Below are 72,089 nucleotides of genomic sequence, written 5' to 3'. Positions count from 1 at the left end.
TTACTCACGCATTTAACTCTTTTACTTTCAACATAGGTTTTTCGTTCTATCGATTTAAACTTGGCTAAGGTATTTCCGAAGGATCCACCAGAAGGAAGCCATGAGGTAGCTGATAATTAAAAGACCATGCAACATCATATTCTGCATGTTGTGTTTTTGCCTAACACTCATATTTTGGCTAGCAGAATCTTCTTTCTGGGAAGAAAGTACTAATTGATATGAGCATATATACACTATACAGCCAATGTGAATGCGATCAGGGCAGGCCAATACTTTATTTATATTGTATTGGTAAGCATGTATTCTGGGTATTCTGTACTTGACCTTCATAGGAAATTAGTGCACTGTCAAATTTTATTTGTTCCTAACTTAGGATTGCAAGATTGATATCTTCAGGGGCTAATAATTTAGTTCGAATTGAATTTTTACACAAAATCGCAAACTAGATCAAGGCAAACAATAGATTTCTGCATACATTTTAGTTCCTATGTTGTCCGAGGGTAATTCAACTGGTGCTCTACGCAAAGAATTCTTTGTTGATAGGTTTGATTGAGTATCTCTGTTTTGTGTTGATTTTTTTTTGATAGAGTAATATACAGTAGGAAGGATGCCATGTGCTTTGGGTTCAGACTTTGTGTTTTGTTGGAGGCTAAAACGTGGTGAACTCAAATTTTCTACCCTGTGCTATCAGTGCTATCATCCCGCAGAAATTGTTTCTCCTCACAATACTTGTTCTATCAGGATATGTAAGAGGCTTTGTTGTGCTATTTTTCTTTTCTGAAATGAAACCTCTGTTTGTGTTTAGCTTCTACCTTCACGTACAGGGACCTACACTTATCGTTTCCAAGCCAATTAGTTACCTCATTCCTTTGTCAATATCAAATTACAGGACACTTTTAGTGTGTTGCAGGAAAAAAAATGCTGCTTTTAGCCCGATTTAGATCGCCATTATAATTCTCATCTATGCCTCGATGAACTATTTGGAGTGATTATGCTGAACCTTGTGAGGCTCAAGACAAAAGTAATCATTCACTAACAAAAGAATGATTCATGGATAATAAAGACAGCTGCTGTTTTGCTACTTTTTTCTGTTTTGTGTTGGTACAAAGATTGGCAAAATACTAAATAGAAATATTTTGCTTATGGTTATCCAGCAGGTTGCACCAAGCTGTTTGTGTTTCTGTGATAGAGGAATGCATCCCATATTTTAATTGTTAATGCTGCTTAATGTAAGGCCTCTTGTTTCAAAAAAGGAATTTGGATTGTTGGTGCAAGTGAAAGTATCAAATCACCCCGGGAGAGTTGTATGTTTCGGCCTAACAAGTCCCAAGTCTGGCCTTTTTTGTAGCTGTTTACCACTAACTTTAGGTTTAGTGTTTTTGTGGGTTAAAAAAAATACTTGCTACATACACCACTCAGGGTGCTATCGTTGTAGTTATAAGGATTATGTAAAGTTTCCATTTGAATCTGTTGTGCAAGTGCCTTACAATTTCTTATTTTGTGAGATTTCATTATGGAAGTTGACATAGAATCTAATGCCATTAGCTGGGATCACTTCACTTCAGTGAATCCCTTTTATGGAACTGCATATAACTAATCTTAATAACTTTAATAGGTAACTTCGTTATATTTTAGAGAGAAGTAAGTTTGCTAAAATTGCCTATTTTAATTGGAATTCTCGCCGTTTTATTCTCTGAAATTTATAGCATGTATACACTTCTCTCCTTGAGAAGGCTCTGTCGAGAGAACTGCTTCTATCTTGATCATGCTTCCTTAAATTTTCTCTACTAACATGTTTGATTTATGGTAAATCAGAAGTACTGCTATCCATGTGCAAGACTCTCGTACATTTCGGTTTCCCTGGTGATGTGCTTCATCGACCACTGCTATGAAAGCCCTATTTAATTAGGATTGCGACATGAATATGTGTATATATGCAAGACATGATTAGTTCAAAACTCGGTCCAGCTATCCTTCTGAATTTATTCTATGCAAGCATGTTTTTCCTTGGTAATGCTTCAAGTCACCCTGTACTGAATGTAACGTTTGCGGTGTTCAGTAAACATTGTGTGCCTCTTTGGGTCAGAACACAACTCTAGGGCCTAGAGGCTTTACTGTGGAAGGGGAGATATGTATAACAATAAAAAATGCAGCTACTCCTATTGATTGTTTGTCATGGTGCTAATTATCAAGTAACATGGCTGCACGGATTGGGACGCACAGCTCTAGCAAGGAGGCGCCCCAAGGGGCGCCCCAACCACTAGCGCAACTAATAAAATCAGAGTTCCAGACCATGCTACTAGGATTTTCACGGATGCAATTCATGTGTGACTCGGGAATCTCAGTTCCAACTAATATTGAAGTAAAACCAATCTTAGTTGCAGCCCATGTATAACTAGAAAAATCTCAGCTTCAATTAATATAAAACATATGTTTTTTAGTTGCAACTCATGTGTAACCGGAGAAATCTATGTTCTAACTAATATGCAAGTAAAAAACTTCAGTTCCAACTCATGTGTAACTGATTTGTATTTAGCTACAACCAATATGCAACTAAAAACATCCCAGTTGCAACACATATGAGAAATCTTATTTCTTATCAATATGTAAGTAAAATGTTTTAGTTGCAACCCATGTGTAAGAGGGGAAATCTCAGGTCCGGAGCAATATGTAACCGAAAAATACCAGTTATAAGTGATGTGCAACTGAGATTTTTAGACCAAACCCTAGCTTAAATATCGGTTAGATTAAAATTAGCAAAATTATTTACATATATGACATGTGACAATCCGGGTGCAATTTTTGGACGAAATTTAGTTCCAAATACATAGATATTTCCAAAATATGAATATTTTTCAAAGCTGAACATTTTAAAAAATTTAACAATTTGAAATTTCTAACGGATTTCAATTTTTTAATGACAAATTTCGAACTCTGAACTAATTTTGAATATGATTTTTTTTTCAAATTTTAACATTTTTCAGATTTAATGTAATAAAAATCAAATTATAAAGTTAAAGTGAAAATATAAAATATAAAAATAAAATGAAAAAACAATAGAAAACTGAAAAAGCAGGTAAAAACAGAAAACGGAATAAAAACCAAAAATGGGATAGGCCCATCTCCCTGCGAGAGGTGTGCAGTGGCCCATAGCCACCACATGGTCGGCATATAGGTATTACCTTGGGAAGCTGGCGATCGTCTTGGCAGCCGTCCAAGCACCTCTTACTTCTAATAGACCATGAACTACAGATAGAGGAGAAGATTTTGGGGAAGCTGGTCGATTCCCCAACACGCCATAGTCCTTGCATGTTCTTGGACACTTCCAAGTTCAGTACACATTGGTGTCTTTGCATGTCGTGGATAATTCCAAGTTCAGTACGCGTTCTCCACCGATCTGCCTCTTTGCTGCTGCCGCCTGCCAGATTCGACGCCATGGACCTCTCTGAGCTCCCGCCGCCGATGTTGCTGGCTCATCCAAGGCCTCCACAACGCCCGTTCCACGAGCTCAGCCAAAGATGGGAGCGACGCAAATGAAGGTGGTGGACGGCGTCAAGCAGTCAGGGGACGACAGAAAGATAAAGCAGACCATGAAGCGCAGCGGCCTTCCTACACCCGCTGCGCCGGCAGCCAAGATCGGCGCCCGTGTTGAAGCTACGGTTGCAGAGAATGCTTCGGCTACAACGAGTGGTGGTGTCACCTGAAGCGCTACCGACAATAACGGTGTGGCTTGCCCGTGCCTTCTTCCTCATGATTGTGGCAATTGCGTGAATATAGTGTCTTGTGCATTTTTTGAATGGTGTGTAGATGTGAATATTGTTGTCAAACAATGTCATATAACCAATTTTCTTGTTTACGGTTTTGTTTAGAAGTCCGCCGTTTACGGGATCTGATCGGGAAATATTTTGTTTTACGGCCGCACGCGCGCGAGTGCAGAGTTCACGTTTAGCTCGATACCTACTGGCGTTTTTATAGGTCACGATTTACGGTAGAGGCTAGAGATGCTCTTAGTTACTAGATGACCTGCTTTTAGCTCATTTTTTCGAATTTAACTGTTTCTGCGTGTAGATACCTGAAGAAGAAAACAAAAGACGCCCTTCTAGGCTTGTGGCTAGTGTCGAACAATGGTTCTCGACTGAAACTTGTACTCCGTATTTTCGTTTGCCATGTGTTTGTGTTGTGTGTCTAAATTTCCCTGAAAACTTGACTAATGTGTACCAACAGGTGTTTCCGCGGACAACAAGATTTATCTAGCTGACGTGGAATTCGTGTTCTTCAAAGCAATCGGTTTGAATGTATATTTACATTTCACATGTAAGAACAATCTAGCTGCATCGATCACACTCCGGCAGGACTGCCGTCTTTCCTCGGGTCGCTCACCGCCGTCAGCATCCCACGGAAGACGTTCTCGCCGCCGCCGCCACTGGAGACTGGCTCCAACAAATCCTGCACGATCATCTGGCACACGGCCCCCGACGCCGTGCCTTCCAGCACATGGCCCCTGCTTCTCAAAAACTCCCTGGCCTCGAGGCTGAGCTTGATGACCTCGCCGTCGTTCACCGTCTCGTCCTCGTACTTCACCAAGTTGGGCACTAGCTTGTGGTACACCCTGGCGCTCTGCACGGCAGCGAGCGGGCTCATCCCCAGAACAAAGTGATTTAGGAAAACCTGTGTCACCGCCGTGATGATATTGGTACCGCCACTGGCGCCCAACACGCCGGCGAGCTGCCCGTCCTTGAGGATGATCGTCGGCGTCATGGAGGACAGGGGTCGTTTCCCTGGGGCGATGAAGTTGGCCGGCGCCGGTGGGAGCTGGTCCGGGATCTGTTGGGGCACCGAGAAGTCATCCATCTCGTTGTTAAGCACGATGCCGGTGGACGGCGACAGCACGTGCGCGCCAAAGAAGGAATTCACCGTCGTCGTCATCGCCACTGCATTTCTATCGCCGTCCACCACGCACAGGTGGCTCGTTCCGTTGTCACTCAGCTGGCGCCACCTGAAGTTTCAACAACTTGTTAGTGAAAATGTCAGCTTAATACTACACCAATTGTCGGAGCATTAATCATTGTCAGCTCACTTTGGGAGATAGTAGTCTGATGGGAAGGTGGTGTTGTCGGCAATCCTTTGGCGAATCTTGTCGGCGAACGCCGGCGACAGCATCTCCGAGACGTAGCCGGCGACGTTGACAAATCCGGGGTCGCCGAGGTCCATCCGAGCGGCCAGCATATGCTTAACAGCCTCGATCAGCCGGTGCACGCCTAGAAACCCATTTAAGAACTCCGTCGACTTGTACCCGCCCAAGATGTTCAACACCTATACAAATAAAAACAAATAATATCATCAATCCAAACAAAAAAGCATTTGGTCCATCACCACCTAGCATTGACGACATTGTTGATGTATGGAGGGTGCAGTATTTTGTACTCCCACGTTGACGCTGATTTAATAAACTAAAAAAAAAAAGGTCCTCCTCGAAACAAACAGAATTAAAAAGTTTCACTGAATTTTCCTCCATTTGAATTTATGCGATGGTTTAAAAAAATACATTGTGCTCCTTAAGTGCATACATTATGTCACAAGCTTTATTTTGCCTTAACCTAATATTGATCATGGTATTCTACTCCCTTCGTCCCCAAATAGGTGGTGTATTAAATCAGTCATAAATTCAATCCTTTCTATGAGACTTGGAACAGAATATCAACAAAATACAGTATTCAATAAATATGTTATGAAACTAATCTTACGGGGATCTATTGATGGTTCTTTCGTATTGCAAATCTTCATACTTTTTGTATATATAATTGGTTCAGCATAGAAATCATTTTTTACTCAATATATATATCACCTATGTGGGCCAAAGGGGTAGTAATAGATTTGATATTTATAACAAGTTGTCTTAGAGCTTATTATAAATCAGAAGTCAAATGAACCTAAATTAATAATAATACAAATATTTCACTAATCCTGCAAATTAAGGAAATAACATCAAACATTTATAGAATGGACGTACCAATGCCATGCCGACGGTGCCGCTGGATGGTGGCGGCATGCCGAGGAAGGTGAACCCCATGGCGTCGGCCTCCATGGCATCGCCCACCGCCACCCTGTACCCCATCAGGTCCTCTGAAGTCACCACTCCGCCCAACTGCCTCACGTCCTTCGCGAGTCTCATCCCAACAACTCCACCATATAACTCCTCGACACCGCGCTCCGCCACGGCCTCAAGCGTGTCAGCCAAGGCTGGGTTGTGACAGAGCTCACCAGCGGTTAGGAGCTTTCCGTCTGCAGCAAAGATGCCGCGTAGGCCCGGATCGGCTAGCACGTCTTGCTCTATTTCCTTGAGGGCGTTCGCGACATATGGGACGATGGTGTAGCCATCACGGGCGAGCGTGATGGCCGGAGCTAAGAGGGATTTCCATGGGAGACGGCCGTAGCGTGACCACATGGCGTGCAGGCCGGCGAGCTCCCCCGGCACGCCCATGGCCAGCGCACCCTTCGACTTGGACGTCGGGTCCACATCGTACATGTTCTGGTACATATAGTAATTTCATAATAATTAACGAATCCGATAAGATAAGTTTGACTATGCTTGGTAGTCCAAATTCAAGACATTTGATAGTGTAAGTTTCTTAGCAAGGCATGGTAGGCAGAATACTTATGTGGCACCATATGCATGATAAAAGAGTGTGGTATTGTATCGTATCTAAGATACAACCCTTGCACGCAGTCATATATAAAAGCAATTTCTTGACAATGCATGAGTGAGGCCGTAATTATTTAATTAAGTTACAATTAAGAAACAATGCATCGTGGTGGTTGTTTGTTAGAAATCGCCACTTGCTAGAATAACGTGCTAGGAGACAATACACTGTGGAAGGGATAGTCTAATGTGGTTAATTTAATAATTCGTCATTACATAGACAAAATTAGTGCGGTTTACTACCACTTGATCAATTTGAGCAGCATTGTCACATGTCCACATGCTATTCTCAAATAATTGATTCATTCTGAGATGTTGTGAGTTGCGACACATACACACCGAGCACATGTGAAGTGTGTCTCACTCTCACTCTCACTCCACATACATATGGTTCCACCCAAAGATGATGAATAATATATGGACCCTCATGGTGCACTGACACGGTAGTAGCTACATTACTTCTTTTTTTCTTGAAATAGGGTAGGTGCATGCAACACAAAGTCTACTCTGCTCTTGGTGGTTATGGATAAGATACCATTTTTGTTTAAATAACATCTAGTGTGGCATGCTGGAGATATCGTACTGTAGCAACTAAATCATATTTTTATGACATATATGAGCCAATAATCAAGAAAACTTAGATTTCTCTCATTTTATCTGCAACGCGTATAGCATGTTGATTAAATGTGGTTACTCCACAGGAGTAAGGGCCATTTGCGAAGCACGGAGGACCCACCAGACAGTGACCTTTTGCCCACACAGCTGGCCCCTGTTAGTGGGAGGGTTGGGGCCCACATGTCACTGGCACAAGCCTAACGACCGGACGGAAGAGAAAAAAACGATCTTTTGGCCGCTCATGACTGCGACGTAGTGGGACAGTAGACGTACCGGCGTGGCCGCGGCCGGCGCAGTCTCCCGTGCGTCGAAGGCGACGGCCTCGCCGGAGCTCGCGTTCCTGACGACGATGAAGGCGCCGCCGCCGATCCCGCTGGACATGGGGTGGACCACGCCGAGGCAGAACGCCGCCGCAACGGCCGCGTCCACCGCGTGCCCGCCCGCCCGCAGCGCGGCCGCGCCCACCTCCGAGCACCGCCCGTCGTCCGCCGCTACCACGCCCGCGCCGGACTCCACCTCGTGCGTGCTCAGCCGCGCGCCCCCGACGGGCACCCCGCTCCGGCTTCGATCAGCTGCAGGCCCGGCGCCGGGGCTCGAGAGCAGCAGCAGCACGCCGGCCAGGGCGAGCAGAGCCACGGCGATGGCCAACGCGGCGCACGGGCGGCGGACCCGGCGGCGCGGCGGCTCATCAGGCGAGAGGCCGCCGCCGGGGAGGAGTGGGCTCTGCAGTGAGCCGCGCGGCGCGGCCATGGCCGGAGAGAGATTCCGTGAACGGACGGCCCAAGGGGAAGGAGGAGAATCAGAGGATTCTTGGATGGTGAGAGCTGATAGTGCCAATGGGATTGCTCTGTTTTGTTAGGTTGAGATGTTTTATACCGCCCACTTGTCAAAAAAGTCCGATTTTTTTCTTGCATGTTTTTTGTTGTTGTAAAAAGTATAACCCAGACCAAGACTGACTAGTTTGACATTATTGAAGTTCAGAAGGGGAAGGCTAGACGCAATTGTAAGAATTGTTTTGGTGTTGATCCTTCATTACAAAACATGCTTTAATTCTTTGCTTGTTGCTCCACCAGTTCAGGATGCACGTGCCTATGGATGATTGGGCACGAGGTGGGAAGCCACTAATTTTCTGAAGTTACTTCAGCGAGTATACTTCTTGTCCGATTGTGTTTCTTCCGTGGAAGCAAAATGATCGGATGGAATTTATTTCACTGATTATAATTGTTATTGTTGGGTTTTTTTAAGGCCAACATTTTATCTTCCAAACGGGCTATCCCTTTTTATTAATTTCTCAACCAAAATAGCATGACCTTTACAAACATCAACAAAAACCCGCTGAAACTATTCGTCCTCGAATACCTTTACGGGACAAAAACCGGTTAATGTGCCGCCCTATCCTAATTAACAGTTTAACACATCACAAATTATTACGGCCACGCAGGTTTATATTCTTGAATTTACTCCTTTCATTCTAAATTATTTGAAGTTATATATATATTAAGTCAAACTTTTGTAAGTTTATTTGTTAAAAAATATAGGACGTGATGTTTTTGCTCTTTTAAAATAGCTTTTAAATACATTTCAAGATGTTGAAAAAATCTGACAAAATATGACATTTTTTGCGTGCTCGTAAAGTTGTTTCACAAAAATGACATTTTTGAGTCAAGTGTAAAAAAGATAAATTTCTATTCTAAAAAAAATCTCTTCACGCGGACACTTTCTTATCTTTTTACACAACACATAAAAAGTGTCAATTTTCTGCGAAACTTGAGCGTACACATGTAGAATATCGACATGCACATGAGAATTTTTTGTTCAGAATTGTTTTGACATTTTAAAATGTGTTTTCTGTTAGCAGGAGCATACACACCCTATATTAAAATTGGATTTCCGCATCTACAAAACTACAAGAAGACTTTAGATTCATCACTAACATATGTCTGTGCCATATACTTACTGTTGTAATATTGACAAGTTTTTTTGTATACTCGGTAAAATCTATAAATAAACTCACTTTGTTCTCTTTTGGTATACATTCTTCAATTTTTAAGACCAATTAGCAACTCACTTAATAATAATATTTTGATACGTAAACAACAAATACGAGCTACATTAGAATGAATAACATCAAACCGAGAGAGGAGGATTCCAGTGTTTTCGGTGTTACCGTTGATTACAAAACTAAAATGTAGATTGATATGGAAGAAAATTTTAATCTAAGATGTAGACAAAATTAGAACCGAGGAAATAATTTTTTAGTTAGCTTAGTGCTAAACTCCAATTAATATGGAACGGGATTGAGTAGTATGTCTCTATACCTTTATGCGAAAGAAAAGACATTATATACATGTGTGTGTGTACACCTAGAGACGAGAGAAAATTAAGAATCTTTTGCAAAAAAAGAGATAATTATCTTATTGTGTGAGCTGAACTGCTCCAACCAATAAGTACGTTGTGCAAAATGTCGTTGTTCGTCGTGGTCACGGATGGAAACGAGACGGCACAACCAGATGGTTTCTACTAGCACACTACTGGTTGCAGCCGTAGTAGTATTAGCTTGCACGCTTCACTTCAGTTCGTCACTGTTTCTCTCCGCCCCTCGGGGTTACGTTTCAAGCTAACTAAACGGTTTGTTCAACAAAAAAAAGCTAACTAAACGGCCTCTCTAGTCTCTAGTATATGCCGTTATATGCGTCGTCGTCAGAGACCGTTTCATGACACATTAATTGGCACTGACCCATGCACCAGGAGTATAGCAAAGCTGTCTAGGTGCGTATGCATATGGATCGGCTACATCTTGTGGACCAACATGCAGCTTATTGCAGCGTCTAGCTTAGCTGACACTGGTGGAAAAAGGGGCTTTGGTCGCGGTTCGCAACTACCATTAGTCGCGGTTGCGCAACCGCGACCAAAGTAGCGCGACTAAAGGCCCCCCCCTTTAGTCGCGGTTCCTTACGAACCGCGACTAAAGGCCCGTCCACGTGGGCCGGCGGGGCGGGGCCGGGCGGAGGACCTTTAGTCGCGGTTCTTCTGGCCAACCGCGACTAAAGGCCTCCGCAGGGTTTAGGGTTTAGCCCCCCCTCCCCCTAAATCTGGTTTCTTTTTAATTTGTATTATTTTATTTCTTTTGGGTTTTAATTTTGAAGGAGTTTCACATATTCTACGGTACTACTACATACATGTATATGAATGTACAATTTCAAACAAATTTGAAATTAGAACCAAAAAGAATTCAAGAGGAATATACAATATATATTCAATATCGGATGACCATATACAATATATATTCAATATCGGATGACCATATACAATTTTGAACAAGTTTTCATCCATAATTTAGTGCATATAAAGTTCTACGTCATCGTAATGGTGTTCTCCTCTAGGATCGATGACTTCCCTCGCCAACCATCCAGCTAGTTCCTCTTGAAGTGGTCGGAAGCGAGCTTCTGGACTAAGCGTCTTCCGGGGGTTATTCCTCAGGATGTTGTTCTCACACTTCTGGTCCCGCTCATTGCAGTATCTCCGGATCCTCTCACAAACATAGTATCCACATAGATTGGTCCCCGGTGGCTGAATATCCCCAGTCGTCCGCACTGCCATTTTAAAATGTAGCTCTTTTTTGAATTCACCGACCTTGGTATCTACGAACCGTCTCCAAACCCTACGAGGCAAAGAAAATTAAATAAACAAGAGAGTTATTAATTAGTTACTTGATATTAGGAAATGATGAACGAAATAGGCCGATCGATATAGAGCGCAAATGAATGAAAATAATTACTTTTGCATCATTTTTCTCATGTCGGCCCAAAGCGCCGGATCCATATTCAGAGAGTCGTGGACGAGAACTGAGGAGGTCTGAACTTGAATTACCATAAGAATCCAGTGGAACCTGCGGACACGATACATGCACAGTCATGCATAACTCATCGATTAGCCACATACCATGCATGGAGTAAACAAAAGAGAATGTGCTCAAGACAGAAACACTCACCCAAAATGGTAAGGAAATAGAATATCACTTTTTCATTTCTTTGTTTTCTAATAAACCGCCACAGTCATCCTCCACGTCGGCGGGGTGGTGTTCTAACACATATGAATTAACGATTTGTGGGTCAATGAACCCAACATCATGGATGTTCCTTATTCGCATTTCCCGCTTCTTCATTACGCATAATAGCGTACACAACAAGATAGTTAGGACAATATATATATATAGTGCGAGGCAATGAACGAGATGGGGTAGAAATTAATAAATCACTTACGTAACGTAGCAACCGATGATAGATTTGTCGAGGTCGCGCAGATTGAACAGCTGGAACAATTCACTCGAGATGAATTTGTACATAGTAATGTTTGAAGTGATGCTCATATCTAACTTCCGCATAGATATAGTCTTTGGCGTTTTTATGTTTTATGTAACCCTTGTACCAATTTAGCGGACCTTTCATTTGTCGAGGTAGATCCTCTTCTGCGCAGCTCGACGAGAGGGCCATTCTTCACATATGTAAATACTACGTCCTTCATTGGCGCCTCATCAAGGCCTAGCAATGCACGAAGAGTGATACCTAAGTCGGCCGCTTGTTCTACGGCACTCGTTACGGTCAATCCATGTCTTCAAGCAGCCCGCACTGCTATGATATCGGGGCATCCGGATCGGCGGCTTGCACTATGAGCGGGCGATCGATTGTTTACTTTGTTCCCCGAGCTGGGCAACTTCTTTCCCCCTTTCTAAGTTTTTCTCGGCCTCCTCCAAGGCTTTCTTCTCCGCCAACTCTTGGTTCCTCTTGAACGCGAGTGCTTGCCTACGAAGTTCACGTAAATAGTCGTCAGGCAGATTCTTCGCGGCTTGGGACGGTGTGTTCAAAAATGACTTAGCCCACGGCTTTTGTTTGTCAGAAAATACTGGCTTGGGCTCGCCCTCTCTTTTCTTCTTGCACTCCTCCTTCCATTTCTCATGCTGAGCAGCCACGGCCGCTGCATTTTCCTCGACACTAAGTTCCCAAGGCCTCGGGATGAGAGGCTTCAGTGATGGCTCTGGTATCTTTGTGGTTCTAGGTACATAAGGGTCCGGGTTAATAACCCAGGACTGCTTCTGCTTCTTCGCCGGAGGTGGATTGGGGGCGGTGTGTCGATCACCCGCCGGACGAGGACTGGGGCGGCGTACGCACCCGCCGGAGGTGAATTGGGGGGCGGCGTCGGCTGACGTGAAGGAGGTGTAGGTGAAGCACCACCACCACCACCGCCACCGCCACCGTCACCGCCACCGCCACCGCCACCGTCACCGCCACCGCCACCACCACCACCGTACGGGGGTGGACTTGTTGGCGCCTCGCCTGGAAACTTGATAAATTTCTTCTGCCATAGAATGAACTGGCGCTTGACATCTCCAAGTCTTTTCACCCCTTCAGGTGTAGCAATGTCAATGTCCAGGTCCTCAAACCCTTGGACTATCTCCTCCACCGTGACACGAGCATAGCCATCTTGAATGGGGTTGTTGTGGTGGAGTGCTCCAGGTGGTAAAGCACTGCCGATGGCTACCTTCATGGACATGTTCCCGATAGGATAATACAGATGACATGCTTTCATCTCCTTTATATCGTCCACGGGGTAGCGAGGAGGCTCCGGTGCAGTAATTTCGACCACAAGCTGAGGCTCCGGTGCAGTAATTTCGATCGTCGGTGCACCAGCCGGTGAGGCCTCCGTGGAAGCCACGCTGCTTCTTCTCCCCTGCTGGCTTCCGAGATCCATTGGATGATCTTCATGCTGCGCCCGAGCTGCATCTCTTTCGGCTACTAGTACACTCACGGTTTTCTTCATCACATCCATTTCCGTTACCAACTTCGCCACAACATCTGCATCCCGATCCATCTTTCTCTTACGGCTTCTGTAACCGTACGGGTCATCGTTCTGGGGGAACCCTAATTTCCACGGAATGGGCCCCATGCCTCGTACACGTCCTCCATGTTCAGGATTCCCGAGGGCTTTTGTCAGGGCGTCGTTCTCTCTGTTGAACTTGATCCTCCCCTTTTGAGCATCCCTCATTGCCTCAATAAGCTTTTGGGTGGGTGTAATTATTTTGCCCTGATAAACACACTCCCCTGTCTCCGGTTTCAGCGATCCCCCATGCCCGTACCACCAGCTTTTGGCCCTTGGGTCCCATCCCTCCGTACCTGGACGGATTCCTCGCGCCCTCAGCTCGTTCTCCATCTTCTCCCACTTAGGCTGCCAAAAGCGATACCTGATGACCCACAAGTATAGGGGATCGCAACAGTCTTCGAGGGAAGTAAAACCCAATTTATTGATTCGACACAAGGGGAGACAAAGAACACTTGGAAGCCTTAACAGCGTGTCAATTCAGCTGCACCTGGAAACAGACTTACTCGCAAGAGTTTATCAGTAGTAACAGTTTTATAGCAGTAGCAGTAGTGAAATAACAGCAGCAGAGTAACAGAGACAGCAGTAGTGATTTTAATAAACAGCAGGATTAAAATACTGTAGGCACGGGGACGGATGACGGGCGTTGCATGGATGAGAGAAACTCATGTAACAATCATAGCAGGGCATTTGCAGATAATAATAAAACGGTGTCCAAGTACAAAGCAATCAATAGGCATGCGTTCCATATATAGTCGTGCGTGCTCGCAATGAGAAACTTGCACAACATCTTTTGTCCTACCAGCCGGTGGCAGCCGGGCCTCAAGGGAAACTACTGGATATTAAGGTACTCCTTTTAATAGAGTACCGGAGCAAAGCATTAACACTCCGTGAACACATGTGATCCTCACATCGCTACCATCCCCTCCGGTTGTCCCAATTCTTGTCACTTCGGGGCCATTGGTTCCGGACAGCGACATGTGTATACAACTTATAGGTAAGACCATAAACAATGAATATCTTGATGAAGCAATAACATGTTCAGATCTGAGATCATGGCACTCGGGCCCTAGTGACAAGCATTAAGCATAACAAGTTGCAACAATATCATCAAAGTACCAACTACGGACACTAGGCACTATGCCCTAACAATCTTATGCTATTACATGACCAATCTCATCCAATCCCTACCATCCCCTTCGGCCTACAGCGGGGGAATTACTCACACATGGATGGGGGAAACATGGCTGGTTGATGTAGAGGCGTTGGCGGTGATGTCGGCGATGATCTCCTCCAATTCCCCGTCCCGGCGGAGTGCCAGAACGGAGACTTCTGGCTCCCGCGATGGAGTTTCGCGATGTGGCGGTGTTCTGGAGGGTTTCTGGCGACTTCGACCTCTCTCTGTGCGTTTTTAGGTCGAGGCCGATAAATAGTCCGAAGGAGGGCGTCGGAGGCCGGCCGAGGGGGCCACACCACAGGGCCGCGCGGGCCCCCCCTGGGCCACGCCGCCCTATGGTGTGGGGCCCTCGGGCCTCCACTTCAATTGTCCTTCTGGCTCCGTTAGTTTCCTGGGAAAATAGGGCCTTCTGCATAAATTCCGAGGATTTTCCCGAAAGTTGGATTTCTGCACAAAAACGAGACACCAGAGCAGTTCTGCTGAAAACAGCGTTAGTCCGTGTTAGTTGCATCCAAAATACACAAATTAGAGGCAAAACAATAGCAAAAGTGTTCGGGAAAGTAGATACGTTTTGGACGTATCAACTCCCCCCAAGCTTAGCTTATTGCTTGTCCTCAAGCAATTCAGTTAACAACTGAGCGATAAAAGAACTTTCACGAACACATTTGCTCATATGATGTATATATTCTCATGCTATGGCTAATACTTAAGCAATTCATAATGAGATACATGCAAATAAGATCATCTAACAGCTATGTCAATCATGGAGAGGTACCAACAATTAATAAGAAGCATCATGAATCATGTATATAAGCAAGATTGCAATGTTCATAAGGGAGTATGATAAAGTGGTATCTCGCTTGCCTGTATTTGATTGGCAAAACATAAATGCCCGGGCACCTCCGGAGTTCATAGAAAAACTAGAAGTAGTGATTGTCAAAAGATAAATGCATCAAAGTTATACCACAATCAATCATATTTTGAGACAAGCATATTATACTAAGAATGACAGTTGTGCTCTCAAGATAGTGCTCAAAGAAATAATGGAGACACAACATAAAAGTAAAAGATTGACCCTTCGCAGAGGGAAGCAGGGATTAACATGCGCTAGAGCTTTTTATTTTTATAAAGACAGGAGTAAAATTATTTTGAGAGGTGTTTGTTGTTGTCAACGAATGGTAATGGGTACACTAACTACCTCGCCAACCGGACTTTCAAGAGCAGCTCCCATGAATTATTACATATTTATTTGGCGCTCCTTCCAACCTTTCTTACACAAACCATGGCTAACCGAATCCTCGGGTGCCTGCCAACAATCTCATACCATGAAGGAGTGCCTTTTTATTTTAGTTTTATTATGATGATGACACTCCCCCCAACCTTTGCTTACACAAGCCATGGCTAACCGAATCCTTCGGGTGCCGTCCAACAATCACAAACCATGGAGGAGTGTCTATTTAAGTTAATTAATTCGGGACTGGGAATCCCATTGCCAGCTCTTTTTGCAAAATTATTGGATAAGCGGATGTGCCACTAGTCCATATGAGAGTCCGTCAAAAGTAAATGACAAGGTTGAAAGCTAAACACCACATACTTCCTCATGAGCTATGAAACATAAACACAAATTGAGAAACATTTTGAAGGTTTTTAAAGGTAGCGCATGAGAATTTACTTGGAATGGTTTGAAATGCCATGCATAGGTATTTATGGTGGACACGCTGGAATAACTTGGTTTTCATGTGGTTGGAAGCACGAGCAGCGTTCCCGCTCAGTTCAAGTGAAGGCTAGCAAAAGACTAGGGAGCGACAAATCAAGAGAGCAGTAACTGTCATAATCATGCTTGCGGCAAAATAAATTAACGGAGGCATAAAAATGATACAAGAACTCTGAAGCAATATAGATCATCGAGGCTTAATTGACTTTTTGTTCAGTCATATGCATGCGTGAGCATGTGCCAAGTCGATATAAATGAATTATTCAGAGGAGGATACCACAATGCCATACTTACTTATGAATAAAACAATGCAAGCAAACATCCATGACATGCTACTCATATTAATAAATTGGAGCTAAACATGAGAGATCATGAACTACTAGACTTTCTCAAATAACATATACCTCACATGAACCAACTAAGCATGCTCACATGGATGAGTATATGTACAAAAATGAAAACAAATAGAGTTCATACCAGCCTCTAACCACAATCAGATTGTCGTAGATCGTCATTATTGCCTTTCACTTGTGTAGCTTGGATAATATGAAGTGAAAACCACGCTCCAGCCACCGAAGACCATTGAACTCAAGATGAACTTTACAAACCAAAGAAGAACAGCAAATATTTTTGGTGTTTTCGAATTTGAGAACAAGAACGAAAGGAAACAAACAAAGTAAAATCTTTTTGGGTTTTCTTATGGCAAACTAGCAATAGCAAATAAAGTGAAACAAATGCAAGAAACCAAAGCAGACAAATGGTGAAGAGAAACAACAGAAATATTTTTGGTCTTTTTGTGTTTGGGAAAGGAAACAAAGCAAAAACAAGAAATAGCAAACTAGAAGAAACACAGAAAAGCGAGATGGCAGAAATCTGCCAAAACCTGACAGCAGTACAGAAATCGATTTTTACAAAAATCTTACGTTGCTCAGATCGAAAAGTGTTCAACTAATGAAAGTTAGATAACAACCTGGGGAACCTGCACAAAAATTGGCAGCTCAAAATGACGCTCTGGCTATTTTTGAGAATTTTTACGGTAACGTTCCAGAATCTGTTTTCAGGCAGCACTTCCCCAAATATCATCTTCCTCTCATTAGAAAACCACTCAAACGAACAAAACAAGTATGTGCAAGTATCCAGCAACCATAATATGCAAAGAATGAGTGATGCCGGTATACCTCCCCCCAAGCTTAGACTTTTGGCCTAAGTGGAGTTCAATCCCATCGATCCCATGAGGTAGTGTCTCCGTAGTATGACGAAGATGGATCGTATTCCGGGTATGTGCTAGAAGAAGCACCGGGATGTGTGACGGTGTAATCATAGGAGGGCTCGACGTCCTCGGAGTCATGCTGCTGGTGGAAATCTTGTATCTTCATATGTTCATCCACCTCCTCCTTAGTGCACGACCATGACTGCCTGTCAATACTGAACAAACCTGGTTGGGGAAGAGGAATTTCTTTCTCATCCCCGTCAGAAAACAACATTCTATACACCATATTATCTAAAGTAGAGTCAGTGGTAACAAAATGATGACTCTTCATAGCAGTAATATCGAGTCTCCTAGGGGCCAATGGCACATCATTAGGATCAAGAGGAAGATTTAGATAAGTTAAAACACGCAGCGCAATAGTTCCTCCAAAAATAGGCCCCCTGTTAGTCAGGCGGCGAGCAATAAGAGCACCAAGGTGATAGGATGTTTGACCAGTAAGTGCAATATTCAGGAAAGCAAGATGGTAGCTAGAAATATTACTAGTGTTCTCCCTACCAAGAATGCTAGTAGCAATGTAGTATGCAAAATATTTAATGGCGGGGAGTTGAATGTTCCTTATCTTGCCCCGCTGAATGGTGCGACAATCATCATCGGTGATCCCTCGGTAGAGCTTCAACAAGTCCCGGGGGTTGTCATCAATCCTACTTGCTGTACCTACAGGGGCAATATCCAAGGCACAACAAAAATCCTTCAATGGCATTGTCACAGTATTACCATAGATCCTGAATGCAACCGTTGGCTCATATTGTTTGTTGTTGAACTGGAAACTCTCGACGAAGATCTTGGTGAGCAAGTAGTACTGCTCCCTTTCATCTCCCATATAGGTGGTTAACCCTGCCCTGTTGACAAGGGTTAAGAAATCCTCCAGTATCCCTGCATTCCTTAGAAAATCATAGCATGGAAAAGTAGAAGCATTAGGAGGCCCGTTGTCCTCTTCGGGCGCGAAGCTAGGCGCGATGATGTCTTCATTGTATGATCGCCTAATCCGGGTGGCGGCCCTAGAAGGCCTCCCGGTGCTGGTTGTCCCTTTCTTGAACAACTCTCCAAAGCTAAACTTCTTCATAGCTTCTCTGAAATTTTCAACAAATGACATAAAAATTTGATTTGGTGACATATAATTGAGGGAAACTACCATAGGAACTTGCTAGAGTACTAATCATGCATCAAAACTAGTTTCTACCACTTAGAACAAGCATGCAAGCTCACTAAACATGTTACCTACAGCAGCAAAATATTCAAGATATACTCAACCAAACGAAATTCTACTTGGATAGGTGGAGGAGTCACATACCAAGGAGCAAATGTGCCAAATTTCAGCAGGAAATCTGGGCTGAGCAAAGAGATCGAGAAATCTGGAGCTTCTGGAGCAAAAACGCGAGAAAGAGGAACTTGGTACGAGTTTTTTCGGGAGAGAGACTGTTCTGGGTGAAAGAGATGACAAAGTGGGGCAAAGGGGGGCCCACACCACATGGTGGCGCGGCCACCTCCTTGGCCGCGCCGGCCTGTGGTCTGGCGCCCTCTGGTGCCCCACAGGTCATCCTCTGGTGCTCCCAGGTGCCTCGTCGAAAAATAGGACCAACGGTATAATTTTTGTGAATTTTTGAAAACTTTGAAAAACGCACATTTATGGGTATTTAGTTTATTATTACTGGCCAGGAAAAATTTCGAAATCTTCAAATAACTAAAGAACTTTGCAAATTAAAAATGCTACAGCAACTAGAGCAAGTGGAGGAAGAAAAATATGTTGTTTACCTCCTCTATGCATATAAAAAGTATCCGTTAACAAGGTTGATCAATTCTTGTCACCAAATAACTTTTTCATAGCATAAGAAGAAATAAACCTCAAATCAATCATGTTACCTTGAATTGTATTGATATGGATCCAATCACGAGAGTTTGATATTCTTCCTTAGGCTCATATATAGGACAATCAATAGTTCCCACTTTGATAGTTCTCACATTAGAAATAGTATTAACTCCACACGCTTTCTCAATCCTCTTGGGAAAATAAACGGTATGCTCCCTATCATCAACATTGAAAGTAACCTTTCCTTTGTTGCAATCAATAACAGCCCCTGCGGTGTTAAGAAAAGGTCTCCCAAGAATAATAGACATATTATCATCTTCAGGCATTTCCAACACAACAAAATCAGTTAATATCAAGCAGTTAGTAGTAACTTGAACAAGAACATTCTCACATATACCAACAGGAATAGCAGTAGATTTATCAGCCATTTGCAAAGATATATCAGTAGGTATCAACTTATCTAAGTAAAGTCTCTTATAAAGAGAAAAAGGCATAACACTAACACCGGCTCCCAAGTCACATAGAGCAGTTTTAACATAATTATTCTTAATAGAACAAGGAATAGTAGGTATACCTGGGTCGCCCAATTTCTTTGGCACTTTGCCATTGAAAGAGTAATTAGCAAGCATAGTGGAAATTTCCTCATTGGGGATTTTCCTTTTGTTAGTAACAATATCTTTCATATACTTTGAATAAGGAGGCAATTTAATAGCATCAGTCAAAGGGATTTGCAAGAATAAAGGTTTCATCCAATCGCAAAATTTATTATAGTGTTCTTCTTCCTTTGATTTTAGTTTCTTAGCAGGAAAAGGCATTTGCTTTTGCACCCAAGGTTCTCTTTCATTACCATGTTTCTCAGCAATAAAATCTTCTTTAGTGTACTTTTTATTTTTAGCATGCTTTTCAGGTTCTTCTTCAACCTTTTCTTTATCAGGAGTATCATTCTTATCATTATCATGTTCATTACCACTTTCAGTTTCAGCATCAGAAATAGAAATACTATTAGGATCATTAACAGATTCAGAGGATTCTACAACATTTTTATGTTTCTTCTTCTTTTTCTTCCTAGAATGAGCACTAGGTTCAATTTGTTGAGAATCTTGTTCAATTCTTTTGGGATGCCCTTCAGGATATAGAGGATCCTGGGTAGAGACACCACCTCTAGTTGTTACTTCATAAGCATGTTTCTCTTTAGAATTATTCCCTAACAAGTCATTTTGCACTTTAGTGAGTTGATCAATTTGAGTTTGAATCATATGAAAATGTTTAACAAGCATCTTAACATCATTGGAGGTTCTCTCCACAATATCATGCAATTCACTAATAGCTCGAGAATTTTCCATTAAATGATTATCTACTCTCATATTAAAATTTTCTTGCTTAACAATATAATTATCAAACTCATCTAAGCATTGTGCAGGAGGTTTCGAATACGGAATATCTTCCCTAGTAAAGCGTTGAAGGGAGTTTACCTCAATCATGGATGAAGGGGGAATTATCTCACATATATCTTCTATAGGAGGTAGATTCTTCACATCTTCAGATTTAATACCTTTCTCCTTGAGAGACTTCTTGGCTTCCCTCATATCTTCATCATTCAATTTAATTAAACCCCTCTTCTTCAATATTGGAGTTGGAGTCGGTTCAGGCGTAATCCAATCATCATGATTCCGGCTTATTTTAGCCAATAATTCTTCAAATACTGCCTGGAGTTCTCTTCCTGAAAACACAACCAGCACAACTATCCAAGTATGCCCTAGACTCAATGGTTAGTCCACTATAAAATATATCAAGTAAATCATGCTTTTCCAGATCATGCTCAGGTCGAGCTCTAATAAGAGAGCAAAATCTCGACCAAGCCTCAGGCAATTTCTCTTCATCTCCCTGATCAAAATTATAAATTCTCTGCAAAGCAATATGTTGAGCACTAGCAGGAAAGTATTTGCGGAAGAAAACATCAAGCAATTCTTTCGGACTTCTAATAGAATTAGGTGGCAAATTATTATACCAAGTTTTAGCGTCATCCTTTAATGAGAATGGAAAGATTTTAGCAACAAAGTAAGTACGCATCTTGACATCATCAGAAAACAAGCTACTTAGAGTAGATAACTCAGTCATGTGTTCAACAGCACTTTCTTTTTCAGTACCACAAAAGGGTGTTTTCTCAACAATAGCTATATGAGATAGATCAAGAGAAAAATCATAATCTTTATCCTTAATGTTTATAGGAGATGTGGCAAACTTAGGATCAGGAGACAGTTTATATCTAACAGCATGTTCTGCAAGCAACTTTTTAATTTTTCTTGCATCAGTAGTAGCATTGCATTTTTCAATAAAATCATCATTAAGCTCCACATAATCTTCCTCAGGATCATCACTAAAATAATCAAGTTCAGGTGAACTAACAGGTGTAGTAGCATTAGGAGTTTCAGTATTTTCAATTTGTCTAGACCTAGCAATTGTAGCATCTAGAAAAGATCCCAATGAACCACTATCATCAAGCACAGCAGAAACATTATCAATATTATGAGAGTGTTCAGATTCAGCAGATGTACCCGCATGCGAAGCATGTGGCGGTGAAACAAGTTTATCAATCACAGATGGTGAATCAAGAGCAGCAGAGGTATTTAGAATTGTACCTTTTCTTGTAGTGGATGGTAATATGGCGATCTTAGTATCGCGAGGTTTACCCATGATGGAGAATTTGCAGCGAACAATATTAATCCAAGTGAACTTCCAAATAAAGCTATGCTCCCCGGCAACGGCGCCAGAAAATAGTCTTGATGACCCACAAGTATAGGGGATCGCAACGAGTCTTCGAGGGAAGTAAAACCCAATTTATTGATTCGACACAAGGGGAGACAAAGAACACTTGGAAGCCTTAACAGCGGAGTTGTCAATTCAGCTGCACACTGGAAACAGACTTGCTCGCAAGAGTTTATCGGTAGTAACAGTTTTATAGCAACGATGCAGTAGTGAAATAACAGCAGCAGAGTAACAGAGACAGCAGTAGTGATTTTAATAAACAGCAGGATTAAAATACTGTAGGCACGGGGACGGATGACGGGCGTTGCATGGATGAGAGAAACTCATGTAACAATCATAGCAGGGCATTTGCAGATAATAATAAAACGGTGTCCAAGTACAAAGCAATCAATAGGCATGCGTTCCATATATAGTCGTGCGTGCTCGCAATGAGAAACTTGCACAACATCTTTTGTCCTACCAGCCGGTGGCAGCCGGGCCTCAAGGGAAACTACTGGATATTAAGGTACTCCTTTTAATAGAGTACCGGAGCAAAGCATTAACACTCCGTGAACACATGTGATCCTCACATCGCTACCATCCCCTCCGGTTGTCCCAATTCTTGTCACTTCGGGGCCATTGGTTCCGGACAGCGACATGTGTATACAACTTATAGGTAAGACCATAAACAATGAATATCTTGATGAAGCAATAACATGTTCAGATCTGAGATCATGGCACTCGGGCCCTAGTGACAAGCATTAAGCATAACAAGTTGCAACAATATCATCAAAGTAGCAACTACGGACACTAGGCACTATGCTCTAACAATCTTATGCTATTACATGACCAATCTCATCCAATTCCTACCATCCCCTTCGGCCTACAGCGGGGGAATTACTCACACATGGATGGGGGAAACATGGCTGGTTGATGTAGAGGCGTTGGCGGTGATGTCGGCGATGATCTCCTCCAATTCCCCGTCCCGGCGGAGTGCCAGAACGGAGACTTCTGGCTCCCGCGACGGAGTTTCGCGATGTGGCGGCGTTCTGGAGGGTTTCTGGCGACTTCGACCTCTCTCTGTGCGTTTTCAGGTCGAGGCCGATAAATAGTCCGAAGGAGGGCGTCGGAGGTCGGCCGAGGGGGCCACACCACAGGGCCGCGCGGGCCCCCCCTGGGCCGCGCCGCCCTATGGTGTGGGGCCCTCGGGCCTCCACTTCAATTGTCCTTCTGGCTCCGTTAGTTTCCTGGGAAAATAGGGCCTTCTGCATAAATTCCGAGGATTTTCCCGAAAGTTGGATTTCTGCACAAAAACGAGACACCAGAGCAGTTCTGCTGAAAACAGCGTTAGTCCGTGTTAGTTGCATCCAAAATACACAAATTAGAGGCAAAACAATAGCAAAAGTGTTCGGGAAAGTAGATACGTTTTGGACGTATCAATACCCTCCTGGCCCCATAATATGATTGTACTCCTTCTTGGCCGCATTCTCCTTATTTTTTTTCGATATTTCAAGGAACTGCTCCGATTTCTTTTGCTTCACAAATTCTGGCCAATCATGTTGCAGTTTCTCATATTGTCCTGTGAAATCCGGAGTCTTGCCCGGCTTGACAAAGTCATGGGCTAGATTTTGCTTGTATTTCCGGAATGCGTTGGCCATCCTAGAAAGAGCGAACTGTTTGACTAGCTTGCACCTCTCCTTGTTTTCCTGAATCTTGTTACCCGCCTCATCGTATCTGCGGTATTCCGGAGGTAGAACGAAATGTTCCATAAGCTTCTTGAAGCAATCTTTTTTTATTCTCTTATCGACAAAAGTGAAACCAAGGCGTGCCTTCTTTGGCTCATTCCACTCCTGGACGGTGATCGAGACGTTGTCTCTAACAATGGCTCCGCATTGGCTGACAAACTTGGTGGCGTTCTTGCTGGGCTCCAGCGGCCTGCCGGTTTCTTCATCGACAACCTCGATGGTGCATGTTTCGTTTGGTTTCATCGTCTTGGTTGCGCCACGCTTTGACGACGTACTCGATTTTTTCGACGATCCGGCCGAGGGCTAAAATAAGAAAGAGAGTCGCGCGCGTTAGTACACACACATTTATTCAAATCAGTTAGTTTGTATCACCAGACGCTCAATATGTATATATATATACCTCGGCGCCGGAGGTGGTTGGTACTTCCAATTGAAGATCGTCGTTTATCGACGTTTCTTCGGCATCATCTTGCTGACGGCGCCCTTCATCTTCACCCTCAAGGTTCAGATAAGAAGAGATATCATCTTCTTCTTCTCCGGTCGGCACATATAGAATATCGCCTTTTATGATGCCGAACATATGGTCTTCAGCGTCCGGATCATAGTTGTCCAGAATCGGGTCAGCTCTATCGTCCGCCATATGTCAGTCCTGAAAACATGTAGTCAAAACAAATTAATTGTGTATATGCCAGCATTATCATATCTCTTCTACATATAAAGAGAGAGGGCGACGAGGGAGGCGAGAGGGGGGACGCAGTGATCGCGTGACCGAGAGAACGGTGGTGGTGGCGAAAGGGGGGACGCAGTGACCGCGTGACCGAGAGACCGGTGGCGGTGGCGAAAGGGGACGCAGTGACCGCGTGACCGAGAGACCGGTGTGGCGGTGACCGAGAGGGCGGTGGCGGTGCCGAGGACACATAACCCTCGCCGCCCCCTCTCGATCCCAAATAAAATTTTGTTAAGTTAAAATTTTACTTAACAAAATTTAGACTTAATGATCAAAATTTTAACTTAACAAAATTTAGACTTAATGATCAAAATTTTAACTTAAGAAAATTTTTACTATTATTTGATCATTTAAAATTTGATCATTAAGTTTTCTTAAGTTACAGAATTTTGATCATTAAGTTATCTTAAGTTAAAATTTTGATCATTAAGTCTAAATTTTGTTAAGTAAAATTTTGATCATTAAGTCTAAATTTTGTTAAGTAAAATTTTAGTTACATTAAGTCTAAATTTTGTTAAGTAAAATTTTAGTTACATTAAGTCTAAATTTTAGTAAAATTTTAGTTACATTATACTATTACATGTGTAAATTTTTGTTAAATTTTGTTACATATTACATATTTGTTAAATTTTGTTAAGTCAAAATTTTGTTAGTGTACAAATTTTTAGTTAAGTTAAAAAAACAAATTTTAGTAAAATTTTTAGTGATCAAAATTCTGTAACTTAACAAAATTTAGACTTAATGATCAAAATTTTAACTTAAGAAAACTTAATGATCAAATTTTAACTTAAGAAAACTTAATGATCAAAATTCTGTAACTTAAGAAAACTTAATGATCAAATTTTAAATGATCAAATTTTAGTAAAATTTTAGTTACATTATACTATTACATGTGTAAATTTTTGTTAAATTTTGTTACATATTACATATTTGTTAAATTTTGTTAAGTCAAAATTTTGTTAGTGTACAAATTTTTAGTTAAGTTAAAAAAACAAAAAAAAAACAAAAAAAACAGAGAGAGGCAGGGGCGCCGGCCGTGTAGGCGCTCCCCGCGCCCTCGATCTCTCTCTCTCTCTCCCGGCCGGGCGCAGCGCGCGGTATAGGTGGGCGGCGGCGGCGGGCAAGCGGCCGGCGGCGCTGCGAGTGGGGGCGGCGCGCGGTGGCGCCGCAAGAACAGCTGCGCGAAGACCGCGCGGGCGGCGGCGGTTTGTTCGATCGGCGCGCGCGGTTGTTCGACGGGGACGGCGAGACGTACGGCGGCGCGAAGACCGGGCGGCGCGCGTTCGGCGGCGGCTCGGCGCGCGCGACGGCGGCGTGACAGGAGGCGACGGCGACGGCGGGCAGGGCTTCGAGTTCGTCGTTCGCGCGCGGAGAAGAAGATGAACTGGCCACCGAGCCGCCGCGCGCGTATTTATAGTAACCCCCCCTTTAGTCGCGGTTGGTGAGGCGACCCGCGAATAAAGGGTACCCTTTAGTCGCGGTTGGCCACACCAACCGCGACTAAAGGGTATTTTCGCCGGGTTTTCGTTTCCCGCGGAAAAATACCCTCCAACCGCGACTAAAGGTATTTTTTGAAATTACTTTTCTTTTTCAAATTACTTTTCTTTTTCGAATTACTTTTCTTTTTCAAATTACAAATAATATATCAAAAAGTAAAGAAAAATAAAACTAATTCATTTCAAAATCTGAAAAATACATATAATATATCAATAAATTCAGAAAAATAAAACTAATTCAATTCAAAATCTTAAAAATACAAATATTATATCAAAAAATTCAGAAAATTAAAACTAATTCATTTCTAAATGTTAAAAATACAAATAATGTATGAAAAAATTCATAAAAATAAAACTAATTCAATTCAAAATTTTAAAAATACAAATTATCAAAAATTCATAAAAATAAAACTAATTCAATTCAAAAGTTCGTTGGCCCCCTCTTCCCGCCTCTTTCCGCCGACCCCCTCTTCCCTCCTCGTCTTCCCGCCATTTCTTCCCTGTCTTCCCGCCTCTTTCTTCCCGCCAATTGTTTCCCGCCAATTTCTTCCGGCCTCTTTCTTCCCGCCAATTTTTTCCCGCCAATTTCTTCCCGCCACTTTCTCCCCGCCTCTTTCTTCCCGCCTCCTGTCTTCCCGCTCCCATTTTTCCCGCCATTTGTCACTACATATAGGTAGCCCGGCTTGGCCAGCATTATCACATCTCTACAATCTCTCATCACTCTCTCATGGCTTCCACCGCACCCACTCTAACCTACCAGCAGGTGGAGGAGCTTTGCGCCTCGAACTACCCTTGCCCTCCGGGCTACCGCGTCCTGCCGCCGGAGCCTAAGCGCCGGCGGCGTGCCGGTCCCTCCCGTCCCTCAGGGTACTGCGCGCCGGGCGGCCATCACGAACCACTACTACCTCGACCTCACGCCGGAGCAGCGGATGAATCCCCGCTGGCATCCCGATAACCAGCATACTTGGGACGCCTTCTTCATCAATCGGCGTGAGAGGGCGCTCGCCAGGTATGAGGAGGACGGTCTGCCTCCTGGAAACTTCCACGAGGCCGGCCGTCGGCTATGGTGGTACGGCCGGACTCTGCAGAGCGTCATGGACTACATCACGGCCGGCGATATCCCCCGCCTGCGCTACCCTCAGTTCGAGCCACGAGCGCCGCCCGACGACAGCGACGACAGCAGCGATGACGACGCCGGCAACTTAGAAGGCGACGACTACCAGTACAACGGCGGCGGCTATGAAGACTACGAGTATGCATATTATACGCCTAGGCAGGAGTATGACTAAATCACTCCAAATTTCATGTATGCAGGAGTATGACTTAGTCACTCCAAATTTCCTATATGCAGGAGTATGACTTAGTCACTCCAAATTTCATGTATGCAGGAGTATGACTTAGTCACTCCAAATTTCATGTATCATCAGTGCTATCTCGAGTCAATTGAATCATTCGAAAATGGACACCAAACACATCACGGGTAATATAATTCACATGATTCATTCAACAAAGTTTGGTACAATAAATTATTACACATCATTTCTTCCCTTGTGTCCCTGCTTGCTTACGATTGTGCCGTATCCATGGAGCATCCTCATCATTTAACTTAATGCTTGGGTCGGTGTTCACTTTGAAGGGCGGAATTTCAGCAAACATATTATAATCTTCTCGACATGTCTCTGTCTTGTCCTCCACTCCCACGATGTTTCTTTTCCCTGAAAGAACAATGTGGCGCTTTGGATCATCGCATGATGTACTGATCGTTTTCTTATCTTTCCGTTTCCTCGGTTTGCTACTCATGTCCTTCACATAGAAAACCTGAGTGACATCTTTCGCTAGGACGAATGGTTCGTCAAGATAACCAAGATTGTTGAAATCCACCATTGTCATTCCGTATTGCTGGTCCACCTTTACCCCACCTCCTGTTAGCTTGAACCATTTGCACCGGAACAAAGGGACCCTAAAGGAGGGTCCATAGTCAAGTTCCCATATCTCCTCTATGTAACCATAATATGTGACCTTTTGCCCATTCTCGGTTGCTGCATCAAAGCGGACACCACTGTTTTGGTTGGTGCTCTTTTTATCTTGGGCGATCGTGTAAAATGTATTCCCATTTATCTCGTACCCTTGGAAAGTCGTTATAGTCGAAGATGGTGTCTTGGCCAACATGTACAGCTGATCTACAACCTTATTGTCACTCATTAAATGTTTTCTCAACCAAGCGCCGAAAGTCTCCATGTGGGCCTTCCTAATCCAGGATTCGGGCTTCCCGGGGTTGTCCGAGCGTAAAATATTCTTGTGTTTCTCAAAGTACGGAGCCACCAAGCTGGAATTGGTCGAACCGTGTGGTGTGCTTCACGAGAGAATGGCCGTCCATACATATCATTGATTTCCTTCCGATCGTGCCTTTTCCACTTAGTCTCCGCGCGTGGCGTGATTGCTGAAGACCAATCGGCTTAAGCCCAGGAACAAACTCAACTCAAAACTCAATTACCTCCTCATTTCCATAGCCCTTGGCGATGCTTCCTTCCTCGCCTAGCACGATTACGAACATATTTCTTTAATACTCCCATGAACCTCTCGAAGGGGAACATATTGTGTAGAAATACAGGACCGAGAATGGAAATCTCATCGACTAGGTGAACCAGGAGGTGCGTCATAATATTGAAGAAGGATGGCGGGAACACCAACTCGAAACTGACAAGACATTGGATCACATCGTTACGTAACCGTGGTAGAACTTCTAGATTGATTACCTTCGAGAGATTGCATTGAGGAATGCACATAGCTTCACAATGGCTACTCGAACATTTTCCTACAGGAGCCCCCTCAAAGCAATCGGAAGCAATTGCGTCATAATCACGTGGCGGTCGTGAGACTTCAGGTTTTGGAACTTTTTCTCCGCCATGTTGATTATTCCCTTTATATTGGACGAGAATCTGACGGGACCTTCATCGCTCGGGCATTCAAAAAAGATGACCTTCTCTTCTTTGGTCGAGCGTAGCCGGCACGACCTTGAAACCGTTCCGGATGCCGGTCATCGGGGTCTTTCAAACTTTGCTGGTCCTGCCGTGCTTCCTTTGTATCATTTGACTTCCCATACACGCCCAAGAAGCTTAGGATGTTCACGCAAATATTCTTCGTAACGTGCATCACGTCGATTGCAGAGCGGACTTCTAGGACTTTCCAATATTCTAGCTCCCGCAATATAGATTTCTTCTTCCACATGGCTACGTGCCCGTCAGCTCCCTTCGGAACTGATTGTCCGCCAGACCCTTTCCAAAGATGACTTTCAAATCCTTGACCATATCAAATACCTCAGCACCGGTGTGTTCCGCAGTGCTTCGGCCGGTGATCTGCCTTGCCCTTGTAATGCTTGCCTTTCTTTCTTCTTGGATGACCTTTCTAAGAAATCTACTATACCCAAGGTACACGTTCTTCTTACAATTTGGCAAATGTACACTTTCGGCCTCATGTAAGCAGTGCGTGCATGCATTGTATCCCTTATTTGACAGTCCGAAAGGTTACTAAGAGCAGGCCAATCGTTGATGGTTACGAAAAGCAACGCTCGTAGGTCAAATTCCTCTTCTTTGTGCTCATCCCACACACGGACACCAGGTCTGCCCCACAACCGTAAAAGTTCATCAACTAATGGCCTTAGGTACACATCGATGTCGTTGCCGGGTTGCTTCGGACCTTGGATGAGCACTGCATCATAATGAACTTCCGCTTCATGCACAACCAAGGAGGAAGGTTGTAGATGCATAGAGTCACGGGCCAGGTACTATGGCTGGAGCTCTGCTCGCCAAAAGGATTCATGCCATCCGTACTTAGACCAAATCTTATGTTCCTTGCGTCAGCTGCAAAATCTTTGAACTCTCTGTCGATCTTTCTCCATTGCGTTCCATCTGCGGGGTGTCTCAACTCCCCGTCCGACTTACGGTCCTCTTTGTGCCATCGCAACAACTTGGCATGCTCTTTGTTCCTGAACAGACGTTTCAACCGTGGTATTATAGGAGCATACCACATCACCTTGGCGGGAACCCTCTTCACAGGTTTCTGGCCCTCAACATCGTCACCAGGGTCATCGCCTCTGATCTTATAACGCAATGCGTTGCATACCGGGCATTCATTCAAATTCTCGTATTCACCGCGGTAGAGGATGCAGTCGTTGATGCATGCATGTATCTTCAGAACCTCTAAACCTAGAGGGAAGACAACCTTCTTTGCTTCGTACGTACTGGCGGGCAACTCGTTATTCTTTGGAAACATATTCTTCAACATTTTCAGCAAGTTTTCAAATGCCGAGTCAGCTACACCTGCCTGTGCCTTCCATCTCAGCAAATCCAGCAGTGCAGCCCAGCTTTTTCAGACCATCATCGCATCCGGTACAGCGCCTTCCTGTGATCCTCTAACATGCGATCCAAATTCTCCCTCTCTTTTTCAGTTTCGCAGCGTCTTCGTGCATCAGCAATGGTCCGACCAAGATCATCAACGGGATCATCACGTGCCTCTTCTTCACCTTCCCCTTCACCTTCCCCTTCACCTTCAGCATCCTCCATGAAAGTATCACCGAAATGAGCAAGATAGCTTTCATCGATGAAATCATCCCCTTCTTCATCTTCTTCCATTATAACCCCTCTTTCTCCATGCTTGGTCCAACAATTATAGCTTGGCATGAAACCGTGCCGAAGCAGGTGCATGTGAACATCTCTTGAGGAAGAGTAACCCTTCTGATTCTTACAGTTAACACATGGACAGATAACAAAACCCCCCTGCTTGTTCGCATTAGCCACTACGAGGAAATCTTTCAAACCCGCACTGAACTCGCCGGAGAGTCGGTTACCGTACATCCATTGTCGATTCATCTGCATTATTATAATATAAAATATATAATTAACCATCATGCATTTGTTAAACTAACTAGCTACAAACAATATAAATTAAACAATGAACTACACACACATGCACATTTTATCAACGACACATCAAAGGTTCAAGTTGCTAACCGCGATCGAGGAGGAAAAAATAAATGAGAAAGCTCAAGTGTGGCTCCAACACTTCATATCATGTTTGTTTCATGCTCTTGGGGCATTTCATCAAACACATTATGTGCATAAGAGGAACCAAAAGCAAACCTAACACCCACTTGTGAAGTTTGTGAAGAGAATGGCACCAAATGGCTAAGTGTTGGCTGCTGGGTGGGTATATATAGGGGAAGGGCTTTAGTCCCGGTTGGCCTGGCCAACCGCGACTAAAGGCCTTCGGGCACCTTTAGTCGCGGTTGGCCTGGCCAACCGCGACTAAAGCCCCCCACGTGCACCGGCTGGCCACCGAGCGCCCTGGGCCCAGGCCTTTGGTCGCGGTTTAGTCGCGGTTCCTGCAGCTTCGCGACTTATGGGGCTCACCCGAAGCCTGATTTTCTACCAGTGTGAATTAGTACGGCTGAGGCTTGAGGGACCTCAGGTAACTAATCCTGTTCGAGTCTTGATCATGTCCTGGTAAAACAAGAGTAGGCAGGTTAAACTTGGTCCTGATTAAAATATAATAAGAGGAAGAAAATACACATGGTGCATAGTGTGCAACACTGCGCGATCTTAAGACCCACCTTAAGAAACAAGACGACAAAGTTTATGTACCTCACATATCTGGCCATGGGTAGCCTGGCCCAAATGGCCCAAAATTCCTGGGCGGGGCAGCTCCTAGCGTGATCATCTTGTTTGTCTGATCAGCCGATGAAATCACCAACGTATCTTTTTTTTCCTTCAAACCCAAGTCCATAACAATAAACATTGTTATCTACTTGTCATGCGGTCATGGTTACTTGAACCGAAGATTCATCTGAGGCTCGTACACCATCTATCTCAAGGAAAAGATAGCACAACCATATATAATGTCATCTTGATGCTTATCGTTCTTGCATATGTAATCTTATTTTAAGGTTGGCAAGCTCATGGTTCACATTACTGTATGCATCCAAAAAGACAATGTGGGGTACTAAACATATATTTCGTTTGTTGAATGTTGTGTTTCATGATTCAGTATTTCTTCCCACGATGCTTCATAGATGACACATCTGCAGTTCTGTCTCCTGGCCCATAAGCTCGACTTTTCAACTTGGTCATCAACATTTCCTTGATGCAAAAGTTTTTCATACTGATTACTAAGTGGTAGACATGAGTGGGGATGGAGTAGCAGTGTTCTGCCGTAGTACTGTTTGCTCTGAAAGTACTTCATGCAAGAATTATTTTGTATCAACAATTAGTCTGTGAAAGCATAGTTGGAAAGTGTCAGCTCATGTATATCCTTGATGAAAGTTTGGAGTAGTTAATCTGACTCCACATTACTACGATTCTTTGGAAAAAATACATGAAATAAAAGGAAAAGAAATGTGATATTGCTTCAGACTGCTGTGGACGCTGCATGCTTACTGGTTTTGTTTTGGTAAATGTCTGAATCAGAAACACACACCAACCCACAACGGTTGCAGTTCAAAGTGGCCTGAAACTTTTCCTCATCAAGTACACAAGAATAAAGTTGGGTAAACATAGTGTTTTGCAGAATTCTGCTTGGGTTGTATCTCCAGTTAAGCATCTTTTCTTTCTTAGAAAGACACTTTGTCTGCCAAGCAAAATGAACCAATACACTTCCTGCAAGTTTCTACAAGCTAATCTACCCCTCAAAAACCTTTCAAGATAATTCTTGGGAGATATTTCCTTGAAATTAGGTAGTAAAATAATTTGGCACTGGCGTTTCATAAAAAAAATGGCACCAACTAAGAAGAAAAAACAGTGCACATATGGAACGATTAAGACAGAAATCTTATCCGCAAGCAGAGCATGAACTTTTGACATCTCAATTTCAGCTCAGTAGAGAAGAATTATGCGGAGCAACATTCCACAGATGCTACCTACCAGGCCTGCAGGTAGGTCTGCTGGTAATACTGATGCTACTGCATTTTCTTTCCTTTTGTGGATTGATTGCCACTATAGCTGGAAGACATGGATTGCTTCAGAAAAAATCTCTGTAATAAGAAAATCAAAGATAGTCGGGCCTCAACTAGTAGTACTCCGCCATGTTTGTAGGTATTCAGCTTCATGTTGTAAAACTATCTGTGACTAATTACATGAGTGTTCAGTGCAGTAGTGCACCAATTATCCATGCTATGCTTGGGAACTAGAAGGATACCCCGCGCGTTGCAGCGGAAATCTTCTAAGAAATTATATTGTCTAAATGAAATGGTATAATACATATGTAATATAAATTGTCTATAGAAGTATACAATATTTAATTGGTCAAAATAGCTGAGATGCTAAATTTGATTCACATTATTTTTTATATTTGATGGCTATAAATTAGCTATATGGATATTTTAATTAGAAAATAGCGACATAAATAGCTTGCATACAAGGATACATCAATAATGAATGTTAGTGACGATGACATGAACATTTGATTGGCTAATAGAATAGATGATGTGGACGGCTTGCATGTAGAGATAGACTAACATTAATTGCAGTTAGTGTGGTTTTGCTTTATATGAAATATAGATCCCAATTTCTAATTATTGCCTGGGCACGCTCTAGTCTTACAGGGTGCTCCCTTCTCGTAGTCATCGGATCGTGATCGAGTGGCTCAGACGAAGCAACGCAAGCGAGGAAAAAAAGACGACTACCTCTTCCCCGTTCCCCTGTTGAAAGTCAACTTCGTCCTCAACCCTTCTTCTCTTCATCCGCGCCCACTTCTTCTCAACCCCTCGTCAATCCCCCACTAGATCGACCTCAACGGCGGCGAGCGGACCGCCGTGAAGCTGTGGGGCGTTCCTCCTGGTAGGTGGGAGCCCTGTAACAACCTCGCCGTCGCGGACGTGTGGATCGACGCGTCCGACGCGGGCCATGTAATTCGACGCATTCGAGTTGGGCTGGATGAGCTTGAACGCATCGGCGAGAGGGCATCGGCGGCGTCTTGTTGCGTCCAGACCGCGGCGTACTTCTGTTCCTTTTTTGGAGATCGTGAGTGCTTCAATCTTGAGCTTTTCCCCATCCGATTTTTGCTTTTCCGCGTTGGTAATTTAGGATCGTGCCCGTTTGATTTTAGTTGCTTAGGGATTGATTCGCGTTTGATTCTAGTTGCGGAGACACAACCCCGGCTAAACTAGTGTTGTAGCAGGTTTACTCGCAGCAGTTCGTGGCTCTACATCGTTGCCATTCAGTATGGATGAGCTAGTGGTGGTCAATACTATAGGATGTATATTTACGAGCGCAGATACGGTGGTGGACTGGTGGTCATGAAGGTTCAGTTCTTAATGGTGTGTGTCTCTGTTGTAGCATGTAATATTTTTTGCCGGTTGGATGCTGGCAGATGTTCCCGGTTCAGCTGCTTGAACCTCTCCTTTTTACCTGACCAACTTGGGCATTAGATGGAAGTGTTCAGCAATTCGTGGAAACTCTGAAATTTGTAGCGGTAGATGTATTTTTTTTCTTTTTCTACATCTAGGATCTTGATTAGTAGGTTTCCCCAGGATATTGGATGTAACAAATAGTAGCTTCCTCCAGATCTGGCTGTAACAAATAGTAGGTTTTCCCAAAGAATGATACTGTCCTTGGGGTGTTTAATCTCCTGGTCTGGTGTCATTAACAGAAGCCAGATGTCATGTACTTCTTCAAAGTAAAACTGTGAGCATACTTGCATCAATCACATTCAGCTACTTGAAAGAATCAAACATAAAGCAGAGTAAGGTCATCCAGACATATAGGTGGGTGCAATATATCATCTTGTATTTAACGGCAGGATGATTAGGATTGTATTTACACATCCAGTGCTCACGATGATATGATTTGAGGCTGGTAGTGATATAATAATATGTACATATGGTGTGGTAAACTAGGAACACTGCAATTATATGTGCATATGATTTGGCCGCACTCCATTATCATTATTATTTTTGAAGCTTCCAATTCTGTCCTCTATGAAACGCTACTGCATTTTCCTGCCCTTCTCCGTTGTTTCTTCTCACTGGTGAGAAATTCTGCATGGGCTGTGTTGCGTTGCAGGGTCACCTTCTCGAGGATCAACAAGAGGAAATCAACAGAGGACTTATCTGGCGTGCCATACAACATGATGTTGCTCAACTGCCTCCTATCGGCATGTTAACTAGCCAGCTACCGATACTTGAGCTTCACGATCTTGCACTCTACTAGCACTAGAACTACTTGCAGAAACACAGGCTTTGCTTGACTGGTTCTTCGTCCATGCCATTCATGTTTGTTCTTAACTACCACGTTGAGTCTTGTTTGATACTAGTTTGCTGAGGGGCAGTTTCGTCATAGTCTCATAGATGTGTTAATCCCTTGAAATTTAACTTGGCTGTAATAGTTCTCTGATAATGTATTATTCATGTTAAGTTAGTACTAATTTTCAGAAATCGAGCAAGTTAAACGTCTTGCTCTCTTAATGATATATTTAGTGCACCTGATGAACCAAGTAGGTCCACTGTTTCAGACTAATATATTTGAAGCAATCTGCTGCTTGCAACTATAGTAGTTTTCGTCAAAGGGTTGTATTGTAGCCAGTGTAGTCCTATTTCATCCAGTTTTAACTTGGTCATTTATGTTCTTAATAACATTTGCATTCTTGTAAGTCTTTAGAAATATGCTTATCTCGTTTCCTTGCCCAGTTAATCTTCTTTATATATTTGAGCTAGCTTCGTATGCCTTACACTATACTTTCCATGCCTTGCTCCTTTTTATGTACTGCCATGAGTTTTCTGGCATAGAAGAGCTTTCTGGCCTAGCACTTGCTGGTCTTTGCATTATGTGTTCTCTAGTGATGCTCCCCATCTTGTTTCGTGTCTAAAATAAATCTACTGTGTACTACTTTTGAGATAATTTTATAGAGCTATTGCCAGATAGTATTTTCAGTATTGTAGCAAGTGGCACTAAACAACGGATCGTGGAGCTTTAAAATACGAATGTTATTACACAGCTATAACACTTTTTTGTGTGTTTTGGGCATGGTTCAGGTGCTTTTGATCAATTCCTTATTATAACCTATGAGTCTTATCTCTCAACCTACAACTGACTGCAAGTGTCCTGTAGGTGTGTTGGACATATTAAAATATAGGAAGCTAATAGAGGAGGAAAGAAGCGATTTGATTACCAAGCAGCATGGTCCTTTGGGTTGTGGTAAGCTATTCTCGCATCTTGAATTTATATTTATAAAGTTAATGTTGCATAGTTTTTGATTGGTGATATTTGTTTTGGGTAATTTGACTGATGATCCATGATGAACTGAACTTAGTTGTATTTGATTCTTGCATGTAGTTTTAGCAGTACTAGAGCTATTTTTGTATTTTGTTACACCCATGAGCTGTACAACAACTGTATAGGATGTAGTTCTCCCAACTAGCATTTAATTGTTCACATTGATCTGATGCAGCAATAACATGTTTTTTTTATGTATTTTTAGTTGTGCTCGAGCTGTTTTTGTACATCCGTAGACCATAGCCTATATGATTATGATTTTGTATACGATGTTAAATTCTGAATGTTTAAATCGGCATGGTCTGATGCATGGTTTGAACGGTTGGATGTAGTATTAGAGCATTAGTTACATGTATGATCTACATGATCTTTTGTATAATGTACAGTTTCAATGCTCAAATCTGTATAGTCTCGAAATAAAACTTATGCCTGCTGTAGGTTATTGTGTTAGCATGTACTTTTATTTAGTAGATGTGTGTTTGTTACATGCACGAGTTTTTCTTTGTACATGATCATGTGTGCACGATGTATTTTCTCCCCATGGGTTGAACCATTCACTGTGGGTATTGTTACATGTAGTTTTTAGCTTTAAACTGCAATGGTTGCACAGCCATAATGTAGTTGTTCATATACCGCCATGCATTTTTCCCATGTAATGCATTTGCTAGTATTTTTTCACGCAAGCAATCTAGATGTGGTTTTGCAATTATCGACTGCCATGTGCTTTTTTCCAATATGTACTTTCATTGTAAAACGTAATGATTTATTATCTGTTTTTCTTTATTTTCATTTTTTTCTCATTCACTTATTTCCTCAGACACTAGATCCAACGTATTTTCTTTCCCTGCAGTTTCTTCAATGCAAGATCAACACAAGGATGTAACAGCAGTGATATTTTACATCGTCTACCAGGGGCGGAGCGGCGAGAGGTCTAGAGAAGCGTTGCTTTTGTAAATCACCTAGAACAAAATTTTCATCTATGGGGAGTAAAAAGCAGGCGAGGTACCTGTGATTTTTTTGGCTTTTGCCAACCCATGTACGTTGATTAGTGATTACACTATTTCTCTGTGATGAACTAGCAACGGACCTGCCGTTGCATCTTTTTCACCTCACGAAAAAGCGGTTGTCTGGGCGGGCTTGTGGAAACAATAAAGAATGGGGACATGGGGGACTAGGGGACCACAACTTTCCTTTTCTGGTAAGGCGCGGTAACGGACATCATTTTCTTTCTAATTTGGGGAGGGGCACCGTGGAAGACTACCCAGTGCCTGGGCACTGTGTAGCCACGTCCAATATAGATAGCACAAGCCAAAATTCAGCACTTAGTAACCCATGTAGTAATTAGGAAGCATATGTTCATCCAGTTAATCTGTATCAAATAAAGCGTGTGCTAACCAAATGCATTCATCTAAACAAAAGGCATGTATATAAATTGTATTTATAACAATAATATAACTGATAAACTCTATGCTAGCTACCCTACTGAAAGGCTACCAAGGCGCAACATGAAGAAGGTCGGCCACTCTATCTCCATCGGAAGAATCATGCCACGAGGAAGGTCATGAAAGTGTTGAGTCACATCTTGTAATGCCGCGGTGTCAAGATGAGCAACGTAGATGCGCTCCTCGCAGTGAACGAGCGCCGTGTCGCCCATCTCTCCCGACCAAAAGCACGACGGCCGATCAAGCTGCTGGAGTAGCTCGGTCAGCTTGTGGTCGATCTCCCTAGTGTAAAGCCACTCCGTCTCGCCGCCAAATTTGCGGTGGCCATCGCCGTCGATTTGTTGCTGCTCTGTCCAGACCTCTAGCCGGCCGCCACGGTACACGAGGAGGGACAGGCGCGCCCCGTCTGCCGTGGTGGCGAGAAGGTCGAAACATGCAAGGTCACGTAGCGCGCGCATAATAACCTCTCGTAAACTTGCGCCGCCGCCACGCTTGACAGAGTCGACCAGATCCTTTGGGAGGAATTCCTGTTGCGTTGGTAGGAGGAGCCTGGTTAAGGAGACGTGGTTTGTGCTGATGTCGACGTTGAGGATGTGGAAGTGATTCGACCTGCTGACCAACAGCCAGTGCGCTTGGCCCCCGCACACGACGGCGTGCGACTCCTCCATGGACCAGATCTGGCGGTCCATCATGTCGAAGCACATCACGGGCGCGCTCCAGGTCGCCTCGCCGGCGGCGATGGCGTGGAGGTTGTACTGCGACTTGTGCTTGTCGGCGCCGATCAGCAGCACTCTGTAGGCCGGCCCGTCGTCGTTGCCGGCAGTGCTCGGTACGATGTCCCGGCCGTAACCGTCGGAAGGGCCGAATCTGCTGTCGCAGTCCAGCTCGGGCAGCACCTCCCAGGTGCCGGCGAGCGGGTTGCAGACGGCGAGGCGGATTACGTCGGGCTTCAGGTCGTCGTCGCTTGGGTAGAGGCGCACGAGAAGCAGACCGCCGCGCGTGGCGAGCGGCACGGAACGGTCGACGACTGCCGCGGCAGCAGCGTCGCCGTCAGCAGGGACGACGAAGGAGCTGAGCGGACGGCGAGAAGTGCAGCCGAGCAGGGAAGGTCCGGGCAGCGGGACGAAGGCAAGCTGGCTGTTGCAGCCCGCGGTGGGGCTCGTCCCTGGGAACATCGCGACGCGGCATCGCCAGGTAAAGTAGCCCACGAGGAGGGAGCGTGGCCACCGGCGCTGTTGGAGGAAGGAGGGCGCCGCGACGAGGCGGCGCCAGCGTTTGCAGGCGGCGGCGCAGCGGAAGAGGGTCGGGACGTCGTCGAGGCGCAGAAGGATCTGGCGCTCGACCTTTTCCGGGAGCGTAATCGTCGACATCGCCATCGATCTTGCTTGTGGAAGCTCCTGGGGCCTGCGGTGAACCGGATCGATCGATCGATCGTATATGTATACGGTGGGCTGCGTAAATTAGGCGGTGATACGGATCGTGCATGGCAGAGAAAGCTTTCCTTGTGCGTAGGAGTTGGGGTTATACACGGATCTTACGCAGTAAATTCAGACCCGGAACGTCTGAATTCTTTTCGTAACACGCGCGTAAATGGGGAGTCTGTATCAAATAACGATCCTTTGCTACATATTATCCCAAACAAAACCCAGCACCAGGAGATCGACCTACGATCCACATCTACCATGGCCGCTGCAAAGAAACAGGAGGATCGACGGAAGAAAGAAGAAGAGAACAGGAAGAGAGAAGAGCGCCGGCTGGACTTGAGTCGGCGGAGCTCCGCGGAGGAGTTTTGGTACCCTAACCAAGAGGAATCCCAGTATTTAGGATGGAACGCTGGCGACTACTTCGCCGGCGGCAGGACGTGGGACACTGACGAGATCAGTAAGTACCATGCCCTCCTAAGTCCTAACTGCGCATGTTACTAGAAAATTTTGATCCCACTCCAATGTATATATAACCGGCTATATATGACATGTATGGAATCCATCAACAGCGCCTGTCCCTCCTATGTATTTAACCGACGACCCTTCCGACGGAAGAACTAGAGAGAGCCTACATATCGTATCTATCAAAGTCGCATCAATAAGAGAAGATCTACGGTGGCCGATAGATGTGTTTGGCATGGTCACCGTGCGTGATGTCTTGGACTACGACCGCAAGCGCAATATTATCTTCTCCCGTGCAAGAAGTAATTGTGAGACCATCTCAGAGGAGGTAATCTATATGTGTTCCTATTTTACATCGTGTTTCTTGGTTTTCAGCAATATCTGCTGACGAAATATAATAACTGAATTAGTTCACCCTTATATGTGCAGCATCCATATCTAACACTCACGGGTCCGACCCGTGCTATTGTGACATGTCTCGACCCTGGGAACATCGAGATCACGCTCAAAGTCAAGGGCGCAACTGAATCCGACGATGTAGACCTAAGTTTCATAGTTTTAACATTGAAAAGCAGTATGTATATTTCTTATCACGAAGATTACCCTAGCAAGCGTAGCACGCTGAAGTTAGAATTCCACCACATTGACCGTGCCAGGGAGGCAACAATCAGCGTGAGGCTCGATGCTGGATCATCGTTGGCACCAATTGGTTTTCAAGGTGTATTCACCGCAAGCACCGCCAGCATAGATGATGCCGAAGTTATGTTGCTTGATTTCAGGGAGGGTAAACTGGCTGTTGCTGGCGATGGCACGATCAATCTTTCACGGCGTGTTGTTTCAGTTAATGATGATGAAAATGAATGGTTGAAGGTTTCTATTATGGCACTTTGTGATGAAGGGGATGAACAAGTTTCTACAAGAGATGATGTAGTATTCACTCCAAAGAAATATGGGAGAAGTTGTGGTGTGCTTAATGTCGGCACGTGTAAGATGCAAGTCAGGGTTGCATGGTCCCTTTTTCTTGGTTATTAAATTAATGATGTAGGTTTTTGGTTAACTACATGTACGAATGCATTCATATTTCTGAATATTGTGTTCATTGTTAATTATGCAATAAAATGTTGTATGCATCGATTGATGCAGAGGCTAGGCCTTGCCTATTTAAAAAAAAAGTATGAATATATAAAAAAATCGGGTGTATTTGGCACTGCTAAGGTGAAAATGCTCTAAAATTCATATGATCAATTTCATTCTTGGATAAATCAATGTGGTTTATACAAGGTAATGGTCACCACGCGAACCAAATCATCATATCTGTTACATTAGGATTTAGGTTAAATGAATGCATTCTTCAGTTCAAATCCACCCAAGTTATTGTTTTGTTTGATTAGTTGTTTCACCAAAGTGGATGTGATAAGAATCCTAAGAATATCTTTTGGACATATCTACGATGAAACATAATTTGTCTATACACTATGGACATTTCAATTGTTGTCTCGGAATGTCCCTATAACTTGTCGTTTTCGCATTTCTTGATCTTTTTGTGGGATATATCACATTGTTTAGAGTATCACGTCGTAAAAATAGTTCATTACGCCTTTTCTAACCATTTTCTTGGTCCCTTATTTTTATCATGGATCCCACTCACAGACGTCCGTCCACCGTAGAGGGATAAAGAAATTACTGAGACTTCATAATTAATTCATTGTTTTCAATCTTGAGATGATATCTACGTCTGTGAAGAATATTGGTAAGCATCTGCTGAGTCGTCTTAAAAACTCGTCATCATCAATCTATTTCAACACACCATCTTGCGGCTGTAGTGCTATTTCTTGGTCCCGTGGATCCTGGCAAATTATTTTTTGGGACATCATGGGAGTCTGTTGTTTTCTGGTCGTTTTCGTGAGCCACACCAAAACTGTTTTAGAGTCATGGGATGGTTTTTAGATTAGACGGATCGCAATAAGCGGTAACTGGTAATGTTTTCATGGCATAAACAGTACGTACCACTTCTTCATCTAAATCTGGATCATTCCCCGTGTATAAATTAAATACCAAACGCATAGGTACTTCATGGGCTTCTAATTTCTAAAATCTTCAATAGTGCGTGAACTTAACTTGAGATCGCAGAGATAATTTCCTTTCAATTTCAGGGACGGCGATGCAGGCATGCACATCGTCTACATCGTTGGCAGAATGAACCTAAGCAAAAAAATTAATCTCTACTACTATAGTACCTGAGTTTTGAAAGAGGGATTTACCAGAGTGTTCCCGCCAAAGCACAACTCTTAGGTACATCTACGGCTCACACGTTATTAGCGCTAAATCAAGGCCCTTCTGGATGCTTCTCGACCGAGGGCGGTTATCTCATCTTTCTCGGGCCTTCGCCTCGCCCCTCCTCTGTCTCTGCTCCCAGCATGCAGTCGGCGGGTCAACCCCGCCGCTCGCTTACCTTCTTTCCAGGAGTCCACCAAACATCTCTACGCTCCTACCCAGTCCCGCCACATATACATTTTGCTCCTAGAACGAGATCTCCCCAGGCCCCAAGATCACCTCCTGAAATTCCTCGCTCACAGTCTGCGGACGTCTCGCTGCAGAAGAAGAATGGCCTTATTGCCAATCAGTGCCGAATTGAATTTGTAATAATTGATAAATAGCATTTCATACATTCTATACGTGCCTTTTACTAGTACTCTTATGTTGTGATCCAAATTCATATTAAACGGAGGTTAACTACTAACGACCGGAACGAGACCCGTCACCGGAGGCTTGGGCCGTGGTACGAATCGATGCCGCCGTCTATATATACCTCTTGTAAGCTGTCGGCTAGGGTTTATCAGAATATAAGATAACCCACGATGTTTGTAAACAATTCTCGATATAGTGAAGTATTTGCTGATGGCGCCCGTGGTTTTTCCTCCTCTGTGTTGGAGGGGTTTTGCACGTTAAATCTTGTGTCTCTACTGCAATTTTCTTTTTCATTCTTCGTTATTTGCTTGCCGCGTTTATAACAAATACTACTGTAATGGTTACATCCGGCCGGCTAGTTGGAAGAGAAAAACAGGGTATATCTAGGACGATTACTACACAAATCTTATCGGCAAGCACCTACCATACATCTGGCACGCAGGTCTGCTTGTACAACGTATGTCCTCTATTTTCAGATGGATTGCTACCACAACTGAGAGCAATCTTCTCCGCTTCAAATCGGATGGGTAGTGGCGTTGTGATCCGAGATCACAATGGTGCATGTTTGGCTGCTTGTAGCAACACTTTGAGGGGACAACATCGCCGGAGCTAGCTGAGGCTATGTCAGCTAGGAAGGCCCCATGCTTTGCTAAATGTGAAGGCTTTGAGAAAGTTTGTGTTCAATCAGACTGCCTTTTAGTTGTTCAGCATGTGAATTCTTCAACTACTGATCGTTATAGTAATGGCCCAGACATTGAAGACATCAAAAAGCTGATGAAGTCGTTTATGTCTTGCTCCTTCAAACATATTTATCGAGGAGCAAATGTTGTTGTTCACTCATTGGCTCGTTTATGTGGATTTTCTTCTAGATGTGTGTCACGTAGTGTGACTCCGGAGTGTCTCCGTGAGATCATTTATAATAACATTATGGTTATGTATGTAATCAATAAAGCTCATGTTTCCCTCAAAAAAAAAACTGAGAGGAAAAGAAGATCGCTTCAGAAAAAAAATCAAAGGTGGTGCTAGGTTCTGAGCTTTTTTTTTTCCTTCGAAATGGGGGAAATATCGCCCCAGCTTCTTCATCCAAGGGATGCACACGGTTTTTTATTAGATCATTCACAACACCTTACAAGAGCAATACAAAAGATCAAACTCGAAGCTACCTCGCTAAACCTACATAGGGATGAAGGGGGTGACAATTCACCAACACACATCAACCAAAAACCAAATGCCTTCCCAGGACACCCAATAGCAGATGAGAAGCACATCCAGTCAAGCAGACTCCCAGCATATGCCAACGCCTACGCCATCGAAGTTGCTACCGCCGTCTTCCTCGACTCCATCTTCAAGAGAGATCATCGCATCGACCATGTCAGGCCTGCCATCGATGCCGCCACGGCGCCAGACGGCTCCACCATCCTGCGCGAGTCCATCACACTGCATCCGTCCCGAGACACCACTGCACCATGTCGCGGCGACTCGACGACGCCGACACAGCGAAAGCACACCGCTCCACTGATACGTCTCCAACGTATCTATAATTTCTAATGTTCCATGCTTGTTTTATGATGATACACACATGTTTTGTTCACATTATATGTCATTATTATGGAACTAACCTATTGACGAGATGCCGAAGTGTCAGTTCCTGTTTTCTGCTGTTTTTGGTTTCAGAAATCCTAGTAAGGAAATATTCTCGGAATTGGACAAAATCAACGCCCAGCATCTTAGAATTCCACGAAGCTTCCAGAACACCCGAGAGCCACCAGAGGAGAGCCACAGGGGGCCCACACATGGGGCTGGCGCGGCCAGGCTAGGGCCCGCGCCCCCCTATTGTGTGGCGGCTCCGTACCCCCTCCGACTCCGCCTCTTCGCCTATTTAAATCTCCCTGACCTAAATCTTCGATACGGAAAAGCCACGGTACGAGAAACCTTCCAGAGCCGCCGTCATCGCGAAGCCAAGATCTGGGGGACAGGAGTCTCTGTTCCGGCACGCCACCGGGACGGGGAAGTGCCCCCGGAAGGCATCTCCATCGACACCACCGCCATCTTCATCACCGCTGCTGTCTCCCATGAGGAGGGAGTAGTTCTCCATCGAGGCTAAGGGCTGTACCGGTAGCTATGTGGTTAATCTCTCTCCTATGTACTTCAATACAATGATCTCATGAGCTGCCTTACATGATTGAGATTCATATGAGTTTTGTATCACTATTAGTCTATGTGCTACTCTTGTGATGTTATTAAAGTAGTCTATTCCTCCTTCACGGTGTAATGGTGATAGTGTGTGCATCGTGTAGTACTTGGCGTAGGTTATGATCATAATCTCTTGTAGGTTATGGAGTTAATTATTACTATGATAGTATTGATGTGATTTATTCCCTCTTCATAGTGTAAAGGTGACAGTGTGTATGCTATGTTAGTACTCGGTTTAAATTGCAAAGATCTATTATGCTCTAAAGGTTACTTAAATATGAATGCCGAATGTTGTGGAGCCTGTTAACTCCGGCATTGAGGTGCTCTTGTAGCCCTACACAACGAATGATGTTCATTATCAAACAAGAGTATATGTAGCACAAAGGAAGAGAACTTATTTATTATGTGATCAATGTTGAGAGTGTCCACTAGTGAAAGTATGATCCCTAGGCCTTGTTTCCAAATACTGCAATCATCGCTTGTTTACTGTTTTACTGCATCTTTACTTCCTGCAATATTACTACCATCAACTGCACGCCAGCAAGCACGTTTCTGGCGCCGTTACTACTGCTCATATTCATTCATACCACTTGTATTTCACTATCTCTTCGCCGAAGTAGTGCACCTATACATCTGACAAGTGTATTAGGTGTGTTGGGGACACAAGAGACTTCTTGTATTGTGATCGCAGGGTTGCTTGAGAGGGATATCTTTGACCTCTTTCTCCCTGAGTTCGATAAACCTTGGGTGATCCACTTAAGGGAAACTTGCTGCTGTTCTACAAACCTCTGCTCTTGGAGGCTCAACACTGTCTACAAGAATAGAAGCACCCGTAGACATCAAGCACTTTTCTGGCGCCGTTGCCGGGGAGGAAAGGTAAAAGGCACTCATACTCCGGTCCCAGGTAACTAAGTACTTTTCTGTTGCCGTTGTGTGCGTGTGCTCGAAGCTATTTCCTTTAGATCCTGCAATTGCATCTTTTTGTTTCTTGTTAAACACTAGTAAGGCATAATGGAAAACATCTGTGAGCTTTTTAAACTATTTTCTGAGTCAAGACATGAATGGTTTAATGCGAAAATTAAAAAACCTATGGAATCTTATTTGCATGCTAGTAGCAATGATATTAGTATGAACGCTTTGAACACCATTGTTGCTAATGATATGGAAAATTCTAAGCTTGGGGAAGCTGGTTTTGATGAGCATGATATTTTTAGTCCCCCAAGCATTGAGGAGAAAATTTTCTTTGATGATACTTTGCCTCCTATTTATGATGATTATAATGATAGTGGTCTTTTGGTGACGCCTACTATGGAGAGTAAATTTTATTATGATTATACTATGCCTCCTACACTTGATGAGAATAATAATGATAGCTACTTTGTTGAATTTGCTCCCACTACAACTAATAAAATTGATTATGCTTATGTGGAGAGTAATGATACTTCTATGCATGTGAATAAGAATACTTTATGTGATAGTTATATTGTTGAATTTGTTCATGATGCTACTGAAAGTTATTATGAGAGAGGAAAATATGGTTGTAGAAGTTTTCATGTTACTAAAACACCTCTCTATATGCTGAAAATCTTGAAGTTGCGCTTGTCTAGTTTTCCTATGCTTGTTTTCCTATAGAAGTTATCATGCATGCATACGTGTTCCGCGATGCTCTCATCGGCGAGTGCCCAAACACACCGGGCCACGGTGCAGTCAATCAGAGAGTGTCGCCAAGAGTCAGCAGCGCCGCACATTCCACATGCGCTAGTCTCTGCCATGTTCCTCCTGCAACGGACATCTCCCGTGGGTATCGATTGATGCGCCAAACGCCAAAGGAAGACGCGGATCTTCGGCGTAACTTTTGCAGCCCATAATCTGCGCCAAACCTTGCTTTCTCCCGCAGAATCAGAAGGGGCTGACCGGCCCTCCAGCCAATCTTCTCGGCGCCTCTTAGTCTGCACCAGCAGCCTGTACATGGACCGGACAGTGAGAACTCCGTTCTTGTCATAGTGCCAGGCCCACCTATCTTCCATGGTTCGGGTGCTCAGAGGGATAGATCGGATCACCTCGACGTCCATCGGTAGAAACCACTCGGATAGAAGTTCAGTGTTCCACTTCGCCGTCGTGGCATCAATGAAATCCGACACCCGCGTAGGCGGGTCAACTTGCAGACACGCCAGAGGGCGTAGCATGTGATCTCGGGGCAGCCAGTTTTGGTTCCAGACGTGAGTGTCCTCGCCCGTCCCAATTCGCCGGATCAAGCCCTGCTTCATTGCATCTCGCCCTTCGACGATCGCCCTCCAAACCTGGGAGGGATGCGATCCTAGGGGAGCATCTAGGAAATCCGTGACTGGGTAGTAAGAAGCCTTAAAAATCCGAGAACTGAGAGCCTCCGGATTCTGGAGTATACGCCAGGCTTGGCGGGACAGCATAGCAATATTGAAAAGCTCGATGTCTCGGAAGCCCATGCCCCCATTGAATTTTGGAGAGCACATTGTATCCCATGAAACCCAACAAGTCTTCCGTTTTCCATCTTTGCTCCCCCACCAGAAGCTCCGGAGCATGGAATTGATGGCCTGGCATAGACCCCTGGGTAATTTAAAAACATGACATGGAGAAAACAGGGATGGCCATGGCCACCGCCTGAATCAGCACTCCCTTGCCGGCTGCAGCTAGAAGTTGCTCAAGCCAACCTTGAACCTTTTTCCACATTCGATCCTTCAGGTACTTGAAAGCTCCATTCTTGGACTTCCCCACGTCTGAGGGCATTCCCAAATATTTCTCATTAAGAGTCTCATTGGGGACATTCAGAATATTCTTGACAGACTGTCTTCGTGCCTCCGTACAGCCCTTACTGGAAAAAATCGAAGATTTATCCAGATTCACGCACTGACCCGAAGCACTGCAGTATTTCTCCAATAATGTATTCACTGCCTGAGCACCCTCATCACTTGCCTTAACAAACAGCAGGCTATCATCGGCAAAAAGGAGGTGGTTGACAGCAGGCGATGTGGGTGCCACCATGATCCCTTGTAGATGCGGTGATTGACGACTTTGTTTTAGGAGGCCCGAAAGGCCCTCTGCTGCAAGAAGGAAGAGATAGGGGGAAATCGGGTCACCCTATCGAAGGCCACGGGAAGGCCGGAAGCTCTCCAAAGGTGATCCATTAAACAGAACTGAGAATGATACCGAAGTGACCATGCTCATAATCAGCTCCACCCAGCGGCAGTGGAACCCCATCCTCAACATTATAGCCCTAAGATATGCCCACTCCACACGGTCATACGCCTTCCGCATGTCAAGCTTCAGAGCACAATGCTGATGTCTTTGCGCCCCATTCCTCTTCATAAAATGGAGACACTCGTACGCCGCGATTATGTTATCAGTAATCAGCCTTCCTGGGACGAAAGCCGACTGTTCCTCTGAGATAATCTCTGGCAGGATTTCTTTGAGACGGTTTGCCAAAACTTTGGATGCAATTTTGTATATCACATTGCATAAATGTTAGGTCTAAACTGACCTAGCTCCTCCGGAGAGGCCACTTTTGGGATCAAGACAATGAAAGTCTTATTGATCCCTTCCAGGCTGTCCTCAGCACGCAACACCCGTAGAACCGCCTTTGTCACTTCCTCACCACACAAATCCCAATGCTTTTGGAAGAACTATGCGGGAAAGCCATCAGGGCCTGGCGCTTTGAGCGGGAACATTTGGAACAAAGCAGACTTTACTTCCCCTTCCTCAAACGGCATAAGAAGCTGGGTATTCATCGCTTGGGTCACAGTTGGCTGCACTGACTCCAGTACCTCTGCCACCCCTGAGATAGGCTCCGAGGTGTATAGATCATCATAGAAACCCCTCGCCAGTTGGCAAAGCTCGGAGTGATCTTCGGTGACGGTGCCGTCTGGCCGGCGCAGTCTCGAGATCCGGTTTCTCTTCTTACGCTTGCAAGCCCGCATATGGAAGAATCTCGTATTGCGGTCCCCCTCCGATAGCCACTGAACTCGTGATCGTTGTTTCCACATTGTCTCCTCGTGATGGTGTAGCTCCACAATGCGTTCCACAATCTTCAGCTCACGGTGATCCGGCCCGACGCGGTCTGGTTCCCCACGCAGTGCCGCTAGCACCCCCTTGAGTACTTTCAATTCCTTTCGGACATGTCCGAAAGTATTCCGCCCCCAGTCTGACAAAGATGCAGAGAGGCCGTGAAGCTTCCCTTCCAAGTCATTCATCGTGGCCGAGGGATTTTCCTTCCATTCCTGCCCCACCATGGGAGAAAACGCATCATGCGCCTCCCACATAGCCTCATATCTGAAGAGACGGGGCGTCCGCCGCTGCTCCACCCGCTGCTCATATTGCAACATGATTGGCGAGTGGTCTGAGGCAGCAGCCGATAGGTGTTGTACCTGTGCCATAGGGTATCTCGCACACCAGTCCGCTGTAGCTAGAGCTCTGTCGAGTCTGACACGAGGCGGACGACGTCGGTCTCCAGGTCGTCGTCGCTTGGGTAGAGGCGAACGAGAAGGAGCCCGCCGCGCGTGGCGAGCGGCACGGAACGGTCGACGACGGCCGCGGCAGCAGCGTCACCGTCAGCAGGGACGATGAAGGAGCTGAGCGGACGGCGAGACGTGCAGCCGAGCAGGGAAGGCCCGGGCAACGGGACGAAGGCGAGCTGGCTGTTGCAGCCCGCGGTGGGGCTGGTCCCTGGAAACATGGCTACCCGGCATCGCTGCGTGAAGTAGCCCACCAGGAGGGAGCGTGGCCACCGGCGCTGCTGGAGGAAGGACGGCGCCGCCACGAGGTGGCGCCAGCGCTTGCAGGCGGTGGCGCACCGGAAGAGGGTGGGCACGTCGTCCAGGCGCAGGAGGATCTCACGCTCTAGTTTTTCGGGGAGCATAGTCGTCGACGTCGCCACATGGATCTTGCTTGTAGAAGCTCCGGCCTCCTTGCGACGCGAACCAGGATCGATCGTATGTATATATGTATGTAGGGGAGAGCTTTCCTTATGCGAAGGAGTTGAAGGTATACACGGAGCGGATCGCCGGTAGAGCTCACTTTCCACTAGCCGACGATCTACATGGGAAAAAAAGTAGCAGCAAAAGACAGATGAGTATAACAGACATCAGAAGAAACGAATCTGAAAAGAGGGTGTGGGAAAGAAGGATGCCACCATCTGTAGACGAATTACAATTTGAAGAACGGATACTTTCCTTGACAAAGAGAAGGTCGGGCGACAAATAGAATGGTCCTCTCCTCTCCTCTCCGAGTAAAGAGTCAAAGTCTAAGTCATAGTCACACGCGCTAACCACACGCGGTGTATGATGATGGTTTCGTATTTATAGAATGAGGATTTGAGGGGAGAGCTTCGGTTCAATCTTTTTAGGCGGGAATCAGGGAGAGGAATCAATCCGCTGAAAGCTCTGCAATTGAGGGACTCATGGATTGGGCAGGACAGCTCACACACGGATCACCCTTTCTTTAGCCGTGCGATAAAAAGGGGGAGAAGAAAATCCAGGTGGTTAAACCTGTGTGGGCTGTGCAAAAGGTGCGGGGCAGACATAATTTCTCCTACCTCCGCATGCCCCTAACCCAACTACCTTTTTTAGTCTTCCCAGAGAGTATTCACTTTTAGTCATACGCTAGAATTTGAGATCGAAGAATTCTTTGGGTCAATCAGTTTTGGGCGAGAATCAGGGAGAGGAATCGGTCCGGTGAAAGCGCTGGAATTTTAGGAGCTCATCGGTTGGGGCTCATCCCACTTTCCTTAGCTGTGCGATAATAAAGGGAGAGATGAAATCTGAGTGGTTGAACCTGTGCGGGCAGTGGAAAAGGCATCACATACATAATTTCTCCTACCCCTGTATGCAAGCAACTAGCCCAGCTACCTTTCTTAGCCTTCCGAGGCAACATTGACTTTTAGCCTTCCGAGACTGAACGCTTGATTTTTAGTCTTAACACTTGATTTTATCCTTCTAAGAGCAAGTTCAATAGTAGAGCTAACTGTTGGCTATAAGCCAAGTGCCATGTCATCTATAGTCATCATAGAGTCAACATGTACAATAGTGTACTACGTTCCTGGACAAAGAGAAGGTCGGCGACAAAGAGAATGGCCCTCTCCTCTCCTCAACGAGTAAAGAGTCTAAGGGGGTGTTTGTTTGGGCTTTTTTTGGCTTTCCAGTAGAAAAAGCTGCCCAAATGAACCAAACGGGGTGCTGCAGCTACGGGCTTTGCCAAAGCCGAAGAACGAAATAGGCGTATGCGGAAAAGCACCTCCGGAGGTGCTTCGAGCGGCTTCCCGCAGCATTCTCACTTAAAACCCAACCGTTATAACTCTTTGCCTCTATTGTATCACGTATTTACTGAAAACTGCCACCGAGCTGGCATGTTTTGCTTGCGTCCTAGCGAATCGATCATGTGGCGGCTGTTTGAACGCATCAGGGTCAAGTACACGCGTGCGCAACTAGGCAGCTACAGGAGCCCCCGATCCAATTTTCTACTCCACGTTCTGTCTGTGTTGATGCAACTAGCCAACTAGTAGAACGACCTGGGCTTGCAAAGGTGTGCACGAATAAAAAAAAAAGGCATGCATGAATTAAGATAGGGATTTCAGCTACGTGTGCTATTTTTTTTTAGCAATGTACGTGTGCTAAATCGATAAAAAAAACTGCCATCAATCCTGCCAACAAAAGTATTCTAATTATTCGATTTCTTTATCGTAATATATGTGATGTGAATTATACATGTTCTTGGAAATCTAGGGTATTCTAGACAATTCATGTTTTCACAGCCAAACAACCAGCCAAGTTGCCAAACAGTGAAACTCGAAACAGCAGCTTTTCCTGCACAGCAGCTTTCACTACACAGCAGCTTTTCCTGCACAGCCAGCCAGCCACAGCCCAAACAAACAGGCCCTAAGTCATAGTCATAGTCACACACGGTGTGTGAGAGCATCCCCACTCGTTTGGGCTCCCCACACCCAAATCCGGCGAAATTTTCGTCCGGATTGGAGGAAGATTTGGCGTGGGGAGACCCATTTTCCCAGCCGCGAGCCCAGGATGGATGCAACGTAATACGACGAATTCAGACAAAATAGGCGAATTCGTTCAAACATAAGCGAAATTTAATGATATTTAACATATAGAGGCGAGTTCGTACATAAATAGGCCGAATTCGTACATATATTTGAATTCGGCGATTGGCAAACTAATACTAAAACTAAAAGCGGCCTCCTACATGCAGAAATGGCGGTAGAAGGTCGTGTAGTCGCCGCCGTCGTCGTCGTCGCTGGAGCCGGCGTCGTCCTGGGGCGGCGGTGCCTCGTACCAGCGGCTCGTGCCCTGGCCAGCGTCGCCGGCGCGTGGAGGCGACGGCCGGTAGATGTCGTCGTCGCTGCTCTCCTCGAGCTTGATCACCTCCGGGCGCGGCGTTCCGCGAGGACGACGGTGCGGCGGCGCGGGCGGCGAGTTGTCGCGCGGCGGCCAGATCCAACATCCGCCGCTGCTGCTCCGCTCGCTGGTGCTCCCGCCGCGGCTGGACCACTCCGCCGCGGCGTCGATGGGGAGGTCGTTGTCGGCGGGCACCAGGTCCTTCAGCGACCTGGCGATCGCCTCCGACACCGCGGCGTCCTCCGCGCGCTTCGCCTCCTCCTCGGCGAGCTGGTTGGCGGCGGCCGCGGCGGCCTCATTCTTCGCCGTCTTCCTCTTCCGCCCGCGTTGCGGCGAGGAGGGCTGGTCGCGGATGACGAGCGCGCCGCTGCTGCGCCCTCTGGTCGGCGGTGGAGACGCCGGCTCCTTCTTCACGGTGGCCGGAGACGGCCACTCCTTCTTGACGGTGGCCGGCGTCGACCCGCCGGACCTAGACGCCGACCTCGAGCCCGACGACGAAGAGGACGGCGCCATCCTCCTCGGTATCCAGGAACTACCGTGCCGGCGCGACACGGTAGCCGCCACCGGCGGCGGCATCCCCAGGACAGGGGAGTTCCCATCTTCGATGTGCGCGAGCACATTCTCGAGGGTGCGGTTGGGCGCGCTCCACCATCGGCGGCGGCCGGCGGCGTTGTTCCTTGCCGGAGGAGGAGGAGGGCCGTCGTAAGCGGCGAGTTCGCGTTCCTACCTTCGCCGGAAGAACGCGATCTGTAATAACCCAGAACATAGGAACAACGAAGGGTAGATTTAGAAATGGGATGTGCATTTCATCGCAAAACGGGGGAAATTTTCGCGCCTTATTGCAACTAAACCTAAGAGGGATCGAGGTTCTCTCTCATTTTGCACTTAGGGTTAGGCAATGTGAGATAGGGAAATTTCGACATGATCTCTTTTGTATCTTGTTGATTTGGGGAATTGATTTCATTTGACAAGTGTTAATACATTAAACAATAAACATTGAACAATCTAAATGGAATTCAGAATTCAAACAACTTTGAATTTCAAAGTAAATCATAAATACAATGTTTATTTCAGAATATAAATGTCACATAATCAAAAGCTCATAAACAAAAACCTTGGGCTTTATTGATATCAACACAGATTACAAAGTCTTTACAATATTCTTGATACAAGAATTGATAAATAAGAAACAGAAATGAAAATGAAGATTACAATTTTATTCCTAACCTAAAACCTAGACTATATGACTTGGAGAATATCTTCTGGCCATGTCCAACTTCATAAACCTGCAAAACAAAGAATCAAACTAGCCAAAATGTTAGAGTTAGCAAATGACACAATATTCAGTTTGGACAGAACCAAGTCACAGCACACTTGTGCTTGTCCAAAACCAGGGACAGCACAAGATAAGGGCAGCAGCAGACCAAACCTGAGCACACACCAGGGCTCAAGTTTCAGCATATGAGAGCACACAGCTCAAGTGTGCTGGGCAGCAACAGCAAGGCCATGCAAAAGCATAGTCACCAAGCATGCCAGGCTTGTGTGTCAATGCAGAGAGAGAAGTAGGGATCATATAAAAGGAGCACAAACCCTAGAACCAGTGACCAGTCGACCAGATAAGATCACCAGGTAAGGGTGAAGCAAAAACAAGCATAGTTCATCTGTTCTTGAGCAAGAACAGAACCAACACACACAACTCCTCAAGCCACCAGAGATCATGGTGACCTAGAAGATCATCCAAGCTCTGGAGGTGAAGGGCTGTGAACAAACCCAAGTCTGCATCAACAAAGCATTACTTTCTAGGAGCTGGAACAAGGTATACCTAGTTCCTGGAAGAGATCCAATGGATCTAATCCATCATATGCATAAGCATGGGATGAGCAGATGCTCATATGGGTAGATCATCACTTGGTTTTCACCAAGGATTACCGCTACCAAAAGCTACTAAGACAGAAACCATCCAGATACAAATCATGTGCACAGAAGCTAGAAAGCATGCACAGGTGCACACTAGCAAGATCACATGCACAGATAGCACCAGTAGATAGCATAGATTAGCAGCTAAGACTACACAGAAGATCCTAAGCAAGCAACCATCAGAAACCCTAGATTTCTTCACAGGCAAGCATATTGGCATTCATACTTATTATGATCCCCTAATATGCAAGCAAAGTTGAGTAGCCAACAAGATCCAACCAACTAGGTGAGCAACCAGTCAGTAGCAAGGCTACTGAGGTCACATCACACTTAGCACCAAATAAGAGCAAGCCAAATAGATCACATCACTATCCAGAAATGGATTCAGTGTTTAATTGCTTGTAAAAGAATCATGAACAGCAAACTCATATACAAGCAAGACATTTAAATCATCACTGCATAAGCAGTTCATCATAATTAAGTAATCTAAAGCATGAATTTATCACAGATCCATGCTAAGCATGACAACAGCATACTGTTAAGCAATACAACTTAATTCATAGCCACTAGAGCAAGTCTAGATAGCTAGAAATAAGCAACAGTACAAGTAAGCAACAGCACAGGGATGCTTGAGCATCAGCATCACCAGATAAGTGAATCATTTAACCACAGTGTTAGCCAGTAAGCCATCACTGACCATCAATTGATCAAGTTGATCAATCATAGCAAGCCAAGCTACACAGAGAGATTAGCCAACAAGCAAGAAATGATCCAAAGGATCATTGGCTTGCAGAATTAGTACTGAATCATATCACAGGCACCTCTGGCACACACACAAGTGTCACGTATGCAACACAGTACACCTAGGCAAGCAAGTATGATAAACCAGTAAGCATAGCAAGCCCATAAGCATGAACAGCAGGGTATATCAAGCCAAAGCAAGCACAGTAGAGCAGGGCAAGTGTAGAGCAAGCTAGAAGTAGCAGAGAAGCAAGCATAGCATGAACAGCAAGCAAATCGACATGTGCCAGTACCAGTAACTGGTAATCTGACCATGAGCTTGCAGTAAACCGAAGCACAGTAAGATTGCGCAGCAGTAGCATGACTCTAGATGATCACAAGATCACCAGAGAGTGACATAGCATGAGGAGGAAGAAGCACAGTAACAAGGGGAGGCGCACAGAAGAGAAGGAGGAGGAGCATAGGACCTTACCCGCGCCTGGAAGCAGAAGCTATGGCATGGCGAGGCAGTGCCCGCGCGGCCATAGCAGCTGCAAAGCCAGGGAAGTCGCCGGCGTTACGCCGACGAACACCACCACAGCAGCACAGCATGGAGACGACGGCACAGGCGCTGCGAGAAGCACCCGCGCCAGGTCGATCTCGGAGGCGCGCACGTCGTCGGCAAGGACGAGATCTCGCCGGAGTTCGTCGAGGCGATTCTCCAGTGGATCCAGATCGAGGCGATTCGCCAGGAGAGGACGAGAGGGGAAAAACGGCGTGGACAGATCGATAGATCTGCTCGCGGCGGTTCAGGAGCTGTAGATGGCTACGGCGGAGGAGGCCGGCGATGGCCGGAGCAGGGCGGCGGCCATGGCGGCGACGCCATCGCCACGGGATCGCCAGAGGCTAGGGTTAGGTCGAGTGAGGAGAGGGCCGAGTGAGAGTGAGTGAGGTAGGCCGCTTCGGCGCCACCGAACCCAAAAGGGGGCCAGCCTATTTGGGCCGTCCCTGGGTTAGTTTAATTGGGCTGGGCTCAATAGGGGTCCAGGGGGTATTTTGGTCATTTTACATTTAATAAAAGACCAAAACTTTACCAAATTTTTATAAATCATAAACAACTCTAAAAATCCAATAAAAATTGGATTTATAAATGAAAAATAAATCTTAACCAGAATAAAATATGAAATGGAATTTATGGAACAAATTCAAAATTATGAATTTTCAGAATTTAAATAATAACTTGGAATTTTAAATTATTATTTCCTTGTATTTAAAATTCAAGGAAAAATCTCAAATAAGTTCAAATACTTATTTTCCAACATTTCAAAATGAAATTCTATTATTCCAAGTCATTTCTTTTGAACAAGGGAATTTTTCCTTAAAACTACTATATTTCTTTTTATTCCAAAAACTATAGAGGTAACTCTATAATTTCAAATTATTTTGGAATGACTAAGGTAATTATCAAGTAAAATCATTTTACTTTGAATTGTTGTACTTTGTGTGAATTACAATGATTAATACTTTTAAATCAATTGTAAATTACTGTCAAAGACATAAATCTTAAATACAACCCTAAATTGTAATAACTCAATGGGGTAAAGGGATTCAACATAAAATAATACATCCATGATTGCATTATTTGGATTTTTATAACATTGTCCTTACCGGACAATGATGCTTCTTACAGAACCCGAGGTCCAGGTTCCATCAACCGCATTGAACCGCACTATCTCGCAAATCCACGTGCAAGTTCACCCTTGCTCATGTCAACTTGATTATTTTCTACTACTTTAATGCAAAGCTATATACTTATCATTCCTGCATCGCAAATGAAATGTTATTTTCCAACTATGAATATGACTATGTGGATGGCAATGGAACCATGGTATGTGTTGATATGGTGGAGGTTCCATTGCAATGGGTTATATCACCCTAGGATTAATTACCAATGCTGTCAGTTGATTCTAGCGCCGTACAAACCGCGTTGACCATGAGATCTATAATGGCTCTGGAAAAGCCAGCTGTATCTTTTCCCTTCTGCACGCCAACGGATCGGAGAGCTGGTGGGGTGCTGGAGGCACTGCCGCAATAGGTTGGGAAATCCTTTTAAATCCCCATCCATTAGTGATGATAAGCTCAACGATCTATGAGGGATTGTCCGGAGTACACCATGAGTAAAGCCGTATTATCGGGGGAAGTCTACTGGAGGTGTACGGTCGGACAAAAGGGTGGGTTTGCAGTCGCGGAGAAGGCGGTGTGGGCTTGGATCTTTATACCTGGCCTCACACCAAAGGAAGTGTGAACGGGGGCAAGTCCCTGCGGATGGCAAAAAGGGTGAGATCTCTTGTGGGAAAAGTAACGCACCTCTGCAGAGTGTATCAAATTGTGGCTGTCACTCCTTGTTCCGGGAAGGGAACTGCGAACGCGGCAGGAAAGGAACTCCACGAAGTTCTGGTCAACCTGTGAAGACTGACGGGCATAGTTTTCATAATAAAAGCAACCTTTTGAAGAAATGTTTTCAAAACATGCATTGACCTGCGATTTCCTGATCAATGGTCATAGCTAGTGCATCAAACACCTTTTATTCTTTTAGAACTTGCTGAGTACCTCTGTACTCACTTTCTTTCGACACCCTTGCTAGACTGTGATCCGGAAGTGGAGGCTATCAACGATGGAGCACCAGAAGGAAGCTACGAGCTGGTCTACGAAGAACCTGATCTTACCGGCGGAGTGGAAGGCGTAGACTATGGGATAGTCTACGGACCAGATGACACGGAGGTGGAGGAGTAGTGACATACCCTAGTATCATAGAGCCGAGCAGCGTAGAACTTACCTAAATAAGTTGTTGAGCTCTTTCATCTTTAGTATGAGTTGTAATTGTACTTTAGTAGTGTCTTAGGGTGTTCTCATAGGACCTGTGAGAATACCAACTTGTTAAGACAATGTTTGTAATAAAGTATGGAGTGTTATGACCTGCAATGTTTCTGTTGTACCACTCTGAGGGATATGGCAATTTGTGAGGAAGCCCCTTCACAAAGATCATATCAACGACTTGTATACTACAACATGCAGTGGTATGCTGGGTCACCGCAGCTGGTATCAGAGCAAATGTTGCGACCTTAGGTTGGAAAAACCTAGTATAGGGAAGAAACCTGTAGGAGTCTAGTAGAAATAGTAAAGGATTCTCTAGAAATATGGTGGTTATTCACTTGAGAATAGCAAAACCATATATTCTAGTGCGATAATTCTTTATTATAGCTATTATGATGCATTATCACTACTAATATTCTGCTTTTGTATACAGCCATAATGGCGAACACTTTTCCTAAGAGGACTTTGAGGAAGGTTGAGGGTTGGCTCGGTGATTATGATGGACCAATAACAGCTCTCCTGTGCGGGATGCTGAAGGAACTTCATTGCGATCCAAGGATACCTGTTATCAAGTATACTTACTATGATGGGGAAATCCTAGCCAAGTGCAGAGTATCGGTCCAACTACCGGAAAAACTGCTGATGAGTCGTATAATGCCATACGGAGAAGCCAAAACTATCACCACAGCCTACCATATGGGCCTATTCAAGGCAATCCTTGAGATAAGGCAGCACAAGTCAAGAGGAACTGCTATGTTCAGAGTTTTCTCATATACCTCATGCCGAGGAAGATGAGGATCCCACTCAATCATTTGGTGTTAGCACACGTAAGTCCTCAAGCCGCAAGACAAAGACATGGATAGCTGTAAGTCTTTATTGACCACGATGTACCTTTTACACATGAAGATGAGAGGTGAGATTGACCACATGCTAGCTGAGTTCACGGACCCTGATAAAGTTCAAACTCGGATGCGTGATTTGAGGGCACAACCACAACATACTACACCCTTCTTTAACCCCCCCAGTGATGTAGATTTGAGTGACCAGTGGTTCAAGAGAAATCTACCTACAAGAGATCCACTTACACCTAACTTTGTTCTGCACTATCCACACGTGTCAGCATCGTATGATACTGGATATGGGGGAGACCACTCATGGAACATAAACTGCTCGGAGTCACCGATTGAAAACTCGACGGGTTGGCGTTTCGAGGAACCTTTCGGTGATGAGGAGGAGCCAATTCCATGTGATACAGGAGATGAGAGTGATGCGGTCAACCCGAATGTTAACCAAAGCTTTGAGCAGAAAGAGAAAGACACCAACTCCATTTCTTTAGATTTGGAGATGGGATTACCCAAAACATCCCAGTACGTTGTAGGTGAGAGTTCTGGAACCAAGAAAAAGAAGAAGAAGAAGATGAGGGGTCAAGTGAATAGGAATCCTCCATGGATGACTGGAGAAGAGGCGCTGTATTCCACTGGGGATATGTATGAGTCTTTATCTAGTTACTTTGGAATGACAGATCTCTGTCTCGGCACTTCGTCCGATTCAGACTACATACCTACGGGAAGAACCTTCATTCCGGACGGTCTTCGGAGGACAGACCGTTGTACCGGATGGACCCCAGGGATGTACGCGGAGGCGAATGAAGACGATGAGGAGTAGAGCTCCAATGAAGAATAAAGTAATCTAGGTGGTATTGTAATAGAACGTATTTTAAATTCCCGTTGGCTTGGGCTTGGAGCCAAATAAGTGGTTTATATATACCACATGTAATATAAGTTTGTGAGTGTGTTATGTATTATACGGTGTATATACATAATAAATGTTTGTTTTGGATTTGCTTCTTGATTTCATTGTGTGACTAGTTCTGGGCAATGAGTTGAGCTCAAAAAACATTCGCATGGTGTAATTATGAGTAATCGCTCTTTGTTACAGGACTAGGGGGAAATGGCGTTAGTAGAAACCGAAGAGGCTCGCAGAGAGCGGGAAGCCAGAGAGAAAGAGGAGGCAGATGCAGCAGCTAGAGCAGAAAACGCACCACCACCACCACACCCAATGTTGCACCCAGACTTCCAACAAGTATATGAGGTCAATGGAGGAAGATAGGAGGCGTTACCAGAAAGCCAGAGCAAGAATATGCAGGATTTCTTTACCCATGTCATCAATGATAGGGGTAATGAAGGCAAGGGAGTAACACTATCGGACTTCCAAAATGCAAGACCACTACCATTCACATCAGCCCTGCAACCAATGGACGCCGAAGATTGGCTTATGGATACCGAACGGAAATTGAAGACCGTTGGTTGCAACGATGAGGAGAAGATCGGATATACCACTTATCGTTGTCGACCAGCAGCATCATGGTGGGAGAACCTTGTAGCAAAGACACCCTCCGGATAAAGTATTCACCTGGGAGGAGTTCAAGAAGAAGTTTCGGGATGCTCATGTTCCGGACAGCGTGGTGGAGCTGAAGAAGAGGGAATTTGAAGAATCGAGATGTAATACCGCACCAATCATGCAAAGATGTTCGGGCTTTCAAGGGGTTAGCCAGGTATGCACCTGTGGATGTCGATACAGTGGAGAAGCGGAAGAAGCGGTTCATGATAGGCATGAACCCATACATGAAGATGCAACGGAGGTTGGCACGGTCTGCCGAATTCCAGAACCGATTGACTCGGCAATCACTTTCGAGGATGACTACAGCAAGTCCAGGAGGACAGAGGAAGAGGGCTCGTATAGAGCCAAGGAAGTACCCAATCAAGAAACCATTACCTGATCGGAGTTTCAAACCTCGATACAGCACCTACTTCGGTAATCAATACAACCGGGAGGTCAAAGTCAGTAACCCAATCAATCAAATCATCTCGCAACAATTGTGGCCCGAGAGGTCATACGCATAGGGATTGTCGAAACCCGTAATCATCTGTTATGGTTGTGGGAAGGATGGACACATCAAGCCGGATTGTCCAAACAAGGCGTCCTGGAGCGGACAGAGCTCTGGAGGACGAGGTGGAAACAACAACAACAACAATCGCAACAACAACAACAACAACAACAACAACAACAACAACAACCGCAACTACAACTACAACAACAAGAAGGGAAAGCCTTATGGAAAGCTGAATTGCACATCTTTGGAACAAGCGGAAGAGTCGGATCAAACAGTCTTAGGTACGCTAAGCATTCTTACTCATCCTGGCAAAGTATTATTTGATACTGGAGCAACCACATCATTTCTTGCATTGGAATTTGTGGAAAAATTCGGGCTTAGATGTTCTAAGTTAGAAACCCCTATAACTGTTCTATCCGCGGGGGGAACGATCTTAGTAACCCACGTGAAAGAAGCACAAGTCCTGACCATATGTGACTGTGTGTATTTCGCGGACCTATTCATCATACCCATGAAGGACATATCAGTCATCTTAGGGATGGATTGGTTGACAGAAAATGGAGCGGTGATTAACTGTGGAGACAAAACAGTATCACTTCGCAACTCCATCGGAGGTAGAATAGTGTTCCAAGGAGATAGGTACAGTGAGTTGGAAATTGGATTGGAACTCAACAGCCTGAAGGAAGTGAGAATTGAAGATATTCCTGTAGTGAATGAGTTTAAGGATGTATTTCCTAAGGAACTACCGGGAATGCCACCCGATAGAGAGATAGAATACAATCGATCTGATTCCAGGCACCGCACCAATAGCACAACCACCATATAAGATGGGGCCAAAGGAGTTAGTGGAACTGAAAGCTCAGATAGATGAACTGGAACAAAAGGGATTTATTCAAGAAAGTGTGTCACCATGGGGTACACCAGTTATTTTTGTGGATAAAAGGGATGGAGGAAAGAGAATGTGTGGAGATTACAGAAATTTGAACAATGTCACTATCAAGAACAAGTATCCTTTACCCAGAATTCAAGATCTTTTTGATCAAGTTCAAGGAGCAGGAGTCTTCTCGAAGATAGATTTAAGGTCAGGATACCATCAAATCAAGATCAAGAAGGAAGATGTACCAAAAACAGCGTTTGTATCAAGGTATGGACACCATGAATACTTGGTTGTACCATTTGGACTAACAAATGCACCAGCAATTTTCATGAATTTGATGAACAAGATATTCATGAAGTACTTGGACAAGTTTGTGATAGTGTTCATAGATGATATTCTAATCTATTCCAAAGATAAAGAAGAACATGCCAAGCATTTGAAGATAGTTCTGCAAACTTTGAGGGAACATCAGCTATATGCGAAGTTCAGCAAGTGTAAATTTTGGTTAGATAGTGTTGAATTTCTTGGACATGTTATAACCAAAGAAGGCATAGCGGTGAATCCAAGCAAGGTTCAGTCCGTATTGGAATGGAAATCACCTAAAAATGCTAAGGAGATACGAGGATTTCTTGGTATGGTAGGCTACTATAGAAGATTCATAGAGGGATTTTCGAAGATTGCAGGACCAATGACCAAGCTACTCAAGAAAAATACTCCATTTGTATGGACTGATGAGTGTGAAGCCAGCTTCCAAACACTCAAGGATAAGTTAACCACAGCACCGGTGTTAGCAGTTCCTGAGCCTGAAAAAGATTACACGGTGTATTGTGATGCTTCCAAGAATGGACTTGGATGTGTTCTTATGCAAGATCGGAAGGTAATAGCTTATGGATCAAGACAGTTGAAACCACATGAACACAACTACCCAGTACATGATCTCGAGTTAGCGGCAGTTGTGTATGCTTTGAAGAGTTGGAGACAATTTTTATATGGATCCAAGTGTGAGTTATACACCGATCACAAAAGCTTGAAATATTTCTTCACCCAGAAAGAATTAAACATGAGGCAGAAGAGATGGCTAGAGTTGATTAAGGATTACGATCTTAAGATCAACTATACACCAGGCAAAGCTAATGTAGTAGCAGATGCCCTAAGTAGGAAGAGTACGGAGACTCAACCTACGGAATGGGAAATTCCAAAGGAACTTCGGAAAGAGTTAGAAGATGCTCAGATTCTGTTTATTCAGGGTAATGTCAAAGGAAGTATAGCAACCATGAGGATTATGGATGAGATGTACTCAGACTTGAAATATGAGATTATCCGAAAGCAAGCGGATGATTTGTTCATTCAAGAGGAAATCAAGAGGATTGGCGAAGGAAGACCATCGGAATTCCATCTAGGGGATTTTGATTCATTATATTTCCAGAAAAGGATCTGTGTACCAGATGATCCAGAAGTGAAGTCAATCATATTAAAAGAAGCACATGAAACCCCTTATTCCATACATCCAGGAAGTACCAAGATGTATATGGATTTGAAGGAGATGTTCTGGTGGAACAACATGAAAAGAGAAATAGCACAATATGTCTCGGAATGTCATACATGTCAACGAGTGAAGGCAGAACATCAGAGTCCTGCGGGATTACTCAAACCACTAGAGATACCGGAATGGAAATGGGATGAAATCGGAATGGATTTTGTTACTGGTTTACCAATGACTAGTAAGAGGAAGGATATGATATGGGTAATAGTGGATAGACTTACCAAGAGCGCTCATTTCATAGCCGTAAACACAAAAGATACTGCAGAAAAGCTTGTGGATATATATGTGAAGGAAATTGTGAGTAAGCATGGAGTACCAAAGAAGATAGTCTCAGATAGAGGTTCGATTTTCACATCAGCATTCTGGAAACAACTACAAGAATCTTTGGGATCCAAGTTGGATTTCAATACAGCATATCATCCACAAACCGGAGGACAAACCGAAAGAACCAATCAGATACTTGAGGACATGCTTAGAGCTTGTGCTCTGAACTTTGGAGGCTCATGGGAGGATCATTTACCTTTAGCGGAGTTCTCATATAACAATAGTTATCAGAGTAGCATTCAGATGGCACCGTACGAAGCATTGTACGGAAGGAAGTGTAGATCACCAATTTGTTGGTTTGAAACTGGAGAAAACAAGGAGTTTACACCGGACTACATCAAAGAGAGACAAGACGTCATCGAGGTGATCCGGGATAGACTCAAGATAGCTCAGAGTCGTCAGAAGAGTTACGCCGACTTAAAGAGAAGAGATTGGGAACCGAAAGTGGGAGACATGGTCTATCTGAAGGTTAGCCCAATGAAAGGACTTAAGAGGTTCGGAGTAAAAGGAAAGTTAAGTCCTCGATATATAGGACCATTTAAGATACTCAGTCAGAATCGAGGAACAGCATTTGAGTTGGAGTTACCGGCACAACTAAGTCAAGTTCATAATGTATTTCATGTATCACAACTCAGAAAGTGTTTGAAGGCACCGGATGATCCTATCACATATGAGGAAATAGAACTGCAATCTGACCTAAATTATGTGGAAAGGCCTGAAAAGATCTTAGAAGTACAATGGAAGAAGTTAAGAAACAGAGCAATCAAGTACTGCAAAGTGCAATGGCAACATCATCCTGAGCGAGAAGCTACTTGGGAGACAGAAGAAGAACTCAGGAAGTCTTACCCCGAGATGTTCAGATACCAATCTTAACTTCGGGACGAAGTTTCTGTTAAGGGGGAGAGGCTGTAATAACCCAGAACATAGGAACAACGAAGGGTAGATTTAGAAATGGGATGTGCATTTCATCGCAAAACGGGGGAAATTTTCGCGCCTTATTGCAACTAAACCTAAGAGGGATCGAGGTTCTCTCTCATTTTGCACTTAGGGTTAGGCAATGTGAGTTAGGGAAATTTCGACATGATCTCTTTTGTATCTTGTTGATTTGGGGAATTGATTTCATTTGACAAGTGTTAATACATTAAACAATAAACATTGAACAATCTAAATGGAATTCAGAATTCAAACAACTTTGAATTTCAAAGTAAATCATAAATACAATGTTTATTTCAGAATATAAATGTCACATAATCAAAAGCTCATAAACAAAAACCTTGGGCTTTATTGATATCAACACAGATTACAAAGTCTTTACAATATTCTTGATACAAGAATTGATAAATAAGAAACAGAAATGAAAATGAAGATTACAATTTTATTCCTAACCTAAAACCTAGACTATATGACTTGGAGAATATCTTCTGGCCATGTCCAACTTCATAAACCTGCAAAACAAAGAATCAAACTAGCCAAAATGTTAGAGTTAGCAAATGACACAATATTCAGTTTGGACAGAACCAAGTCACAGCACACTTGTGCTTGTCCAAAACCAGGGACAAGACAAGATAAGGGCAGCAGAAGCAGACCAAACCCGAGCACACACCAGGGCTCAAGTTTCAAGATATGAGAGCACACAGCTCAAGTGTGCTGGGCAGCAACAAAGAAGGCCATGCAAAAGCATAGTCACCAAGCATGCCAGGCTTGTGTGTCAATGCAGAGAGAGAAGTAGGGATCATATAAAAGGAGCACAAACCCTAGAACCAGTGACCAGTCGACCAGATAAGATCACCAGGTAAGGGTGAAGCAAAAACAAGCATAGTTCATCTGTTCTTGAGCAAGAACAGAACCAACACACACAACTCCTCAAGCCACCAGAGATCATGGTGACCTAGAAGATCATCCAAGCTCTGGAGGTGAAGGGCTGTGAACAAACCCAAGTCTGCATCAACAAAGCATTACTTTCTAGGAGCCGGAACAAGGTATACCTAGTTCTGGAAGAGATCCAATGGATCTAATCCATCATATGCATAAGCATGGGATGAGCAGATGCTCATATGGGTAGATCATCACTTGGTTTTCACCAAGGATTACCGCCACCAAAAGCTACTAAGACAGAAACCATCCAGATACAAATCATGTGCACGTAAGCTAGAAAGCATGCACAGTGCACACTAGCAAGATCACATGCACGATAGCACCAGTAGATAGCATAGATTAGCAGCTAAGACTACACAAGATCCTAAGCAAGCAACCATCGTAAACCCTAGATTTCTTCACGTGCAAGCATATTGGCATTCATACTTATTATGATCCCCTAATATGCAAGCAAAGTTGAGTAGCCAACAAGATCCAACCAACTAGGTGAGCAACCAACAGTAGCAAGGCTACCGAGGTCACATCACACTTAGCACCAAATAAGAGCAAGCCAAATAGATCACATCACTATCCGTAAATGGATTCAGTGTTTAATTGCTTGTAAAAGAATCATGAACAGCAAACTCATATACAAGCAAGACATTTAAATCATCACTGCATAAGCAGTTCATCATAATTAAGTAATCTAAAGCATGAATTTATCACAGATCCATGCTAAGCATGACAACAGCATACTGTTAAGCAATACAACTTAATTCATAGCCACTAGAGCAAGTCTAGATAGCTAGAAATAAGCAACAGTACAAGTAAGCAACAAAGACAGGATGCTTGAGCATCAAGATCACCAGATAAGTGAATCATTTAACCACGTTGTTAGCCAAGAAGCCATCATCGACCATCAATTGATCAAGTTGATCAATCATAGCAAGCCAAGCTACACAGAGATTAGCCAACAAGCAAGAAATGATCCAAAGGATCATTGGCTTGCAGAATTAGTACCGAATCATATCACAGCACCTCTGGCACACACACAAGTGTCACAGATGCAACACAGGTACACCTAGGCAAGCAAGTATGATAAACCAGTAAGCATAGCAAGCCCATAAGCATGAACAGCAGGGTATATCAAGCCAAAGCAAGCACAGTAGAGCAGGGCAAGTGTAGAGCAAGCTAGAAGTAGCAGAGAAGCAAGCATAGCATGAACAGCAAGCAAATCGACATGTGCCAAGATTTCAAGAATCGGTAATCTGACCATGAGCTTGCAAGAACCGAAGCACAAGAAGATTGCGCAAGAAGAGCATGACTCTAGATGATCACAAGATCACCAGAGAGTGACATAGCATGAGGAGGAAGAAGCACAAGAACAAGGGGAGGCGCATTTAAGAGAAGGAGGAGGAGCATAGGACCTTACCCGCGCTCGGAAGCGAAGCTATGGCATGGCGAGGCAAAGCGTTCGCGCGGCCATAGCAGCTGCAAAGCCAGGGAAGTCGCCGGCGTTACGCCGACGAACACCACCACAGCAGCACAGCATGGAGACGACGGCACAGGCGCTGCGAGAAGCACCCGCGCCAGGTCGATCTCGGAGGCGCGCACGTCGTCGGCAAGGACGAGATCTCGCCGGAGTTCGTCGAGGCGATTCTCCGCTGGATCCGTGATCGAGGCGATTCGCCAGGAGAGGACGAGAGGGGAAAAACGGCGTGGACAGATCGATAGATCTGCTCGCGGCGGTTCAGGAGCTGTAGATGGCTACGGCGGAGGAGGCCGGCGATGGCCGGAGCAGGGCGGCGGCCATGGCGGCGACGCCATCGCCACGGGATCGCCAGAGGCTAGGGTTAGGTCGAGTGAGGAGAGGGCCGAGTGAGAGTGAGTGAGGTAGGCCGCTTCGGCGCCACCGAACCCAAAAGGGGGCCAGCCTATTTGGGCCGTCCCTGGGTTAGTTTAATTGGGCTGGGCTCAATAGGGGTCCAGGGGGTATTTTGGTCATTTTACATTTAATAAAAGACCAAAACTTTACCAAATTTTTATAAATCATAAACAACTCTAAAAATCCAATAAAAATTGGATTTATAAATGAAAAATAAATCTTAACCAGAATAAAATATGAAATGGAATTTATGGAACAAATTCAAAATTATGAATTTTCAGAATTTAAATAATAACTTGGAATTTTAAATTATTATTTCCTTGTATTTAAAATTCAAGGAAAAATCTCAAATAAGTTCAAATACTTATTTTCCAACATTTCAAAATGAAATTCTATTATTCCAAGTCATTTCTTTTGAACAAGGGAATTTTTCCCAGAAAACTACTATATTTCTTTTTATTCCAAAAACTATAGAGGTAACTCTATAATTTCAAATTATTTTGGAATGACTAAGGTAATTATCAAGTAAAATCATTTTACTTTGAATTGTTGTACTTTGTGTGAATTACAATGATTAATACTTTTAAATCAATTGTAAATTACTGTCAAAGACATAAATCTTAAATACAACCCTAAATTGTAATAACTCAATGGGGTAAAGGGATTCAACATAAAATAATACATCCATGATTGCATTATTTGGATTTTTATAACATTGTCCTTACCGGACAATGATGCTTCTTACAGAACCCGAGGTCCAGGTTCCATCAACCGCATTGAACCGCACGCTCTCGCAGTCCACAGGCAAGTTCACCCTTGCTCATGTCAACTTGATTATTTTCTACTACTTTAATGCAAAGCTATATACTTATCATTCCTGCATCGCAAATGAAATGTTATTTTCCAACTATGAATATGACTATGTGGATGGCAATGGAACCATGGTATGTGTTGATATGGTGGAGGTTCCATTGCAATGGGTTATATCACCCTAGGATTAATTACCAATGCTGTCCAGTGATTCTAGCGCCGTACAAACCGCGTTGACCATGAGATCTATAATGGCTCTGGAAAAGCCAGGTGTATCTTTTCCCTTCTGCACGCCAACGGATCGGAGAGCTGGTGGGGTGCTGGAGGCACTGCCGCAATAGGTTGGGAAATCCTTTTAAATCCCCATCCATTAGTGATGATAAGCTCAACGATCTATGAGGGATTGTCCGGAGTACACCATGAGTAAAGCCGTATTATCGGGGGAAGTCTACTGGAGGTGTACGGTCGGACAAAAGGGTGGGTTTGCAGTCGCGGAGAAGGCGGTGTGGGCTTGGATCTTTATACCTGGCCTCACACCAAAGGAAGTGTGAACGGGGCAAGTCCTCGCGGATGGCAAAAAGGGTGAGATCTCTTGTGGGAAAAGTAACGCACCTCTGCAGAGTGTATCAAATTGTGGCTGTCACTCCTTGTTCCGGGAAGGAATCGCGAACGCGGGCAGAAAGGAACTCCACGAAGTTCTGGTCAACCTGTGAAGACTGACGGGCATAGTTTTCATAATAAAAGCAACCTTTTGAAGAAATGTTTTCAAAACATGCATTGACCTGCGATTTCCTGATCAATGGTCGTAGCTAGTGCATCAAACACCTTTTATTCTTTTAGAACTTGCTGAGTACCTCTGTACTCACTTTCTTTCGACACCCTTGCTAGACTGTGATCCGGAAGTGGAGGCTATCAACGATGGAGCACCAGAAGGAAGCTACGAGCTGGTTTACGAAGAACCTGATCTTACCGGCGGAGTGGAAGGCGTAGATTATGGGATAGTCTACGGACCAGATGACACGGAGGTGGAGGAGTAGTGACATACCCTAGTATCATAGAGCCGAGCAGCGTAGAACTTACCTAAATAAGTTGTTGAGCTCTTTCATCTTTAGTATGAGTTGTAATTGTACTTTAGTAGTGTCTTAGGGTGTTCTCATAGGACCTGTGAGAATACCAACTTGTTAAGACAATGTTTGTAATAAAGTATGGAGTGTTATGACCTGCAATGTTTCTGTTGTACCACTCTGAGGGATATGACAATTTGTGAGGAAGCCCCTTCACAAAGATCATATCAACGACTTGTATACTACAACATGCAGTGGTATGCTGGGTCACCGCACGATCCACGCTTCGTGGTTGTCGGGGAAGAAGCGCGGATCCGCGCGATGCTCGTCACTGAGAGTGACGAGCACCTCGTCGATCGCCGCTTCGAGTGCGCCGCCACCCGTTGGCGGCGGCGGGATCGGCACGCCGCCTGCGCTCAGTCTCCAGCCTCCCGGCGCGCGGAAGTCCGGCGGCGCAGGGTAGCCCGCCGCGTGCAGGAGTCGCCCCTCCCATTGGTGGAGAGAGCGGCGGCCGAAGCCGTTGTTGGCCGCACCGTCGTTCGCCATTGCTGGTTCCTTCGAGTTCCGGGATGATTTGGGGGAAGACGAGCGAGGAGGTGAATGCGGGGCAGCCGGGGTAGTTCGGCGATAAATAGCGGTAGGCGCGCATGAAACCGAGGCGACGGCATTAACTCGCCGCGTGGAAGCTACGCGTCCGGCGAATGCTGACCGGCGGCAGGCTTTTACAGCGCGCGGAAGACGATGCGATGAGGACGACGATCGGTGTCTCTCGCCGACAAGTTGGGGCCACCAGACGCGCGGGAACGTTTCGTGCGCTTTCGTTTCATCCGGAGTCCCCGAGCGCTCCCCGGGGGGCCGGGGATGGCGTGGGCTCGCCGGATGGATGAAGGGCCAAATCCGGACGAAAACGAGGAACCGGGGGCGCGACTGGGCCGAATTTCGCCGTCCGGATGGGAAAAACGTCGCTCGGGGGCCTCGTCGTGGGGACGAGTGGAGATGCTCTGGCGATGGCTTTGTATTCATAGGATGAGGATTAGAGGAGAGAGAGTTCTTTGGTTCAATTATTTTTGAGCGAGAATGAGAGATCCGTGGAAGCACTAGAAATTAGAGACTTGTCAATTGACCAAGATGGACCTCACCTGGATTGCTCTGTTATGGACGGTGTGATAGGGGGAGATATGTGGGCAGTGCAAACAACTGTCACTTCCGGAGATATCTCTGCATGACGCACCTAGAAATTAGACTAGCTTCTCTATTGGGCTATTATTACTTTTCTAGTCTTCCGAGGAAGTACCTCGTAATGAACGCTTGATTGAGTTGGTTAAGGAAAGAATTAAAATACGGTGTAAAATTGAGGAGGCTACTTCCTCTAATTTCTAAAAAAAAAATCTTAATGATATTGCCCGATGGTTAATTCCTAGTAAACTTAACTTGATGCCACTTGGGAAAAATCATCCATTCCATTTTAATTAACACAGACACTACAACAGTGTTTCATAAAAAAACACGGACACTACAACTCTGCATCTCCCACAACTGCGCTTCGATTTGTTTGGACTGGAGGGAGAAGCAACTAGTAATTTGCTCAATTCCACTTATAGTCCAGCGTAAAGCAATAAAAAGCAATAGTTTGCCCCTTCGTTCCTACTAAAATCTAGTTTCTGTCATCTAGCAAGTAGTATTAATCTGTGAAATAATTTGCAAGTCATCACTTTAAAAATATTATTATTTCCTCTTCATGCCTGAAGATTTACAAACAAGGAGAGTACATGTATTGTACTATAAATTAGCAGCGAGGCATATGACGAGTACACTAGTTTTTATCTCACAGATCTAATAAGAAGGTTCAAATGCAAAAAAGAGCCTGCTTCTTTATTTACATACCAATCACGAGTAAAGCACGTGCTAGTCTTCAAAGAATACAATCCGGCAAACTCTCACTACTTCTAAACAGATAATCAAGCAGGTCAAATGACTCAAGGATGCACCCAAGCTGTTACAGCTGCTGAACTTCTCCACCGACAAAATTACAGCAACAAACGCAATGGCCATCTAAAGAAGAAACTGGCCAATGCGGTGGCGTCGAGTGCCACTCCCTTGTCTCTGTCCGCTGCATTGTCCTCACTAGCAAGGACCCCATGCACACACACAGGCATCCACCTAACACCTTCTTGTGCTTTTTCATAGTATGATGGCCTTTTCTAGCAAAATCAGATATCAAATGTGAGATGAAACCAGGCCAAAAGTGAGCATGTACTGCAGAAAAATGTCGGACATGCATGCATATACCTAGCTAATACACGGATTATATATGGGGAGTGCAAACTGCACCGGCTCTAGCAGCAATGGATCAACCTGCAAGTAGTACTAGTGAATGTCCAGTATCAATCATGCAAGACAAGTTTTGATGCCATTAGCTCATCTACCGCACAAACATGCGAGTCACCGTTTTGTATATGCGAGATTGGGGACAACCAAAAATAAGCAAGCATAACACAGATCAAGCAATGAACATTTAACTAAACGCCCACATACTACAAGTTGATTTTTTTTATTACACAGATCAAGCCGGAAGGTAGATTATGGCAGGATACATTTTAAACCAAGAGCTAAAATAAATAAATAATCTTATATGCTTTTCTTTATTTTCTCCCGTAACATTCTGTGGTGTGATTGTGCTCTGCAGCAGCGCGTATCAAGGGACCATAATATATGTCCTTCTTTAGTTTTTAGACATTCAAATAACTTGATACGAAGAACAGGCCATGCTTCCTTTATGTGGTGTAGAAGCTTCTGATGAACACAATAATTGTCATATGCAAGTAAGCAAGCAAGCAATCTTATCACACAACTCAGAACAAGGGATGAAAAAGTCCATCTGCTGTTAGAGAAACCTACCATAGAAAGGATTAAGCTTTGGATTGTAACAATGGCAGTAGCCTTTGTTCCTTTACTTCACCCACAGCTTTCATTATACTTCAGATTCTAGTTTGCAAGCCAAAAATTCCATGAGCACCGGTAAATAGAAGAATGTAAAAGTAATTGGACTGACAATATGCAGGCAGATTGTACCATGAGCTAGAAAAAAATTGGCTAGACACACATAACTGGTACATGCACAGTAGTTACTAAAATAGTATTCATTGTGCAATATTTCTCATAGAATGACCGCAAATACTATTCGTGCACACCACTGACAGATGTTGCTTCCCCGTGCAGACTCTTGCTCACACCCAAAGGCAGCAACTTACACCATTTCAGACGCTCGATACACCCTCAGGAAAAAATTGGACTGACTGATGCAATTAAACATCAACACAACCTGACGTTGCTCATCAGTCAGGATAGGTTCTCAACTTCCAAACTAGACACTAATAAACATAGTCAGTATCATCACTTCCGCACCAAGACTGAAACAATTTCAATCAGCTAGATACTTCAATTCTCTTAGATACCTAGCAAGACAAAATGACACTAGTCGCCACTCGCCACCAGTTCTATTAGATACATAGCATCTTTGTTTTCTTCAAATGTTTATCACCTATATATGTGGTAAACATCACAGTTTTCAATCCAGAAATAAATATGAAAGAATCAAGATTCTATACGAA

General features: G+C 44.4%; 2 protein-coding genes and 2 long non-coding RNA genes across 30 annotated transcripts in view; 1 reads left to right on the top strand and 3 right to left on the bottom strand.

The window, feature by feature from the left end:
• Positions 1-4,154: 4,154 nt before the first annotated feature.
• LOC127340657 (glutathione hydrolase 3) lies at positions 4,155-8,170 on the bottom strand. The gene is made up of 4 exons (XM_051366395.2): positions 7,589-8,170; positions 6,011-6,529; positions 5,078-5,313; positions 4,155-4,996 (listed from the first exon to the last, which is right to left on the bottom strand). Exons 1-4 carry the CDS (start codon positions 8,063-8,065, stop codon positions 4,339-4,341), a joined length of 1,890 nt encoding a protein of 629 aa, XP_051222355.1. The 5' UTR covers positions 8,066-8,170; the 3' UTR covers positions 4,155-4,338.
• A 25,410-nt stretch (positions 8,171-33,580) lies between these two features.
• Positions 33,581-36,268, top strand: LOC139837514 (uncharacterized). Its single transcript, XR_011753999.1, has 3 exons — positions 33,581-33,882; positions 34,924-35,132; positions 35,968-36,268. It is a non-coding gene; the product is annotated as an uncharacterized lncRNA (long non-coding RNA).
• Positions 36,269-46,933: 10,665 nt separating this feature from the next.
• On the bottom strand, positions 46,934-47,359 carry LOC139837856 (uncharacterized). Its single transcript, XM_071827155.1, has one exon. The coding sequence runs from the start codon at positions 47,357-47,359 to the stop codon at positions 46,934-46,936; it is 426 nt and encodes a 141-aa protein (XP_071683256.1).
• Positions 47,360-70,190: 22,831 nt separating this feature from the next.
• Positions 70,191-72,089, bottom strand: part of LOC127340659 (uncharacterized) — a 7,876-nt gene continuing 5,977 nt past the window's right edge. For 14 of the 27 annotated variants that reach the window (XR_007874678.2, XR_011754775.1, XR_007874680.2 and 11 more), the window contains 3 exons: positions 71,377-72,089; positions 70,768-70,833; positions 70,191-70,674 (listed from right to left, as the gene is read on the bottom strand). The exon at positions 71,377-72,089 is cut by the window's right edge. This is a non-coding gene — a long non-coding RNA (uncharacterized lncRNA). Of the gene's footprint in view, positions 70,680-70,767; positions 70,834-71,376 lie in introns of all 27 variants that reach the window. The other 13 variants (XR_007874679.2, XR_007874689.2, XR_007874687.2 and 10 more) reach the window with 11 other exon arrangements.

This window comes from Lolium perenne, chromosome 3, assembly GCF_019359855.2.
Source record: "Lolium perenne isolate Kyuss_39 chromosome 3, Kyuss_2.0, whole genome shotgun sequence".
Lineage (NCBI taxonomy): Eukaryota > Viridiplantae > Streptophyta > Magnoliopsida > Poales > Poaceae > Lolium > Lolium perenne.
This window is presented reverse-complemented; position numbering and strand designations above follow the sequence as displayed.

What these genes read in the sequence shown, in the direction of transcription:
- LOC127340657 (XM_051366395.2), bottom strand. Translation starts at nt 8,065, where the DNA reads ATGGCCGCGCCGCGCGGCTCACTGCAGAGCCCACTCCTCCCCGGCGGC. An exon ending in GCACCGTCGGCATGGCATTG is followed by an intron (nt 5,314 to 6,010) that starts GTACGTCCATTC and finishes TTATTTGTATAG; the next exon opens with GTGTTGAACATCTTGGGCGG. An exon ending in TCAGACTACTATCTCCCAAA is followed by an intron (nt 4,997 to 5,077) that starts GTGAGCTGACAA and finishes TTGAAACTTCAG; the next exon opens with GTGGCGCCAGCTGAGTGACA.
- LOC139837856 (XM_071827155.1), bottom strand. Translation starts at nt 47,359, where the DNA reads ATGGTGGCACCCACATCGCCTGCTGTCAACCACCTCCTTTTTGCCGAT.